The sequence below is a fragment of the Aegilops tauschii genome, chromosome 6 (assembly GCF_002575655.3).
Source record: "Aegilops tauschii subsp. strangulata cultivar AL8/78 chromosome 6, Aet v6.0, whole genome shotgun sequence".
In the NCBI taxonomy this organism is placed as follows: Eukaryota; Viridiplantae; Streptophyta; class Magnoliopsida; order Poales; family Poaceae; genus Aegilops; species Aegilops tauschii.
Genome location: NC_053040.3, coordinates 315,657,277 through 315,729,365, shown reverse-complemented (window position 1 = coordinate 315,729,365; position 72,089 = coordinate 315,657,277). Strand labels below are relative to the sequence as shown.

Sequence of the window (72,089 nt, the reverse complement as noted above, 5' to 3'; positions counted from 1 at the left end):
CACCACACACTGGAGTAGGGTATTACACCACAACGGTGGCCCGAACCAGTATAAACCTCGTGTCTCTCTGTGTTGTGAATTCGTCGAGTTCGTCCGTGAGATCTTAGCGAGCTAGGGCGTGGATCGGTAGGAAGAAAAGACTTCGCGCGCACCCCAGAGTTTGAACCTTAAGGGTTTTGTCGGAACCCCACATCCGACATTTGGCGCGCCAGGTAGGGGTGCGCCATAGCTTCTCTCCACCGGCCTACGCCCCGCGCCGCTGCACTTCGCCCCCATGGCGGGTGCCCCGCCATCCACTCCTCCGACCGGTGTTGTCGACGGGGCCAGGGGCTCCGAGCCCTGGCCCCCGCCCTGCGACGGGTGCGATGGCCACCCAAGTTCAGGCTGGAGATGCCGCCGCGCTACGACGGCGCGGCGGACCCGTCGCCGTTCCTACTGGCGTACGAGGAGGCCGTCCTCGAGGCCGGGGGCGACGATAAGGTCATGGCCAACTGGTTCCCCATGGCCCTCGCTGGCGAGCCACGCGCCTGGCTGCTCAACCTCCCTGGATCCACGGTGGCGTCCTGGGGGGGACTCCGCGACCTCTTCACTGTTTGCTATGAGGTGCCGGCGCACCACGCAGTTGCAGCCTTGCTGGGCGGCTCTCACGCACCGCCTTCAGATCGCCACGTTAAGTCATTCCTCCGTCAGAATGGGGCCGCTTCCAAGCGCCCGGGGGCTCCGCCAGGTTGGGCTACAGCAGAGGCCAACCTCACCTTCAGCTCAGAAGACCATCCCGACTCCACCGCCCGCTCGGGCGTGCTCCCAATGCTCTGCACGCCCACCATCTGCAACGTAGCTGTTGCCAAGACCCTCATCGACGGCGGTGCCGGCCTCAACTTGCTCTCCGTGGAGGCCTTCAGCCTTCTTCACGTGCGGCTCGAGCGGCTTAGTCTCAGCAAGCCCTTCTTAGGAGTTGGTGGCGGCGCTGCCCACTCTCTGGGACACATCCGTCTCCCAGTCACCTTCGGCACGCGCGACAACTACAACACCGAGTTGGTCGACTTCGACATTGCCCAACCTCGGGTACCCAGCTCTCGCCCAGTTCATGGCGGTGACTCACCCGGCCTACAACCTCATGAAGATGCCTGGGAGCAAGGGCGTCCTCACCATCAAGGGGGACACCAAGGAGGCTGTAACGACACACAAGCTTGCCTTCAAGACCGCATCGGCGGCGCAGCCCGCCGACGCCGGTACCCCCCGAAGCCAAAGAGGCCGCGCCTACCAAGAAGAAGCAGTTGTTCACCCAAGACAAGGCGGAAACCAAGCAGGTGCCAGTCAATGAGGACGGACCCTCAGGAACCACCTTTACCATAGGTGCCGGCCTCGATTCCGTCCAAGAAGAGGCCCTGGTGAGGTTCTTGCGCGCAAACAAGGACATATTCGCATGGGAGCCCAATCAACTGGTGGGGGTTCCGAGAGAGGTGATTCAACATCACTTAAGGGTGTGCCCCAACATGCGCCCTGTCAAGCAACGAGCGAGGCGGCAATCCACGGAGAAGCAAGCCTTCATCGTCCAGGAGACCCGTAAGCTGGAGGCGGCGGGTGCCATTCGCGAGGTTCGGTATCCCACATGGCTGGCAAACCCCATCGTAGTGCCGAAGAAAGGCGGGAAGGAACGGATGTGCGTCGATTTCACCAACCTTAATAAGGCCTGCCCCCAAGATCCGTTCCCGCTCCCACGCATCGATCAGATCGTCGACTCCACCGCCGAGTACGACCTGCTATGCTTCCTGGACGCGTTCTTAGGGTATCACCTGATCAAGATGGCGGTGGAAGACGTAGAGAAGACAGCCTTCCTGACCCCGTGTGGGGTGTACTGCTACACCTGCATGCCCTTCGGGCTGCGCAACGCGGGCGCGACGTTTCAGCGGCTGATGCACATCGCCTTGGGGCGGCAGCTCGGGAGAAACACAGAGGCCTATGTCGACGACATAGTGGTGAAGTCTCGGGAGGCGAGAACCTTGATTCAAGACTTGGAGGAGACCTTCGAGAGCGTACGCCAGGTGAACTTGTGGCTTAACCCGGAGAAGTGTGTGTTCGGTGTCCCTTCCGGCAAGCTGTTGGGATTCCTCGTATCCCACAGAGGGATCGAGGCGAACCCGGAGAAGATCAAGGCCATTGAGGACATGAGCCCGCCGCAGACCCTCAAAGAGATGCAGAAGCTGGCGGGACGAGTGACCGCGTTGGGGCGTTTTCATCTCCAAGCTGGGAGAGCGTACCTTACCCTTCTTCAAGCTCATGAAGAAGAAGGGCCCGTTCGAGTGGACACCAGAGGCCGACCGATCCTTCCAAGACCTCAAGAAATACCTGACCAGCCCTCCGGTGATGGTGGCACCACAACCTCTCGAGCCCTTAGTGCTCTACCTTGCCGCCACCCCGTACTCCGCCAGCGCAGCGCTGGTGGCGGTTCGGGAGGAGCACCAAGCCAAGGGCGCGCCGCGCCAAGCTACAGCTAAAGTAATGCAGGGTCAGGAAGGCGCCGCAAAAGCCTCCGCACCAGAAGACCAAGCTCGGCAAGACAACGTCGCCGAAATTCCCGAAAGCAGTCAGACCTCAGGAGCCCCTCCACCTCAGGAGACGCCCCAATCTCTGCATGCCCGAGCCTCGCCAACGCGCCAGCCTTTGTCGAGCACCCGGTGTATTTTGTCAGCACGGTGTTGCGGGATGCAAGGGCACGATACCCCATGCCTCAGAAGCTCCTGCTCGCGTTCTTGGTGGCCTCGCGCAAGCTGCGGCACTACTTCCAGGGCCACCCCATCAAGGTCGTCTCGGCCTACCCATTGGAGAGGGTGCTCAGGAGCCCCAACTCAGCTGGAAGGGTTGCCGAGTGGAACATCGAGCTGCAAGCATTCCAGTTAGAGTTCAGCACGACCAGGGTTGTCAAGGGGGCTGTGCTCGCTGATTTTGTGGCAGAATGGACGGATGCCCTGACACTTGAAGAAGGCGAAGACCGATCCACCTCGCCAGGAAGCGAGGCACCGGACGGTTGGGTCATGTAGTCCGCATGCGCCTCATCAGCTCGTGTTCTGTATCTACTATCTATCTATGCGGGCCTAACTGTCATTGGAGAAAGAAATAAAAACCAAAATTATGTGTATGTGAGGAATCAAACCACGGACTCGTCGCTGCAACGCACACTCGTCAGCCAAATGAAAATGAAATACTTTGCGTTAAATGCACAAACCGATTTTTTATATTATACGTGATGCACACATTAGCGCACACCATCCATAGACGCAAGTAGCATGTACGCGTGCAGACACTCACGCTCACTCTGTCAAACCATTCTAACGCATGCACGTCGCCCTCCCAATCAAAGTTCTGCTCATGGCGCAACGCAAACGTCGAGCCCGTCACCTGCGCGCCCCGGTGGTGCCTGACATTACTGTTTAGACATTTGCGGGCGGCCTCCGCGAACACCGAGCATGTATTCACCTGGCTCAACACCAACGTCATACTCGCGCTTGGGTGCCGAGCTGCTCGACATTAGCCATGGCTCTGCACACGACGCGACGAAGTGACTCGGCGCCTTGCTCATGTATATCATCCATCACAACAACAATCTATAAAACAACCTAGCTAGAGAGGGTACTAGGGTACCTATATATGTATCGTGAGTGACCGATCATAGTGCCACTGCACACGAGTGTGTGTTTGATCGATCCGTCCATTATTCGTAAGTTATGCATGGTTGTGTGGTGTCTAATGGTGGTCGTCGAAGGCTAGCTGGCGACAAGAGCGGTTCCATGGACGCCTGGTTGTCTATTCGTGTCGCATACGCTTCAAAGGCTCGTCATCCATGAGTTCACATTTTACCACCACGCCAGCGTCTCATCGCCCTGGCCTACCGAAACCCCTTCCATAGCTAGCGCGCGCTTCCCGCCTGAAACGGTCACCATCTCTCCAGAACGTCAATGCCGCATTCACGAGACTGAGCTTCAGTGACTTAACTGCAGGTGCAGTTGGGTCACTGACATGTGGGCCAGATGCCTGTTGGTCTCACATGTCAGTGACCCACATGCACCTGCAGTTAAGTCACCGAAGCATCGTCTGGATTCACACTCGACGCGACCTCTCACTAGTGCCAGCCTTGCAGCAGCGCGACGGCCAAGAGAGCGCCACACACGCGGCATCCCGGTGCAAGCGAATGCTCCACGTTAACGACACCACGGCCATCCGTCCGTCTGCCGCCCACATTAATGAAACGCGGCTGCCGATGAACGTACTCCGGCGCCAGCTGTCCATCCGTCTGCCGCGGCTCATTGCCATCCGCCCGCTATATTAACTTCAGCCCCAGCTCCCAGCCATAGCCAAAGACCCACAGTCATTCTCCTCCGGTCCCTTCCTTCTGTCGGCACCACTCCAACCATGGCCTCCTGGCGCTCCAAAGCTCTCTTGGACGTACAGTCGCGGGAGTAGACGAAGGACATCGGCGGCTCAGCTCTCTTGGATGTATTGTCGCAGGAGCAGACGAAGGAGATCGCCGGCTCCCCCCCCGGCCGCTCTCCGCCACCACGACCACGAAGACGGCGCGCGTGCGCGGGCGCAGCCGGTAGCGAGGAAGAGTAGTACATGGTAGGTCGCCACCGCTCTGGTCCCAGGAAGGCCATCGCTCCTCCACTCAGTCGACGCCAAGCTTGGTGGGGTAAGCATCGGCAGCCGATTAGCCGCTTGACGGCGATGTGGAGGCGGAAATCTTCAGAACCTTGTGCTCCGGAGGAGGAGGTTATCGAGGTGGAGCTGGACAAAGCCGAGGTGGGTGAAGAGGAGGCAAAGGCAATAGCCGGAGCGTCAGTTCTCGGGGCTCATGGCCGGACATGGTGGTCGTGCGCCGGCGATCGTAGATTAGGTTTACAGTAGGTTTTAGTACGGTTTGTGCGAAATATGTAATGAATTTCGTCCAGTTTATAGGAAAAGTTTCCGAAATGTAATGAATTTCATCCGGTTAATTTGAAATTTGCTTTGTTTGCATGAATTTCGTTTGGTTAGTTCATATAGTGGTCGAAAGTCATGCTATAATCGCTAATAGTGCTCCATTATTTCACAGGGAACAGTTATCCCTCGATCAAAATCAGATCCGCCGTGTTTCGCACTCCTCTCACATAAGAGTGTAGACGCCTTCTTACATAAAAATGGAGCAAGTGGACGGCATTGTAGCATGTCATATCACTCAAACTAGCCTGCCTAACGCGCGGGAAAGCCCTGCCCTCGTCATTTTGTTCTAGATTTCTATCAACCGATCGCACGAAAATGTTACGCTTTGCAAGTTCAAAAGGAAAAGGTGGCACACTTAAAGCACGCCTGTCGTGTTCGCGTCGCACCCCCGACAGTCCGGCTCGCACGCCGCTCACCAGAGGGGACATGCGTTGTCTTGCATTTTCACTGACATGTGGGACTGCAATTGAATAAAGGGCCAATTCCAGTTCTGCCCCTAACTCAAACCCACTACTCAGTTTTGCCCCTAATTTTCAGGTATGGTCAGTTTTGCCCCTCCGTCGTTAGTGTCACATATAGAAATGCCCTTTTGCGCCGTTACCGTCCGGTCAAAGTACTTTGACCATCCAGAAAAAAATAGCAAAAAAGTCAAAAAAATATGAAATTTTGTGGGATCGAAGATAGTCATGTCCGCAAGGCGCGTGCAAATTTTTGTGTTGGTTGGACACTCCGGGAGCTCGTGGCAAAGGAAAACATAAATAATTTATGCCTATGAACAGTAAATTCAAAAAAATAGCAAAACAATTCAAAAAAATTGAATTTATTTGGCGTCAAAGAGGCTTGAGTGCACAAGGTGCTTGCAAGTTTTCGTGATCAAATGACGTACGAGGCACTCTAGAGAAAGAAAACAAAATAGTGCATTTTTTCAAAGTTTTTTGAGCTAAAATTTGTTTTTTTCTCCACGAGCTCCTACGATGTCCAAACACAACAAAAATGTGCACGCATATTGCGCACCTGAGTATCTTCAGTCCCACGAAATTTCATATTTTTTTTGATTTTTTTCTACTTTTTTGAATTTACTGTTCACATGCGTACAAAATTTATGTTTTCTTTTGCCACGAGCTCCCAGGGTGTCCGAACGGCATGAAAATTTGTACAGACCTTGCAGACATGAGTATCTTCGATCCCACAAAGTTTCAATTTTTTTTCTATTTTTTCAGGACGGTCAAAGACCTTTGACCGGACGGTAACGGCAGAGAAGGGCATTTCTATAAGTGAAACTAACGGCGGAGGGGCAAACTGAGCATACCTAAAAATTAGGGGCAAAACTGAGTAGTGGGTTCGAGTTAAGGGCATAGCCGAAATCTTATCGCTCGGCGGGCGTCGGCTGAGAAGAGAGAGACGAGGGAGGGAGAAGAGATCGCCCGCTCGCCGCGCACGGACTCCAAGAAATATGGTGATAATGTGAGGTGGGCCATGCAGGAGTCCGGACCGCTTCCAAGCCCGCTTCTGACCGCCCTAGCCCACCAGAAAGCCCCTCCCCCTCCCGCGCGCGCTCCCCCCTCAGATGCCAGCTGCCCGCATTCATAGCAAGTAGTACTAGTACAATACTGGGCTATAAGCCCGCTTATGTGGAGGAGAGAGAGGCATTGAAGAAGTCAAGGAGTGGGCTCTGCAAGAGCTCGTCTCTACACGTGCTCCTAGGTATAAAAAAACTAATTCTAAAAAAACAGGTATAAAAAACAATTGTGTCTAAAAAAAGAAACGTAAAAAACATTTGAGAGGAAATAGATAGAGAGAAAGTGAGAAAAAGTTGTAACCTTATAGCCAACCTTAAATTCAACACTATGGTATAGTACATGAGGAAGGAGGGAGTTGTGCACATGCCAAGTTCATTGGGCTGCCGTGTTTCACACTCCTCAATCGTAACAGTGGAGACAATAGCTTTCATCAAAAATAAACAATGAATACTCGTTGCTCGTCCTCGATATCGGAAAGAATACTTTCATTCACCGACATGTGGGACGTCGACCATCCTGGTCCACCTGCCGTACACAAAATTATCCTGGTCCACCCCGGTCGTAGCGCATGCCCAACCTTTCCCACTGTAAGTTGGTCGGACGAAGGAACCATCATGACTTTGTTGAATTCCGCTTCTTCAAGAAAACTTATTGTACCTGCAATACTGCTACCACACGCGAAGACTGGACGACACTGTAGCACGTCATATCACTGAAACCCACTAGGCCAAACTAGCCCGCCTAGGATTTGTACTCCCTCCATTTCAAACTTAGTACAAAGTTGAGTCAGCTAAACAGAGGGAGTACTGTAACACCCCGGATGTAACTTTCCATATTTGTAACTCCAACTCTTGCCATTTTCGGCTATGTGTTATGTTATTCCCTTCGTGGTCGGGTTTTGTTTTCCGTTTTTGCATTTTGTTCATGTCATGCATCTCATATCATGTCATCATGTGCATTGCATTTGCATACGTGTTCGTCTCATGCATCCGAGCATTTTCCCCGTTGTCCGTTTTGCAATCCGGCACTCCCACCTCCTCCGGCGCACCCCTCTTGTTTCTTTTCGTGAGCGGGTGTTGAACGTTCTTGGAATGGACCGAGGCTTGTCAAGTGGCCTTGGTATACCACCGGGAGACCACCGGTCAAGTTTCGTTCCATTTGAAGGTCGTTTGGTACTCTAACGGTTAACCGGGCAACCGCAAAGTCCTTTTGTGTGTTGCAGCAAAACCCCTCTCTACACAGCCCAAAACCCAGCAAACTCACTTCCGTGCTCTAGGTCGTTCGATCACGATCGTGTGGGCGAAAACCGTGCTCAATTTGGAGCCTCCTAGCTCCCTCTACCTATATATATGCATCCCTCCCGAAATACATTCGCAGTCCAAACCCTAAAAAAACTCCTCCCGTCGCCGCCGGACGGATCCCGCCGCCGCCCCGCGCGAATCGCAGCGCGCCACGTGGCGGGCCGTACGCCGCCTCCCTCCGCCGCTCCCGCGCTTCCACCGCACGCCGGCCGGCCCCGCCGACTCGCCGTCCTCGCCGCGCCGCCGCCCGGCCGCCGGCGCCCCTCGCCGTCGTTCGCGCGGGCCGCGCCCGCCGAAGCCCGTCGCCCGCGAGCCCCGCTGTCCTCCTCGCCCGGGCTCCTCTCCTTCCTCCCACGTCGCCGGAGCCGCGCCGCGTCGTCCCTCCTCTTCCCCAGCGCCGGCGACCTCGAGCGAACTCCGGCCCGATCCCGATCCAGTCAACGGGAGGTTGACTTCTCCCCCGAAATATTTCTAAGTCCTAATATTTTACAGTACTTGCCCCTGTTCATCACATCATAACTCACTGCATATAGCTCCGTTTTGTGCGTGTAATATATCGAAATGTTCGCCTCGTGATGCTCTTCATTTTGTTCCATTGCACCATGCTCATTTGAGTCCATCTTGATGCCCAAATCTCTGGTGCAAGAGTGCTAGTTGCTGTTATCTACTGTTACTTAGCAGAACTTGGAGATTTGTTATTTTTGTTGCATTTAATCTGTGCATCTTATGGGCATGAGCTCTACATGGGTTTTGTTGTATGCCATGCCATCTTTACAGAGGTGGATGCCATGTATTTTTGTGATCTCTGTGGTGACTAGCACAAGCATGCAAACTAGGCTCCGTAATGTTTCTGATTTCAGGGAAGTAAATTTACCGAGTCTTTGTCTGCTGTTATTTTGTTGCTATGTATCCATGTGTCTACAGAGAGATCTATGCTCCTTTTGGAGATGTTCATTAAGGATGTTTTGTAGATATTGTTGTAATTGATCCATTCCTGCCCTTGTTTGAAATTATGGAGTATCGTAGCATGACTCAATCTTGCGCTACTTTTGCAATAAAATATTTCTGGCAGATTCTTAACATGATTTTCAATTTTGCCAAGCTTGTTGTAGTTGTTTCATACATGCTATGTATTTTCTCTTGCCATGGATAGCTTCATAAACTTGCCATCTTGCTGTAGGTATGCTTGTTTTGTCATGTATTGCTTTGTGATGAGTGCACCAAGCTCATAAAGATGCCCTCATAATGTCTGTTTCTGCCATGCTCTGTTTTCTGCTAAGTCTGAAACCTGTTAACGGAACTTGCTATGTTTACATGGTTGCCACAATATCTTATGGTCCTTTTTGGCTTATGGTCAGTAAGGGACTTTCGTCATATGTATTTAGTGGAATACTGCCATGCCTTGTTTTGCCATGTTAAGTTCTTGTAGCATGTTCATTTCGTGCTCTGAACATTGCTACCTGATGCTGTTTCAGGCATGTCCAGTAATTTCAGTCTGTGAACCTGTTATCTTTTGCACTTTTGTCATGCTTGTTTGAATCTGCTGTGGTGTGAACTAGCCGTAGCTCAGTGTTCATCTTTTGTCAAGAATCTCCTGTAAATTGCTGCCATATGCTTTTTTGCTATGTTGGAGTGCTGTAGCATTGTTACTTGTTGCATTCTAAGTGCTATCATGCTGTTAATCGCAGATTCGTGTCATTCTTGTTTTGCTTGCCATTTGCAAACCGTGCATCCGTTTCCGGTGATCTTTATATCGATTTCGACCGAAATCATCTCATCTTTCCAGTGGCATGCTTGCTTTGCCAAGTTACTGCCTTGTGCATCATTTTCCTTCCGGAGCACGCATATGCATCGCATATCATATCTTGCATATCATTCATGTATCGCATCATGTTGCTTGTGCTTTTCCCGTGATTGATCGTGGTTCCATTGTTTGTGTTCTTGTCTTGGGTAGAGCCGGGAGACGAGTTCGTGAACGAGGAACCTGTTGAGTACGCTTACGAGGATCAAGCTTTTGACAACTCTGAGAACCTTGCAGGCAAGATGACCACACCCTCGAAATCACTTCTATCTTTGCTTTGCTAGTTGTTCGTTCTATTGCCATGCTGCGCTACCTACCACTTGTTATATCATGCCTCCCATATTTGCCATGACAGCCTCTAACCATCCTTTCCTAGCAACCCGTTGTTTGGCTAAGTTACCGCTTTTGCTCAGCCTTTCTTATAGCGTTGCTAGTTGCAGGTGAAGTTGAAGTTTGTTCCATGTTGGAACATGGATATGTTGGGATATCACAATATCTCTTATTTAATTAATGCATCTATATATTTTGGTAAAGGGTGGAAGGCTCGGCCTTATGCCTGGTGTTTTGTTCCACTCTTGCCGCCCTAGTTTCTGTCATACCGGTATTATGTTCCTTGAGTTTGCGTTCCTTACGCGGTTGGGTGATTTATGGGACCCCCTTGAAAGTTCGCCTTGAATAAAATTCCTCCAGTAAAGCCCAACCTTGGTTTTACCATTTGCCACCTAAGCCTTTTCCCCCGGGTTTTCGCGAGCCCGAGGGTCATCTTTATTTAAAACCCCCGGGCCAGTGTTCCTTTGAGTGCTAGTCCAAACTAGAGCCACTTGCAGCGCCACCTTGGGGAAACTCGAGGATTGGTTTTAGTTGTACGTAGTGTTCATCCGGTGTGCCCTGAGAACGAGATATGTGCAGCTCCTATCAGGATTTGTCGGCACATTCGGGCGGCTTTGCTGGTCTTGTTTTACCATTGTCGAAATGTCTTGTAAACCGGGATTCCGAGACTGATCGGGTCTTTCCGGGAGAAGGTTTATCCTTCGTTGACCGTGAGAGCTTATGATGGGCTAAGTTGGGACACCCCTGCAGGGTATTATCTTTCGAAAGCCGTGCCCGCGGTTATGAGGCAGATGGGAATTTGTTAATGTCCGGTTGTAGAGAACTTGTCACTTGACCCAATTAAAATACATCAACCGCATGTGTAGCCGTGATGGTCTCTTCTCGGCGGAGTCCGGGAAGTGAACACGGTTTGAGTTATGAATGACGTAAGTAGGAGTTCAGGATCACTTCTTGGTCATTACTAGAAGACGACCGTTCCGTTGCTTCTCTTCTCGCTCTCTTTTGCGTATGCTAGCCACCATATATGCTTAGTGCCTGCTGCAGCTCCACCTCATTACACCATCCTTTCCTATAAGCTTAAATAGTCTTGATCTCGCGGGTGTGAGATTGCTGATTCCTCGTGACTCATGGATTCTACCAAAACAGTTGCAGGTGCCGACGATGCCAGTGCAGTTGATGAGATCGACCTCAAGTGGGAGTTCGACGAGGAACGTGGTCGTTACTATGTGTCTTTTCCTCATGATCAGTAGTGGAGCCCAGTTGGGACGATCGGGGATCCAGCATTTGGGGTTATCTTATTTTCATTTGGTTTTGACCGTAGTCGGTCTATGTGTGTATTTTGGATGATGTATGAATTATATTTATGTATTGTGTGAAGTGGCGATTGTAAGCCAACTCTCGTTATCCCATTCTTGTTCATTACATGGGATTGTGTGAAGATAACCCTTCTTGCGACAATACCACAATGCGGTTATGCCTCTAAGTCGTGCCTCGACACGTGGGAGATATAGCCGCATCGTGGGCGTTACAAGTTGGTAATCAGAGCCATCCCCGACTTAGGAGCCCCCTGCTTGACCGAATCGCTGGCGTTGTTGAGTCTAGAACAAAAATGTCTTGAGTCTTAGGATTATATATATCGGAGAGTAGGATTCTTTTTACTCCTCGGTCCCTTCGTCGCTCTGGTGAGGTCTCCTGACGTAGAAGTTTTGACTCTTCTCTCCTCAAATTTCACTAAAAAAAATTTTAGGATCACGCGGGTATCTTGGAATCGTTCCGATGGTTTTGTGACGAGAACATTGTTCTTGGTGCCTCCTGACATTTAGGGGTTGTGGCAGTGTCCCGGGGAGTTGAGCTCCGAGGTGTTGTCATCACAATTTTATCGTTGCAGTTCTGGAATACCTGAGTTTCGCCAACATCGAAATCTCTTTTATGCAGTTGTTGGTGAGATCACCTCGACGCCACCCAGTACTGGGGCGGGAGTTCGGGAGTATTGCCATAACTCGTATAACGGTTGTTTTTCGATGGTTGAGGTACACGATTTCCGAAGGTTTCTTGGTTATGTGTTAACGGATGGATACAGCTGGATCTAGGGATTGCTAGTTTGGGTGATATATTTTGTGTCCCCTGTATCCCCAACACCAGATTGCATAACCAGAAAGTTTCGGGAGTTTATAAGTGGGAATTCAAGTAGCTCCTAGGATATCTTTCCGACAGACGCATGATATGAGATTGGGGTTCGACGTCTAGTGGTCCGCCTTTCCACGGTTGGTTTTATAGTGGTCTCATAGTGTCTTAAAGAGTCCTTGGCTATGCCGACTCGGGGATGCTTCGTATGTCATGTGCACTGCCTTGTACATGATGGTGTTGTACGATCGAGCCCGTGTGGGCCCCACCATGAAAACTTCGGACGAAATCTTTATCATATGTTTGTTCCGGCTTATTCTGCAAGCCAATACTTTGTTTTGTTTTCAATTGTGGTATTCGAGTTGCTTCGGAGTCAAATGTTGATTCCATACCTTTTTCTAAGTGGCTTCTCAACTTATGGAAGTGTGATGATTTACTATGGAATTCATTCGTTCATCCTCGTTCGAATGTTTTTGTGAAGACTATATGTTGCAATTTCTATCTGTTGATTCTACTTGCCTATTTGTCTATCAAGATGCTAACGGATGTCACCCTCTTCAGGATGGCTCCGCCAATGCGTCAGAATCCGGATCGCAATGAAGGGAGTCAGGCGAACCCTCCGCCACCACCTCCGCCTCCGGAGGCATGGCAAGCTATCATGGCAGCCACCAACGCCAATGCTCAGATGATTCTGCAACTCTTGCAAGAACGCACCCAAGGGCAAGGCAATCAAGGAAATCAAGGTCAAGGCAACAATCAGCCTCACTTCGCTACTCTCAACCAGTTTCTCGCAAATCAGCCCAAGTCTTTCAGCTACTATGCCGAGGCCACGGATGCCGATGATTGGCTCGTGGACATCAACAAGCATTTTGAATGTAGCAATGTCAGGCCTGAGGACTATGTCAAGTTCGCTTCTTTTCAGCTCAAGGACCAAGCTGCTGATTGGTATCAACAGTACAAAGATTCCAGAGGAGGTCGTGTGATCACTTGGACTGACTTCTGTCGGGATTTCAAAGCGCACCACATTCCACAAAGTGTTGTTGAGAGCAAGCGTGAGGAGTTCCGCAATCTCAAGCAAGGAAACATGTCTGTGTATCAATTCAACATCCAGTTTCAGAAACTTGCTCGCTTCGCTAAACAAGACGTTCCTGATGAAAAGAGCATGATCTATCACTTCAGAGGTGGCCTTAGAGAGGATCTGCAGTTAGCTCTCGTTCTTGTTGAGCCTACTCAGTTTGATCAATTCTATAACATGGCACTGAAGCAAGAGGCTGCTCAGCTCAAGTGTGAGGCTTCTAAGAAGAGAGTCAGAGACGCAGTTCAGTCTTCTTCTTCCTCACTTGTGGCTGCTAAGCAACAGAAGTTCTGGTTGCCTCCTCCTCCTCCGTTTCGTCAGCCTTAACAGCAGAAGAACAAAGGTGGCCATGGATCTTCTCACTCTTCCAACCCTGGCTATCAGAACAAGTCTCAGAATCAAGCTCCAAAGTCGAATGCTCCTTATCATCGTCCACTCTTAGAGGTGACTTGCAACAAGTGTCAGCAGAAAGGTCACTATGCTAACAAGTGCTTCAACCAAAGGCGTCTTCCGCCTCCTCCTCCTGTGAGATCTTCCAGCAATGCAGTGGTCAAGCATAATCCCAAGTCTGCAAAGGTGAACATGATGAATGCAGCTCAAGTGGAGGAATCTACTGATGTGATAATGGGTAATCTCTTAATTAATGATATTCTTGCAAAAGTTCTTTTTGATACTGGTGCATCTCTTTCTTTCATTTCAAGACCTTTTGTTGCCAAGCATGAGTTTGTGACGGAAAAGATTCCTATCCCGTTGAAGATTGTGTCACCGGGTAAGCACATGAAATCTAATAATTGTGTCCCGGATGTTTCTATCAAGATGGGAAACTATAAATTTATGTCTTCTCCAATTGTTCTTAGTGACTCGGATATAGATCTAATTCTCGGGATGGACTGGCTTTCTAAGCACGAGGCTCAACTTGATTGTGCTGCCAGGGAAATTCAATTGACACACTCTTCTGAGGATGTTATCATTTATGCCGCTCGTGATGAAACCATTCGGTTGTTTTCTCTCAATGAGAAGGGCGAATTGAATGCCATCTCTCAAATTCCAGTCGTTTGTGAGTACCAAGATGTCTTTCCAGAAGAGCTTCCGGGTATGCCTCCTCACCGGCCAGTTGAGTTCGTTATCGATCTTGAGCCGGGCACTGAACCCGTTTGCAAGCGTCCATACAAGCTTGGACCCAAGGAGCTGAAGGAATTGAAGAAACAGCTCGATGAACAAGAGCGTCTGGGTTTGATCAGACCGAGTTCATCTCCATGGGGTTGTGGTGTTCTTTTTGTCCAGAAGAAGGATGGCACGGAATGACTTTGTGTCGACTACCGTCCATTGAACAAGAAGACAATCAAGAACAAGTATCCACTTCCAAACATCAATGAGCTATTCGAGCAACTCAAATGTGCTAAAGTATTCTCCAAGCTTGATCTTCGTATGGGTTATCATCAGATTCGCATTCGTGAAGAAGATATTCCCAAGACAGCATTCAGAACAAGCTTTGGTTCTTATGAATATACTGTCATGTCTTTCGGCCTTGTCAATGCTCCTCCAACATTCTCTTGGATGATGAATTTCATCTTCAACCCCTATACCAATGAATTTGTCCTGGTGTATCTCGATGATATATTGGTCTTCTCCAAGAATAAGAAGGATCATGCCAAACATTTGCGATTGGTGCTCGACAAGCTCAGAGAGTATCAATTTTATGCGAAGTTTTCCAAATGTGAGTTTTGGCTTGATGAAGTTCTTTACCTTGGTCACATCATCTCTGCCAAGGGCATCGTTGTTAACCCCGAGAAGGTGTCCGCAATTGTGAATTGGGAACCTCCTCAGAATGTCAAGCAGCTCCGCAGTTTTCTTGGTCTTGCAAGCTATTGCCGAAGATTCGTTGAGAATTTCTCAAAGATTGCAAAGCCTCTTTCCAACCTCCTCTAGAAGCATGTGAAGTATGTCTGGTCTCCTGAGTGTGACGTTGCTTTCAACACTCTCAAAGAGAAACTCGTCACAGCTCCTGTCTTAACTCCTCCTGACGAATCCAAGCCATTTGAAGTTTTCTGTGATGCTTCTCTCCAAGGTCTCGGTGCTGTGTTAATGCAAGAGAAGAAAGTTGTGGCCTATACCTCTCGTCAGTTGAAGCCCAATGAAAAGAACTACCCCACTCACGATCTTGAGTTGGCGGCAGTTGTCCATGCATTGATAACATGGAGACATCTCTTGTTGGGAAGACAAGTGGACATTTTCACCGATCACAAGAGTCTCAAGTACATCTTCACTCAACCCAACCTCAACCTCGGGCAGACTCGATGGGTCGAAATGATTCAAGAGTACAATCCGAGTATTGAATATACTCCAGGCAAAGCCAATGTCATTGCAGATGCTTTGAGCAGGAAGGCTTATTGCAACAGCTTAATTCTCAAGCCATTCCAACCGGATATTTGTGAAGCTTTCCGCAAGCTAAATCTCCAAGTTGTTCCTCAAGGATTTCTTGCCAACCTCATAGTCTCTCCTACTTTGGAAGATCAAATTCGTGAGGCACAACTCCTGGATACCATGGTGAAGAAGGTGAAACGTGGTATCGACAAGGGTCTTTCCAAATACAAGTGCTATCGCATTGATGACAGAGACACTTTATTCTTTGAGGACCGGATTGTGGTTCCTAAAGGTGATCTAAGGAAAGTCATTATGAACGAAGCGCACAATTCTCTTCTTTCCATTCATCATGGAAGTACGAAGATGTACCATGACCTCAAGCAGTCGTACTGGTGGACTCGAATGAAGCTAGAAATCGCGCAATTCGTGAATGATTGTGATGTCTGTCGAAGAGTGAAAGCAGAACACCAACGACCAGCTGGTCTCCTTCAACCTCTTGCTATCCCAGAGTGGAAGTTTGATCATATCGAAATGGACTTCGTGACTGAATTTCCAAAGTCCAAGCGTGGAAATGATGCTATCTTCGTTGTCATCGACAAGCTTTCTAAAGTGGCTCATTTTCTTCCAATCAAAGAATCCATCACAGCAGCTCAGTTGGCAAAGCTATACACCTCCAGAATTGTCTCCTTATACGGCATTCCACAATTGATTTCTTCAGATCGTGGAAGCATCTTCACCTCTAAGTTCTGGGACTCCTTCCAGAAGGCCATGGGCACAAATATTCGCTTCAGCACAGCTTTCCATCCTCAAACTAGTGGCCAAGTCGAGCGAGTCAATCAAATTCTTGAAGATATGCTCAGGGCTTGTGTCATTTCTTTTGGCATGAAATGGGAAGATTGTCTTCCATATGCCGAATTCTCCTACAACAACAGCTTCCAAGCAAGTTCGGGCAAGGCCCCATTCGAGATTCTCTATGGCAGAAAGTGCCGTACTCCTCTCAATTGGTCAGAGACTGGTGAACGCCAACTTCTTGGCAATGACTTAATCACAGAGGCTGAAGAAATGTGTAAAGTCATCCGTGAAAATCTCAAAGCCGCGCAATCGCGCCAGAAGAGTTACTATGATAGTAAGCACCGTGATGTGGCTTTCGAGATCGGAGACCATGTCTACCTCCGCGTCTCTCCAATGAAAGGCACTCATCGCTTCGGTATCAAAGGGAAGCTTGCCCCTAGATACGTGGGCCCTTTCAAGATCATTGGCAAAAGAGGCGACCTCGCCTATCAACTTGAGCTTCCCTCCAACTTTGCAAACGTGCACGATGTGTTCCACGTGTCATAGCTCCGTAAGTGCTTCAAGACGCCCGAGCGCACCATCAACTTCGAAGAGATTGACCTCCAAGAAGATCTGTCTTATCATGAGCACCCCGTTGCTATTCTTGAAGAAACTGAGCGCAAGACTCGCAACAAGTCAATCAAATTCCTGAAAGTGAAGTGGTCGCACCATTCCGACCGAGAAGCCACCTGGGAACGCGAGGACCACCTCCGTTCCGAATATCCGGAGTTCTTTCAGTCCTAGATCTCGGGACGAGATCCTCTCGTAGTGGTGGAGTGTTGTAACACCCCAGATGTAACTTTCCATATTTGTGACTCCAACTCTTGCCATTTTCGGCTATGTGTTATGTTATTCCCTTCGTGGTCGGGTTTCATTTTCCGTTTTTGCATTTTGTTCATGTCATGCATCTCATATCATGTCATCATGTGCATTGCATTTGCATACGTGTTCGTCTCATGCATCCAAGCATTTCCCCCGTTGTCCGTTTTGCAATCCGGCACTCCCACCTCCTCCGGCGCACCCCTCTTGTTTATTTTCATGAGCGGGTGTTGAACGTTCTCGGAATGGACCGACGCTTGTCAAGTGGCCTTGGTATACCACCGGGAGACCACCGGTCAAGTTTCGTTCCATTTGGAGGTCGTTTGGTACTCCAACGGTTAACCGGGCAACCGCAAAGTCCTTTTGTGTGTTGCAGCAAAACCCCTCTCTAAACAGCCCAAAACCCAGCAAACTCACTTCCATGCTCTATGTCGTTCGATCACGATCGTGTGGGCGAAAACCGTGCTCAATTTGGAGCCTCCTAGCTCCCTCTACCTATATATATGCATCCCTCCCGAAATACATTTGCAGTCCAAACCCTAAAAAAACTCCTCCCGTCGCCGCCGGACGGATCCCGCCGCCGCCCCGCACAAATCGCAGCGCGCCATGTGGCGGGCCGTACGCCGGCCGCCGCCGAAGCCCAGGAAGCCCGCCGCAGGCCCCCGAGCCCGTCCCCGAGCCCGCGCGCCCCGCCGCCGCCTCCCTCCGCCGCTCTCGCGCCTCCACCGCGCGCCGGCCGGCCCCGCCGCCTCGCCGTCCTCGCCGCGCCGCCGCCCGGCCGCCGGCGCCCCTCGAAGTCGTTCCCGCGGGCCGCGCCCACCGAAGGCCGCCGTCCTCCTCGCCCGGGCTCCTCTCCTTCCTCCCGCGTCGCCGGAGCCGCGTCGCGTCCTCCCTCCTCTTCCCCAGCGCCGGCGACCTCGAGCGAACTCCGGCCCGATCCCGATCCATTCAACGGGAGGTTGACTTCTTCTCCCCCGAAATATTTCCAAGTCCTAATATTTTACAGTACTTGCCCCTGTTCATCGCATCATAACTCTCTGCATATAGCTCCGTTTCGTGCGTGTAATATATCGAAATGTTCAGCTCTTGATGCTCTTCATTTTGTTCCATTGAACCATGCTCATTTGAGTCCATCTTGATGCCCAAATCTCTGGTGCAAGAGTGCTAGTTGCCGTTATCTGCTGTTACTTAGCAGAACTTGGAGATTTGTTATTTTTGTTGCATTTAATCTGTGCATCTTATGGGCATGAGCTCTACATGTGTTTTGTTGTATGCCATGCCATCTTTACAGAGGTGGATGCCATGTATTTTTGTCATCTCTGTGGTGACTAGCACAAGCATGCAAACTAGGCTCCGTAATGTTTCTGATTTCAGGGAAGTAAATTTACCAAGTCTTTGTCTGCTGTTATTTTGTTGCTATGTATCCATGTGTCTACAGAGAGATCTATGCTCCTTTTGGAGATGTTCAGTAAGGATGTTTTGTAGATATTGTTGTAATTGATCCCTTCCTGCCCTTGTTTGAAATTATGGAGTGCCATAGCATGACTCAATCTTGCTCTACTTTTGCTATAAAATATTTCTGGCAGATTCTTAACATGATTTTCAATTTTTCCAAGCTTGTTGTAGTTGTTTCATACATGCTATGTATTTGCTCTTGCCATGGATAGCTTCATAAACTTGCCATCTTGCTGTGGTGTGAACTAGCCGTAGCTCAGTGTTCATCTTTTGTCAAGCATCTCCTGTAGATTGCTGCCATATGCTTTGTTGCTATGTTGGAGTGTTGTAGCATTGTTACTTGTTGCATTCTAAGTGCTATCATGCTGTTAATCGCAGATTCGTGTCATTCTTGTTTTGCTTGCCATTTGCAAACCGTGCATCCGTTTCCGGTGATCTTTATATCGATTTCGACCGAAATCATCTCATATTTCCAGTGGCATGCTTGGTTTGCCAAGTTACTGCCTTGTTCATCATTTTCCTTCCGGAGCACTCATATGCATCGCATATCATATCTTGCATATCATTCATGTATCGCATCATGTTGCTTGTGCTTTTCCCGTGATTGATCGTGGTTCCATTGTTTGTGTTCTTGTCTTGGGTAGAGCCGGGAGACGAGTTCGTGAATGAGGAACCTGTTGAGTACGCTTACGAGGATCAAGCTTTCGACAACTCTGAGAACCTTGCAGGCAAGATGACCACACCCTCGAAATCACTTCTATCTTTGCTTTGCTAGTTGTTTGTTCTATTGCCATGCTGCGCTACCTACCACTTGCTATATCATGCCTCCCATATTTGCCATGACAGCCTCTAACCATCCTTTCCTAGCAACCCATTGTTTGGCTAAGTTACCGCTTTTGCTCAGCCTTTCTTATAGCGTTGCTAGTTGCAGGTGAAGTTGAAGTTTGTTCCATGTTGGAACATGGATATGTTGGGATATCACAATATCTCTTATTTAATTAATGCATCTATATATTTTGGTAAAGGGTGGAAGGCTCGGCCTTATGCCTGGTGTTTTGTTCCACTCTTGCCGCCCTAGTTTCTGTCATACCGGTATTATGTTCCTTGAGTTTGCGTTCCTTACGCGGTTGGGTGATTTATGGGACCCCCTTGACAGATCGCCTTGAATAAAACTCCTCCAGCAAAGCCCAACCTTGGTTTTACCATTTGCCACCTAAGCCTTTTCCCTCGGGTTTTCGCGAGCCCGACGGTCATCTTTATTTAAAAACCCCGGGCCAGTGTTCCTCTGAGTGCTGGTCCAAACTAGAGCCACTTGCAGCGCCACCTTGGGGAAACTCGAGGATTGGTTTTAGTTGTACGTAGTGTTCATCCGGTGTGCCCTGAGAACGAGATATGTGCAGCTCCTATCAGGATTTGTCGGCACATTCGGGCGGCTTTGCTGGTCTTGTTTTACCATTGTCGAAATGTCTTGTAAACCGGGATTCCGAGACTGATCGGGTCTTTCCGGGAGAAGGTTTATCCTTCGTTGACCGTGAGAGCTTATGATAGGCTAAGTTGGGACACCCCTGCAGGGTATTATCTTTCGAAAGCCATGCCCGCGGTTATGAGGCAGATGGGAATTTGTTAATGTCCGGTTGTAGAGAACTTGTCACTTGACCCAATTAAAATACATCAACCGCGTGTGTAGCCGTGATGGTCTCTTCTCGGCGGAGTCCGGGAAGTGAACACGGTTTGAGTTATGAATGACGTAAGTAGGAGTTCAGGATCACTTCTTGGTCATTACTAGAAGACGACCGTTCTGTTGCTTCTCTTCTCGCTCTCTTTTGCGTATGCTAGCCACCATATATGCTTACTGCCTGCTGCAGCTCCACCTCATTACACCATCCTTTCCTATAAGCTTAAATAGTCTTGATCTCGCGGGTGTGAGATTGCTGAGTCCTCGTGACTCACGGATTCTACCAAAACAGTTGCAGGTGCCTACGATGCCAGTGCGGTTGATGAGATCGACCTCAAGTGGGAGTTCGACGAGGAACGTGGTCGTTACTATGTGTCTTTTCCTGATGATCAGTAGTGGAGCCCAGTTGGGACGATCGGGGATCTAGCATTTGGGGTTATCTTATTTTCATTTGGTTTTGACCGTACTCGGTCTATGTGTGTATTTTGGATGATGTATGAATTATATTTATGTATTGTGTGAAGTGGCGATTGTAAGCCAACTCTCGTTATCCCATTCTTGTTCATTGCATGGGATTGTGTGAAGATAACCCTTCTTGCGACAATACCACAATGCGGTTATGCCTCTAAGTCGTGCCTCGACACGTGGGAGATATAGCCGCATCGTGGGCGTTACAAGTACGTCTCTGTACTGCTATGATTTTGTGTTCTCAAAAAATATCTGTTGTCAATCTAACGATTAGGAGTAGAAAGAGGGTCTTTCTCTCTCTCTCTAGAATCTCCCTCCTTCCCACAACCCCTCTAGCACATGTACACACTCTCTGTAGCCACTCCGAAAGTACGACGTCACTACACATTCATGCTTCCAACAAAAAAATTACACAGGATAGGATTTCTATAGGAAAAATTTCTGTAGAGCCCTTTGGTTTATAGGAATGGAATCATATTCCTATGGAGGAATTCTTCCTATCCTCCACATTTCATAGGAAAATAAACATTAGCCTAGACTAAATGGAAAAAATCATATGATGTGAATCAAAGGGCATCTCCTTTCCTATTCCTACTCATAGGATTTAAGATACATGTCATCTCATTTCCTACGACTTTCCTATTGCTATGATTTTTCTACCCTATGAACCAAATGAGGCCTGAATGTATCCGTGAACCAACTCTTTGAGTTTGATGTGAATTAATGTGTAATTGTGGACTATTTTCTGATCGATCGCTAAGCCTACAATTTTAGGAGCTTGGGCTATTGGCCGATCGACGACGGATCAGACCTATAAGCGTACCACGAGCTCATCAGCCCCAACGTTTCTCTTCGGTGAGTGTTTTGCAAGTACTATAGCTCGCACAGTAGCTAGCCTACTAACACCAAGAATCATCAAACAAGCCCTACTAATATGATAAACAGTTCAAACTTACATCTAAGCATGCCATATATTACATCAAAAGCTCGTGAGGATACATTTGTTTCCATAACTCGTAGAGGGTTCGCATGATTCACTATCAAACAAAAGTAGCAAGTACCGCCCAAACAAGACAGTGCACTAGCCCTAAGATGGTTTGATAACACGCATCGTTCTGGTAATTAAACACAATGCAAACTACCTTGAAGGATTAGCGCGACCAACTATTTCTTGTCATCGATCTCTCGAGCAATGACCACGGCACGGACAGCGGCATGGGAATCGATCTCTGGAGCGATGTCCACAGGATGGACCACGACATTGTGCATCTCACAACTATGGTAAGCCATTATTATTTACCTTGTGCAGCTCACCGGGGGTCCCATCCCTACGGGGGCCATCGCCTTGCCAGGGAAATACAGCTTCTCAACGGCGACTATCTCCTCAAACTCGGCCTTGACCCTCTCATAGGTGGCCATTAGAGTTTCTAGGGTAGGCACGGTGGGGCCCTAGCTGTTCTTCCAGCTTTCTTTGAGGAGTTCGTCCGCCAACGTTGTCAACTCTTTGGCCAGTGCTTGTTTCTTGGAGTTCTTCGTCTCCATGGGTTGGCCCGCCAACATGGCCAACTCGTTGGTCAGTGCTAACTTCCTAGAGATCTGTGTCTCGAGTGGGTTTTCCGCCGGCAACTCTTTATCTAGTGCTCCAGGATCCATCAATAAACTGACAAACAAAAAGCAATCGAAAGGAAACCACAATCGCAATGAAAACGGGAAAAGAATAGGCTGTGAGAATCGGTCGGTGCTTCGCAAATCTCGGAATGAAAATATAGTAGCATCACTGATTCGCCCACCTTTCCTTCGTCGGTACAGAAGGAAAATGGCAGAAGTGAGTAGCCTGGAGTGAGATTTTCTTCAAGAAAGGGGAGAAAGGGCTTCAACGAGCGTTCCAGTGAAATGACGGTTGCTTCGTCCAGTCCAACTTCGAGGCCACTTTACCACTGCTGGTAAAGGTGTGGGTTTTGTGATATGACGGGTCATGACGGCCACACCGGGGTGACCGGTGAGTCTCGACTGTAGCACCTCGCTGTGATTTGGTGGATGGCACGCGGGCCCGGATGCTTTGATGTCCTGCATGTGTATAGAGCGGCTAGTCATATACTGTGCAATAGTAGTTTGGACGACAGACGAGGAGCTCCGTCCTGGTTTATTGGTCCCTATGATAATCTGTGCCAAATTTTGACTATAAATATAAATAACCAAATGTTCATGCATGTCACAAAAAATTACATCATTGAAAACTATGTTCAAATACGAATCAAAGGATATATTTTTATTAACATGCACTAACATTTTGTCAGTTAAATCTTTGGTCAAAATTTAGCACAAATTACAAAGGGGCCCAATAAATACTGTACTCTCACAGTTTGTTTTGAGGACACTCCCACATATAAAATATAAATAATAATGCATGTTGGGGCAGCCCACGTTTTCGATAATTTTAGCCGTGGGCTTGTTCACAAATTTTACGAGGCGGTGGCTGTTCATTTAATGGAGGGTTTAGTATCAGACTTGAACAATACAAAGTGCGACCTGGCACACCGTAACACCACTTGGAATAAGCAGGTAGCTATCTAAAAAAATAATCAACAACTCAAAAAAAGGTGACCTGGCACGTACACAATTTTAAACGATTGTTTTGATGGAGTGAAAAAATAAAACTACCCCACTATACGTATATAATATAGGCTGGAGCCTCCGCGCTTGCTTGCTAGGGTTGCTCTATTCACACACTCTCATCCTCTCCAGATCTAAACAAGATAATGGTGGTAACACTGTCTTTTATCCTCACCGCTGGTTATAGATCCGGACGTATCCCCCTCCGCCGGTGAAGGGGAGGAGGGGCAGCGATTAGGCCGTCGTCGACAGCGAGGGAGGAGACCCACTGCCGGTCGCACCGTTATCTCTGGCCGAGCGCCGGCGCGGGAGGTCCTCCGATCCCTTCGTCGTTGCCCTAGTGTGGGCGGATCCGGCCTCCCGCCGCCCACCTATCCACATCCCAACGACCTTCAGGTATATCTTCCTTTGAAACCGGTCTAGCTCTACTTCCCCAGCTCGCTACGTCGCTGCATGTGCATCATGTTCTACCTCTCAGCCCCTCTCGATCGGATGGTCCAACATCACCTTTTTTTTCTATTGTTAAAGGTAAAGCTACTTCATGGAGTTGAATCTTGTGCTTGGTTCAAACAAGAAATAAAGGGGGGAAATTTAGTATGTACATCGGACTTGGTACAAACAGGAAGGAAAGGGAGTGAAAGTAGTACAGACTGGTCATCCAACCGGTCTCTTGGTCAAAAAGGGAAATATAGGGGAAACGCTGTACACAGTGGTATGACCAGGACTAGATTTTCTATCCACACATAGGGGTAGGTGGCTAGACTGAACAAAAATGGGACCAACACAGATATGTTTCTTGGATGTTTGTTTCTCGGGGCAACAAACTCTGAATCACCACTTTATGCCTCGGTTTAGGTACATGGTGCTGGACTGCTGGTGCACCCACTATCCCATGCCATTATACCAAATATTTAGTTGTTCTTAATCTAATGCCCCTGGTAAAATGAAGCCATGCCACTGTTATAAGCCATGACAAGTTTAACCAATTGTTTTTGCAAGTAATTGTTTGAGACTCTGACTGTTTCCTCTGTAGCTTTTTGTGCAAACAGGGATATCCATTTCACCTCGTTGCTATTGTGACCTTTTGGTGCACTACACAAAACACTTCTTAAAAGAAGTGACTTTTATGTTGTTTAACTGGAATGCCGGAATGGAACCATTGGTTCGTTTCGTTGGAACTGCACAAAGGGAGATCTGTGTTCCAATCTTCATCATCCATATTGGCATCATAACCTTCCTTTAGGTAAGAATGATATTTAATGCATGTGTTCATCTCTATTTTGCGACTGCCATGAGAAAGTAATGCTATTGTTTACTAGTACACATGTACTCCCTCACTGACAAAACCAATTCTGAAATAGAAGGCCAATCATGTACTTGGTTTCACCAACTGGTGAGGAGAAAGAGAAACAGAGCATGGAGAGGAGGAAGAAGAAGAATAAGAAGGAGGAAATGAAGAAGATCACACGATGGTACCGTCCTATGTTATCTTGACATCCTGCTAGTGGTATTGTATTGCTGTGTCGCTACTAGTCTTAATTTACTTGGAATACTAGCAAGATGCTCGTGCGCTGCACGTAACATCAAAATGCATTTGTATGAGTAGTTTATCTTTTGAGAGAAAAGGATGAATGAGGGAAGGCCTTATTTGCAAATGTGGAGAGGGGTGTGGGTACCTTTTTGCAAAATTGCCATAGTTTCCTTCCTATCCATCAGATATAAATCGGACAGCCTATATTGCAGGATGGCAGGCACACCATCATCATCAACTCTGTTTTTAATAAGAGTAGAGTAGATAAGAGTAGAGAAGAGATAGATAGAGAAATGCAGCAGAGTAGTACTTGGGTTGACGACACGTCATACTAATTAACTGGATTCTGGATGCATGTGTGACCCAGCTCTACACGATCAATAGTGCCAAGGTGATCTTGCTGAAGCCGAGGCCTCAGTTGAGGCCATTCAAGGGCTCCGGCAACGTATACCTTACATGTGAGACAATCCTCCAGGGAGCCCTTCCACTTCTGCTGTCTCTCCTGCAAGGTCACTTAATTAATTAGGAGTACTTAAGTAGCACTAATTTATTGCTGCCTAATTTTCCTGTCAGAGTTAAACAAATCTTTAGTAGCACCCTATGCTGAATAATGTATGTGTGTATGTGTGTCTGTGGAGGTGAATCATGTGGTGGAGCAGGGAGGGAATCTTGGTAGTGTCATGACATAATAGTGCTATTGTTTTGCATGTCAATTTATTGCCATTGGTTCAATGAGGCAATGTTTTGCTTATTGTCCATCATGAATTTGATGCTACGGTTAAAGTAATATGCTAATGTCTTTCTATCCTTTCTCACTAAGCTAATGAAGGTTTCACCTTGTTCCTACTTGTGCAAACAGGGATAATGTTGTGCCAATCGTACATTTTAGTGGAACTACACAAGACAATACAATGAACTGTATCCCAGCCAGTGCTTTAACTCTGCTGGAAGTTCTTGATAATCTTTCGATATAATCTCACCACTGGTAAACAAGAGTGATTTCAACCATACATTTGAAGTGCACAAAAATATATACTATTGAGTGATTCCAGTGAGTGCTTTATCATCTCTTCTGGGATTACATGAATAAGCGTTTTTGCTCAGGTTGGTACCGGCCTAAGGCCTTCATCCATATTAGTTTGCTGTCATCTCTATTTGTATCGTGCTACTGTGTTGCTACTGTCATGAGAAACTCCTTTATCTTTGCACGTTAAAGTTTTGCAACCTATGATACATGGCAATGCTTTGAGTGTTGAGCTAATTGGCACTGATTAAATAAACTAATACCTCTCTTTAAGCAAGACTACTATGTTGCTAACTTTACCCATTAAGATAATGAGGGTGCTTCTATTTGTTAGTGTATGTTTCATCAACTAGTCCCACTATTACAGTAATCTCACTCTCTCAATATATGTGCCAACAGGGATGCTCGATTTTGGTGGAACTGCACAAAAACTTTGGGTGCTTCATTGCCTCGACTGCTTCCTTCCTTTCCTGTCAGTCGCCTTTCTTGGCTTCCTTCCTTCCTTTCCTGTCAGTCGCTTCGCTTATCTCGGCTTCCAGTCAAAGGAAATAGTAATTGATATGCTACCTCACACAGGTTGGTACCGGTCTTTATCCTGATTATTGTGCTTGTCATATGTATTGGTAATTTGGTATTGTGCTACTGTTTGCAGATTTCATAAAGGGGTAACTTGGAGCCTGAACTCGGACGCAAATCATTACATTGGGCGATTTCAGTAGAACTGCACAAAAAGATCAGATGGACAGATAATTATGCTGCTGCTATGTACTCCAAAGTTCACTCAGACAAGCATCAATGTTGACAAGAAGAAGTGCCTATATTCATTCGAGTATCAACCAGCGTCAACTAGTTGTCAAACTCCAAGTATTAGGAGAGTGAGCGCCAAAAATATTGCTTGGTGCATAGCCCAGAAAAACACAGTCCAGTCTTTGGTCCCAACTTGTGCCTTTTGGTTATCGGCACATATGGTAGTGAACTGTATGGCATGGAGTCTAAAGATTCCAAACAAGTTGGTTGATGCGTGTATTCATCTGGCACTTAATCAGTCTGCACGCCAGGGATGCTCCATTTCAGTTGAACTGCACAAAAAAATTTGGGTGGTTCATTTTATCAACCGCCTCCTTTCTTGTCTGCTATGTAGAATTTTGGCGAGCTATAGGACCAAGATGAGCCAGTAAACTAGTTGGATGAAAGTAGTGGACAAGTTGCTCAAACCTCCCTCGGCATCGAGGCCACTATCTCGAGGATAAACCTACAAGCAAAGTTCAGATTGTCCGTGCTGCCTCTTATGTACTCGAAAGTTTACTCGTAAAAGCATTAATTTTAGCAAGAAGTACCTCTGACTGAACACCATTTACCAGTTTGTACCCTAGGTAATTAAAGTTTGTCCATGGATGATATTGGTTGTGATCTCAATCATTTTGATGCATAAACATACTGGACATGTGTATATCTGAATCTTTTTGTGAATTACCTATGAATATTGTCTTGTGATCTATCAATCATTTGGATGCATAGACATGCCGAACTTGTGTATATATGAATCTTTTGAGTTGTTGATTGTGAATGTTGGCTATGAATATGAACATGTCATGTGAACCTGAGTTTGATACGAATGTTTACCTTTTTTGTTGAACTTGTGTGTGAACATGTTAGTATGTCTACTGTTGGATTTTGTGACGCGTGGGTGTCAACGGCACACCTTCTTCCCGAGAAGAATTGCACTTGCTTGTTAGGGTAGCAACTGCGCATCAGCTCTTTTTAATCTTTTTGCTCTATCTTCCCCCCTCATCCGCTCAACCCCTGTCGTAACATTTTCGGCCTCAAAAATTGAGTGCTGCTTTCTGTAGGTTGGCCCGCCCAGCTAATGGGCTACTTGTCCACCATGGACTGGGAGGCTAAAAATACAATTTGTATGGTGCAGAGGCAAGTAAAAAAACACCATTGAGAGCCATCCACTGGAAAAAATCGCGTCTGATGTGCTTCTTCAGTCGCGCCGCCGGCCCCCTCTTTAATCCAGTTCGCTCCATTCCCCAACCGGCAGCACGAGACTGAATTTTATTTCCCCCTCGCGCCTGCTGGCAGATTGAAGAAGCGCGAGATCTAATGCAACACCGGTGATGGCTACTTGTCGAAGTGATTTTCAGATAAGAAACTGCATGTTTCAGAGGCAAAGCATTTAAATCAACAAGCACTTTTCAAACATGGATAACAGAATGTTGGAAATTTTATTCATGGTAAAAAATGGAACTAACAACAAGTTAACATCATGCTGATCAATATTCGTGTATAGCACATCTTCGTATGATGCAAAGTCAAAAAGATATCCTATTTTCAAAATGGCAAGACAATGTTGAGTGTGTGAAAAAATGGGTAAACTTGGGACGAAATTTTGGCAAGTGTTAGATATTTTTCAACCGATCCAGTTGGAATTGAACAAGGGCAGTACAACTTTTGGGTGAGAGGGCTGCAGCCATCGGGATAGTGCGGTATGTTCGAAAGAATGAAGGCGTCTTCCCCGGCTCCGGTTCTTTCCCGTCCGTGTGCGCTCCCCGTGGCGCCGCCGTATGCCGTTGTCAACATGCTCAACAAACGAGAGGAATTCGAAGAGGACTGTACGCCAAGAGACTGATAGTGGGGACCCACCAGGTCCAAGCCGTACGCAAGCAAGTACCCCATTGGAAAAAAAGCTTCCTCCTAATTGTATACTGACGTTGGGGCCCACGGGTTTGTCAACCTTAGTCAATAAACAAAATAAATTTCCAACGGTGACTGTCATCAGGGAGCTTTTTTTTCAGGGGTATCGGGGATCTTCTATTATTTTTTTTGCGGCAAAGGGGTATTGGGGATCTAGCTGGTATCATTTTTTTCCAAAGGGCGAACAAGTATCAGTTAGGCCTAGGTTTTGTTTTTTAGCATGCGTAGCCCACGACATATCGAGACAGTGGTTTCAACTTATTTTTTTAGGTCCATCATGTACGTACTGGCCTATGGGCCTCCCAGCGTAGGTTTTACTTTTTCTTAAAGATCAGCAGCCCAATGTATTTTTTTAATAAAACGCAGATCTCTGTTCTATTTATCTATATATAAGAATAATAATGTTGTGTCCAATTTATATTTTCCCTTCTAACCACATTATATGTATTTATATTATTACTATTATCGTATATTTAATAGAGACTTATATATACATTATAAAAACATCCCACGTCTTATTAACTTATAAAAGTAAATGTTTAACAGAAGTTGGCAAGGAAATCCTGGTTGTTTGTGACTCACAGGCAAGGAAAATCCTGGTGATTGCATACAAAAGCTTGCGAAGATTCTAAGGACCAATGTAATAATAACGCGCTCATTTTTGTTTTGAGCAATAACTCACTAATTTGTTAATTTTATATATATATATATATATATAATGTGTCGCTCCGGTTTATTTGTTGATATTAATTGCTCCTTCTAACCTAACATCATATATAGAACAAGCCCAGCTAATTCATGCATTTCAAGAAAGTGCAAATGGGGTGGGATTTCTTAGAAAATATTAGATGGGCCGCATTGACGTGAAATTATTTGTTCACCCAGCCCAGCAAATAGACTGTAAATTCTAGAAAACATGGGTTAAATATATGCCACATTTTTGCAGGCTGACCTGTGGGCCAATAGGTCAAAGCCTACGCAAGGCGTTGTCAACTTGGTCAACAAATGATTATGACATCTGTCGGATTACGGGTTCCGGCAAACCCTTGAGGTTCGAACACTAGGGTGCGCACGAAGATCTCTCTCCCCCTAGCTCACACTCTCGCAACGATCTCAAGGCCAAGCTCGCCGAACCCAAAGAACATGAGACACAAGAGTTTATACTGGTTCGGGCCACCAATGTGGTGTAATACCCTACTCCAGTGTGGTATGGTGGATTGCCTTGTAGGCTGGGGATGAACTAGTACAAGGGAAGAACAGCCTCCTGAGGGGAGGTGTTCTTGTGCTCGAGGAGCTTGCGTGGTCGAGGATGGTCAGAATGATTAGGATGGTCAGAATGATTAGTCCATGATGAGTTCAAGATCCGTCCCCCTCCTACAGTGGTGGCTAGTCCTATTTATAGAGGCCCTGGTCCTCTTCCCAAATGTTTAGGCGGGAAGGGATCCCACAACGGCCAATTCGAAGGGGGACAGCTAGTACAAGCTATCCTGACAAAAGGTGGTCTTCGCCTGCCAAAGGCTCTGGTGGTGACACCGTCGTGGGCTCCACGATGACCTCCGTCCTGCTGTCCCACTGGTCTTGGTCTCGTTGCACCGATGTAGAAACCTTTGCTTGATGCCTCGGGACTCCTCGCCTGCACCTGCCCCTTTAGCACCAAAGAGGAAACCAGTACTCTACGCCCGCTGGCGCCCGCCTGGCCTTGGTCGTCATGGCTCACGTCACGGGAACCTCACGAGGTGCCCCTCGCCTTGATCTCTCCGCTCCTCGCGAGCTAGCCTAGTGAGGCTGCCCCTGAGGAGGTCTTGTGTCATCCGCCTCGTGAGGCTTGGCCCCTCGCGAGGGTCTTGTGTGTGTTGCTGATGAAGATGGGCCGTACCAGGCCGCTAGAGGAGCCACGCCATGGGTCGCAGGCATGCAGTCTGGGTACCCCCGTTCCCAGGACGCCGAAAACATCCACAGCCATTGGATTTATGTGCAATGGCCGGCATGCACCTTAAATCTCTCGTCTTCTTCCTCCAGCGTCGCCGGGACCGCCTGCTCCGGCCTTCGGCGGCTAGCGGCTCTGCTTAGCACGTATCGCTGTGAAGCGCTACCCCACCGCCGGCCCGGCTATCCCTCCACACCTCCTGTTATTCTCCATCGACTACAGCCCCACGCCGCACTAGAACCAGTTATAACCCTTGTACTCCTCTCAATCTGCGACTCCACTGCCATGTCTTCCCATCTCCGGATCATTCCTGTCCGGGGCCTCGCCTCGTCCACTGCCTCGCTGCGCTCGGTGCGGCATGGTCAACAAACGAGTCATCGGAAGAGGATTGTACGTGGAGAGCCTGACGGTTGGGACCCACGAGGTCCATGGTCGCACGCACGGAAAGTTCCTCCTTATTAAGCTGAAAAAAAGTTTCCTCCCCCTGGCAGCTGGGACCCACTGACTGTATCTTCGCACGGAAGGAAGTGCCTCCTTGTTATGCGAAAAAAACTATTCCTCCTGATGACAGCTGGGACCCGACAGATTTGGTGGCTGACTTGTGGGCCTACTAAGCTGACGTGTACACAGGGCTTTGTCAACTTAATCAACAAATGATTCTAGCAGCTGGACCGTTGGATGTTAATCCAACAGCTGTGCTGCTTCTTCAACCTCTGTTCTTGCTCCTCTCTCCCGTGGGCGGCAGTGCTGCTGCGCACCCGAACCAGTCAAGTTTCCCACTCCTCTCCATCTGCGACTCCACTGCCGTGTCTTCCCCATCTCCGGGTCGTTCCAGTCTGGGGCCTCGCCGTCGTCCACCGGCCTTGGTGCACTCGGCACGGTGTGGTCAATGTGGTCAACAAACGAGAGTCATTGGAAGATGCCTGTATGTGAGAGGCTGACAATGGGGACGCACCACGCCCATGGATGCATGCATGCAACTGCATCCTTTTACCCTGAAAAATAGTGTTTTCTCCCCCTGACAGCTGGGACCCACTAGCTACATCTTCGCACGCAAGGAAGTGCGTCCTTATTACGGGCAAAAAAAGATTCCCCCCTGACAGCTGGGACCCAGCAGCTATATCTTCGCACGCAAGGAAGTGCGTCCTTATCCTCCCTGACAACTGGGACCGACCCGGTCAAAGCGTACTTACCGTTGTCTGTCTTGTCGCGAACGTGTACATACATACTGGTCGATCGGTCACTCTGCAACGATGAACCATGGCCGAGTAAGTAGTGGCACATGTCATAGTAGAGCCCCCCACGTAGCAGTTCACGCTGTCCTGTCTAAACCGTGTACACGTACATATAGCCACACGCCAAAAAATACGGCCACGTACGTACATACGAGCGGGGTCTCGAAACGCGTACTCGCGCATACAGACGGCCAGGGCTGTTCATCTTCAGCTAATCGACCGGGTCTGAACGGAGGAAACACCGTCGTGTTCACCGGGAGCCAAGTGACTGGGTCGAAACGCGTCCTGTTCATCGGGAGGCAACAGACTGGTTTGGAATGGGTTGTGTTCAATGGGAGCCAACTGGCTTGGACGGAACAGCCGGAACGGGCTCTGGCGTACCGCAAAACGGAGGAAAACGGCCTTGTGTTCGACCGCGTACGGTCGAAACGGGTCCTGTTCATCGGGAAGGATCTGGCGTACCGCAAGACGGAGAAACATACTTGTGTTCGAGCTCCTACGGTCAAAACGGGGTCATGTTGATTGGGAGGGGTGTGGTGTACCGCAAAACGGAGGAAAGGACTTGTGTTGGAGCGCCTACGGTCGAAACGGGGGTCCTATTCATTGGGAGGGGTGTGGCGTACCGCAAAACGGGACTCCACGGGCTACTGTTCACCTCCACCGTCGACCTCCTCCTACGACTATTCATCCACGGCGTCTCCCTCATGCCTCCACCAGCTACTATTCATCCACGGGCTCCTGTTCATCTAGCCTCCACCGCTCCTCCACCGGCTACTGTTCAACCAGCCCTCTCCATGGGGTCCTGTTCAACCACCCCTCCACGGGCTACTGTTCATCTAGCCCTCCATCGGCTACTGTTCAACCAGCCCTCCACGGGGTCCTGTTCATCCAGCCCTCCACGGGGTCCTATTCATCCACCCCCAACCGGCTCGATCGATCGGGGTCCTGTTCATGCAGCGGCAACGGCCTCTACTACCATGGGGTCCTGTTCATCCAAACCCCATCGGGAATTGTTCATCCAACCCCCCAACAATGCTCACTGTTCATCAAGAGGCAATAGGTTCGACCAGCTTCAGTTAGCAGCAGTAGTGAAGGAATCACTCGATCGGGTTCAGTTAACAGCCAAATCGATCGATCGCTCGGGTTCAGTAACGCGTAGCCTGCAGTGCAATCGCTCGGGTTCAGTAGGCGAACGCCTCGCTCGGGTTCGGTTAGAGACGAATGCCTCGCACCCACGCGCATACGTGTATGAGAGAAACACGCATCACTCGGCCCCGACCACCCACCGTAACCGAGAACTCCCCGATATTTTCCTCGCCCTCGCTTCTACCACGGTTTTTTCCGCCATGGACGACTCAAAGAATGTCATGCAGCTACGCCTCCGGTTCACCCAGGACGAAAAGCCCATTTTCTGTCATGATTTTTTGTCATAGAAGTAGGAGCCCACCACATATATGATGATACCAGGTTTTGTCACAATTATCGTCATAGAAGTGTCATAAGCATGACAGAAAAAAAATCGTTCGGCCCAAAATGTCACGGATGTGTCTGTTTTTGTTGTGCTTACTCGGGCGTTGGTCTCCAGGGCCGTGTGGCGTCATAGGCCTCCTTCAGTCAGTTGCACATCAACCCCACCTAGATCAGAGCTACCTTGCTTGCCCCCACCTGGTCTTCAGGGACACAGTACAGGGGGAAAGAAGTAATCGGAGCTGATGGAGACGCAAAGGTAGGCCTTGGAGCCGGGATCATTGCCGACCCACTCGGAGGAACCAGCGAGCTACTTGCAGCCGGGATCACCGCAGTCGCGGACGCCGAGCCACTCGGAGCAAGAGGACTCGACCACGTACCTCTTGTGGCGGGCTTCTCCAGAGAAGCGCGGGTCACTGGGCGAGGGGGAGCGTCCGGCATTGACACATTCGCAGTCGGCGCCTTCTCCTTAACGACATCTGGGTTGAGTGGAGCATTCCTTTCGTCATCATCCAGCTGAATGATTTCTGGTGGAGCTACACAAGTACACGGACCGGAAGAGTCAACAAAGACCAGTCGGAAGATAGTCAAGCACCACGAGCATTCGGCATAACGTTACCTTTGGAGGTGGCGGCATCCGCTGCGTCAACATCATTCGGGCCTGGCTTGCGAGCGTGCAGGTCCGCCGAAGTGGTCGAGGTGTCGTTGCTGCAAGAGTAAAACAACACTGGATCAGCAACCGAATCAATGCAAAAAACGAACAAGGAATTGACGAGAGCACTCACGTCGAGGTCACATGCACTACCACCTTGATCCGAGGCACCGCGGTCTTTCGGGGCTTGGAGGAGCTGTGCTTGGGTAGCTTGGGATGCTTCTGTGCCGAGCTCTAAGCTTCAGCACGAGCACACTTCGAGCTCCGAGTCGGCCGACCAGAAACGGTAGGCTGTTGAGCCCCACTCGCCTTGCCCCTAGGATCGTGCAGCGCCTTGGAGCGGGGTTCTTGGGAGCTTCATAAGATGGGGAGGACTCCGCCTCCTCCCCCTCCTCCGAGCTCTCCTCCTCGTCGTCATCGCTCTCCTCCTCATCACTCTCGTCGTCATCGGACTCCCTTGAGTATCGTTGCTCGGTGTCAGTCGTGACGTGTTCGGGCGATCGGTCCACCATAGGAATCTTGGAAATCATCTTCGGGAAATCCTGAAAGACAAATCCATCACAACGGTTAAAGTCAAATACACATGAAACGATACTCACATGGACCGACTGGGCGTCACGTACATACCTCTAGGGGGTGCAAGTCCTTGGAATATGGAGGCACCCTCCTGGTCCCCTCGGGTTGTCTCGAGCGCAGGTGATGGCTTTGATCTTGGCCCCCACGTCCGTCTCGGCAAGCTCCTCAAGATGCACCCGGGTGGGGTCACTCGGCCCTTCATACATCCACATCGAATGGACCCTGGCCTGCAGTGGCTGGATCCGCCGAGTGAGAAACACCTCCAGCAAGTCCATCCTGTTGACACCGGCGTTCACGGCACTGATGATGGAAGTGGACAATATGTCAACCTCCGCCTTCTCCTCCTTAACCACAGAGAGTGACAAAGGAGCCCTCACTCTCTCCAAGGAGTATGTTGGGAGGCCTGACCGAGTGTTGGCGCTAGGGACATCTCTCCAGAAGAAACAAGTGCCCTGCCACCCCTTGACGGATTCAGGAAAGCTCATATTTGGGAAAGATCTCCCTCCGCGAACCTGGATGCCCAGACCCCTGCACAGCTAGGTGACGTTGGTTTTCTCACCAGTCGGCGAGTCTTTCTTGACGGTCATCGACCGGCAAGTGAAGATATACTTGAAAAGACCCCAATGAGGCGGGCAACCCAAGAAATTCTCATAGAGAGAGACAAAGGCCGACAGATAGATGATGGCATTGGGGGGGAAGACGATGAAGTTGCGCGCCAAAATAATCAAGAAACGCCGGAACAAAGGGTGGGGAGGCATGGAAAAACCCCGCTCGATATGGGGACAAGCAGGACGCGCTCGTCCTCCTGGGGCACCGGCTCGACCTCCCCTGCGCCGGGCAGTGCCACCCTTCATGGGGGATCAGTCCTTCCTCCACCAACTCCTCCAATCGCCGGCGGCGACGCGCGACGGGATCCAGTCCCCCGCTGCCCCGCCGGCCGCCGCGCTAGAGCCGGAGGAAGCAGCCTTCCTCGCCTTCTTTGCCTTCTCCGCCTTGGTCGTGGAGTCCCTCGCCATCACCATGCACTCGGGTGAAGGAGAGAAGCGGAGGAGTCGGGAGGAGAGAAAGGGGATCTGAGGCCCAGAGCTCCGCCACCGAATATTTTATACCTCCAGACAAAATCTTCAACCAAATCTCTCACAGTGAGTCCCCAGATCGACGACCCGTGCGGCGCGGCTTTGTACAGGACAGGCGCAACACGTGGCGGGGATCGTGTGCGCAAATCAAGGAGCCATGCCCCCACTTTCCCACCAACGCACGATGTTACCGCTTCAGCGCGCGAACGCACGAATTCAAATCCTGAGATTTCCGCGACAAATTAATCCGATTGATTACCATCTATTCCTTTCCTAAAGGACGCACGTCAGTCCGACTGACCATCCTCCACAGGGATCCGTGCGCTCATCCACGTTAAACACCCGACTGAAGTCCTCTTCAGGATCCTTATGTGACGAGCTTGACGCCCCTCTGCGGGTTCACTTAGCCCTCTCGGTAGGCTCTAAGGCACATGACTCGTAAACCTGGACTTGAAGGAGGCCCGCGCTAGCGTCCCCTGGGATAAGGACTGGCGTCTCTCTGGAGAGTCAGACCACGCACCAGTGTCGCCACTCGAGTTGTCATGGCATGCCCTCACTCGGGCCCCTAGTCTATCTCCTCCGAGAGCCAAAACGAATGCCACCGGGTTTTTCTCGACGATCAACAACACCCGGCCATCTGGGTAAACCTAAAGTCTAGAATTCGTTGTGTTTTCGTCCATGGAATAACAAACCACAGTTCCGAAACATATTCCGAATGCTCCTGCAGCACTTGGACTCAACCGAAGGGTCGGTTCGTGTGTCCTACAAAATCCCAACTGATTCAGGGGCTAATGATGTGGTCACCTATTACAGGTAGGGTCAAGGACTTATCATTTGGGACCCACATGAGGCCCAACACCATCATAGGTAGGTCTCTGGACTGTGCCAACATTCGGATGCATACATCGGAAGGATCAATCGGACGGCTCTGCGACACTCGGACGATCACACGTCACTCCGCAAATGGACTACCACTCGGACGAAGAGGACAAGAGGACGTTGAGGGAGCTGTAACGGTCGAAGAATCCTAAGTCATCCTCTAAATAGAGTTATAGCTACCGTTACCTGTAACTGCCGTAGTAGAGGCTCATTATACTAGTAACTGTCTCATTCAATAACATTAATTGCCCCGACGGCGCGGGGAACATGGGGCTGCAGCGCACTCTATATAAGCCGCTCCCCTCCCCATAGCCGGGCACGTCCATTCTCTGTAACTACTCCCATCAAATCAAAGCAAGCCTCAGGGAACGAGACGTAGGGCTTTTACCTCCACCGAGTGGGGGGGCCTGAACTCGTTAAACACCGAGTGTTACACCTATGTCGTAGCTAGTCTCTGCTCCTTATTTGTACCCCTAGTACTCATTGTCAGGATCATAACCCCGACACCGTGGACATCCATATTGGTCCCTATGATTACACAAATGATATTCAAGTGAACCTTTGGTTATCATGTGATGTTCCCTTCGCTTCGCGATACTTTACAAAACCCGGTGTGCATCGGTATCCTCTTGAGTAATCACTATGCTTACTATACCGTTGCTCCTGTTATCGGTTTTGTTCTTCTTTCTCGTTGACGTGTTCCAGCATCCCTGTGATGTAGTCACCTGTGTCTGGCCAGAAGATGATGGATGCCTTCACACCGAGAGGTCCCTAAGAATGTCTCTCCATCGTCGGAGGAGCAAATCCCACTCTTGAGCTGTCCGGTCACTTGTCAAACTTTCCGGTGAGCCTAAAAGTTGTCTTTATGATCACCTTATTACAGATGACGTTTGAGCAACCCCAAAGCCCACCATCCGATAGGAAGTGACCGAGACACTCTCATGGTCTGAGGAACTAAAACACATGCTAACACTCCATGTTATAACAGATGATTTCAGACGATATGATCACATAGTATAACAGACAAGTATTGGGTCGATTCAATATGATCGTCCTTCTAACGTCATACCCTCAATGTTGTTTTAGGACTATCGTTAGGCTTAACGACATCCTAAGATCCGGAAAACGTGATCACTAACAACACTTGAGCCAGTCTTAGAGGCGAGAACGGGAACCTATTGTTTACCGTTTATCATTCCACACATGCATATGAGTTTTCCACTGAATCAGATATTCCAGGATCATAACAGTTATATCATGGAATATAAACTCTTAACTATGAATAATGGAAATATAATAATACAATATTATTGCCTCTAGGGCATATTTCCAACATCCTCCCTCTCTGCCCACCAGTCTGACGACAGGAGAGCGGGGGAGTCTCGGATCTTGATCTTCAGTGTGTAGATAATAGGGTAGGAGTGATCAGCGACATCATTTTGGTGGGTTTGACACCGGTGTGCAGTAATAATCTTCAGATCCACATTCGTGTTGTTCTTTGCAGTGGCACGGGGAGCTTGTGGGGTGCCGGGTTGTGGCAGGTCAGGTGGCGGTGTTGGCTACGTTGTTGGCGTTTTTTCCTCTAGATCCTGCCCCCTTGCGTCATCCTGGGCTTCTTGCGCCGGCGTGGATTCTTGGAGTGGTGTTGTTCAGGTTCTTGTTTCGGACATGGTGCGTTGACAACCATGGAGTTCCTGTGAAGGTCTAGTTCAGTTCGTGGGTTTCGGGTTCGGATGCTCTTCGTCAGTGGTTGTGTCTTGACGTGCTTGCATCACGTCAAGCCGACGGTTACAGTGGTGCTGCAGCATTGGTTCATCTCATCTTCGGCGTGCTAGTCTTTGATTGATAATGGAGACTTCCCGTCCGCCATGGGTCCCTACCCTTGTCCAATTGTTTTGCTGGCTCTGGGAGGGAGTGGCAGCGGCGTGCCGCCATCTCACATTGATGTATGTGCTGAATCGGGCCCCCAAGAATCTGTTTGCAACTTCCTTTATTTCTGGGTGTGTCCTACCACAGGTTATTTTCAACTAGCAAAAGAGCCCATGCTTTACAACGGGAGGAAACAATATGACACTCACCTAACCCAATAATCATGACTCAAGACCCCACTAGATCCATGTCGTTTATTTGAACATGGCATCTCATCTATATTGCCCCCCTCTCTCTCTCTCTCTCTCTCTCTCTCTCTCTCTCTGTGTGTGTGTCTGTGTGCATAAGGTGAACATCAACTTTCTTTTTTCCCTGGGATGTTTTGCCGAGGCATGCACGTGTGGCTATTGATGTTTTTGTGGTTATTGATTAAAATTACACCATAAATAGAATTTTAAAAATGTTAAATAGGTAATAACATCATATTCATATTGCACACATTGCTATTGATCAAAATTACACCATAAATAAATTTTAAAAATATATTACATAAGTAAAATAACAGCATACTCAGATTGCACACATCGCTATTGGTTAAAATTACACAATAAATAGAATTTAAAAAATATTAAATAGGTAAAATATCATCATATTCATATTGTACACATAGCTATTGATTACAATTACACCATAAATATATTTTCTAAAAATACAAAATAGGTAAAATAACATCATATTCAAATTCTACACATTTTTCTAATCAAATTTCATATATAATAATTTAAAATTGGAGTTACTATTTAAAAGATACTATTTAAAAAAAGTATTTGTCACTTTTAGTTGAACTGTGGGTTAATTAATGGAAATGACATGGGGTTCTCTAGAAAATATGAAAAATGTTTTTTTATCTAAGTCCGAACTACGGGTTTATTTCACGGAAACACTTGGTGATTTATGAAGAAAATACAAAAAAACGATTCGTTTTTATCACTTAAGTCAGAATTACGGGTTGATTTCAAGAAAACATAGGAGATTTTTTTGTAAAAAGAGCGACGGAGCGGACGGCCAGAAACACTCCTCCCTTTATTATTAGAGATATATGTATATTCCCGTGGCCTCTTTGCGGAGAAAAAAAGAAGTTCATCAGGTACCAAAAATGCATATGACCCCTATTCATAATTGGGTTTTGCAATTTAGTTCATCAGGTACCGAGAATGCATGCGATCCCTATTCATGCCGTCTGAGGAGCTTCCAAACGGGCTGGCCACTAGCACAACCCATTTTAGTGATACTGTGATTATATTTTATGTAGAAACTAAACTATATGAAAATCAATTAATATGCATATGTTCTAAATATTTAGTAGCTCAAGGAAAAACGGTTTATCCATTTTTGTCAATTTATTAAGGAACACAGTACAGATGCATACACTCACAATACTCATGCACACTCACCTCTATACAAATATGCACGAAAAATCCCACCTCTACGAACATCTTCGAGAAACCGAGCCGACAGATCCTTAAGAAATTGTGAGCATCCATATTAAATTTAGGACTCGAACCCATGTGGGTTGTGCCCACCATAATGAACCTAATCATCTTACAGTTTGTGACCTTATTTTATCATTTGTTCATACGACATACGTTGCTTGCTTTTGTATATATTATAAATAATGCTAATATAACTAGTGAAACATCAAAAAAGAATTTGCAACATATTTAATGTAACAATCATTTTTATATTAATATCCTGAATTGTTTTTATTTTATTAAAAAATATGTTAGTGTGTTAAAAAAATCATATAACCTAGACGAACATGGTTGATTTATTTGCATTGATATTTTTCCCGTGATGAAAATAATACTTGACCACTAGAACAAAAATACCTTAATCAACACACTTTCTTTAAAAGTGACATACATTATATTTATTGAAGCAACATAAAAAATACAAATTAGTTTTAAAAATTCTAGTACACTTAAATGACAATAATTATAGACAAAAATAAATGAATGAACCGAAAACTAATGAAATAAACATTTTTTGAGGAATACTAATGAAGTTTTTTTTGAGACAAAGGAATACTAATGAAGTAAACATGAAACAAGTGATTAAAGGTAGGCCAGCTATCTAAAAAAAAAAGTAGCCCAACTGGGGGAAACCAGCTTGAGATCCAGGCCCACAAGAGGCCACTCGATTCGCTACATAAACCAGCGCGACGAGTAGGGTTTTTGCCTCGGCTACTCCTCTCGTCTCTCGCCGCCTAGCACGTGCCGCCGTCGGCCCCATCGCCTTCGAGCATCAGCCATGGCGGAGCAGGTCAGCTGTGTCGATGCTACCACTTCATCTGCACTCCACTTTCTCTCGTTTGCCCTATCCGAGTTCTCGGGGACATCCGTTTGAGTCAACGAAAATTTTACCTAATTCTCCATTGATTAGTCTGATAGAAGACTTAGATCTAGCACGGCAGGTACTTTAGGTGTTAAGTAGAGCAATATAAAAGCCCAGCGTTGATATGGCACAAACTATTACTATTTGAGACGTAGTATGTGTTTTGGTCCATTCGCTTCGCCTATCGCTAAGTGACTGAGACTCGACATTCCAAAATAGTGGGCGTAGTGGCATATATACGTTTGATCACTGCATCCTTGCATTTGCTAATTCCAATGTTCTGTAGGCAGACTCTTTAGTTTCCGTCGTAGATGGATTCTATTAACCTGTGAAAGTTAGGCTATTGTTCTGTTCACTGTCACCCTCTAATCCCCATTGCCCATGTGTCAATAGCTAAGGTTCTTGGATAAGCTTGCCACGCTACTGGCAATATATTTCTTGGTCACAAGGTAGCCATATTAGACAAAATGGTTGGGATGCTTAGGTATTCTCAGGCTTTAATCAAACAACATGACCTGAACAGTTTTGCTGGCTTTTGCAGACTGAGAAGGCTTTCCTGAAGCAGCCCAAGGTGTTCCTCTGGTACGAGGAAGTGTTGTTTTCTAAGTAAGCTGGTAATATGTGTGTCCTGAATTGTTGATCATGACTTGATTTGCAATTACAGCTCAAAGAAGACCACAAAGGGGAACAATAAGCCTGGCAAGGAGGGTAACAGGTTCTGGAAGAGTGTTGGCCTTGGTTTCAAGACTCCCAAGGAAGCCATTGAGGGTTTGTTCTGTCACTCATTTTTCCAATTGTAATGCGATAGCTTAGCTGGTGTGCTGCCTTGTCCATTTTGTAGTATTGAATGTTATTAAGTGCCTTGTACTCATGGACTTGTTGAAGCATGTGACTCAGCATTTTTTCCTCTTCTTATGTTCATATGCTTCTTAGCTAGATACATCTTTAGTTTATGTACACCATAAAAATCAGTATAGCCTGCAACTTGGGCAAGTTCAGTGTTATTGTTTTATCTGTTATGACTTGTGATGTTGATGTGCAGTGAGCATTTAATTTTACTTGTTTCATCAGTTTATTGTGCTCGTGCTATCAATATTTTTGATCAGTTTGTTATTTTTGGCAGTGCTCTACTGTATTTGAAAATATTGTGTCAAACATACATTTTGTTGATATTCTCTGTTGAAACATTTTGCCAATTCTCCATCAATTTGGACGTTGGATGAATTGGCTGGTACACAAATTTAATACGGTATAGAGCCAACAAGAGGGCTTGAGTTCCAAGACCTGGCAAAAATACTATAAAATAAAAATAGTTGCAGTCTACACCAGTCCCACATTATTGCTGCTAAGGATTCCCTGCCTGGGAGGGGAGCATATTGAATTCCTCCTTCGCTGTCTGATACTTTATGTCTTATGTTCTACTAATACAATCTCTTCTTTTCAAACTGAATGTGTTTCAATTGTTGAGTGTTTAGTGATGTGTCATCTGATGTCATTTAAATTGTATAGGTTTTGTTTGTTGTTGCTGGTCTTTTCGTTCATAAATTCTCTTTTCAGCTAATAGAAAGGGCAGTGCTTGTTAATACGTGCAGTTGTCTTTGACCTTCTTATGCCTTTGCTTCTTCTTTATCTACGTGCTTTCATATGAATATAATATGTTGTTCTTTAAAATTAAGATGTTGACCAAGAATATTACTTTTGTTTTACTTCTGCATTTATGATTTTTGATTGTTCAATTTTGCCTCAGTTACCAGATTAATCAAGCTTGTTGGATTAGTTTCTTCATGACATCTTGAAACACACTTTGTCGCAAAAATTATTTGAAATTACGGTATTTTGTCATCATTTGTTTTGTCAGTGTGCTTAGTCATTATTTTCTGTCCTGTTCGGCTGTACATTGCACAAGCTATGCGTGCATTTATTCTGGCTTGTGTTGCAGGAACCTACATTGATAAGAAGTGCCCATTCACTGGCACTGTGTCAATTAGAGGTCGCATCATTGCTGGAACATGTCATAGTGCTAAAATGAACAGGACTATCATTGTTCGTAGGAACTACCTTCACTATGTCAAAAAATACCAGAGGCAAGCTAATCTTCTTCATTGGTTTTTAATTGTTTGGGTTGTTGCAACATAAGCAATGTAGTGATATTCGTGAATAGGTATGAGAAGAGGCACTCCAACATCCCTGCCCACATTTCCCCTTGCTTCCGTGTGAGAGAAGGAGATCACGTGATCATTGGCCAGTGCAGGTAAACATTATGTACTTTTGTAATGCGTCTGCACATTGACACCATTAACAGACATTAGCTAGCTAGCTACTCCCTCTGTTCACAAATATATAATGTTTTGGATATTTCAATATCGACTATATACGGACTGAAATGAGTGAACAAACACACTAAAACGTGTCTACACACATCTGATTCAGAAAGAAATTAGGACATCTTATATTTATGAACAGAGGGAGTAGATAACTGTGAACTAGGACATGTTTTTGGTTAAATGGGGCATGGCATGACCTCATTATCACACCGACCGACTGAGGGTTGAAACATGTAGCTTACGCTGTCGTGTTTATGATATCTGCTCAGCACTGCTTGTAACTGAGTTACATCAATTATGCCATGTAGGCCGCTGTCCAAGACGGTGCGGTTCAATGTGTTGAAGGTCGTCCCGGCAGGGTCAAAGAGTGGTGCGGTGAAGAAGGCATTCACCGGTGCTTGAGCAAGTCATGGCAGAATCCGAAACCTTTTCACCATGAAATTTTGATGTCACATCATCTATATTGTTCCATCTGTGTGTACTAGGGTTTTGTCTCGAGAGTTCCCCAAATTTCAAGTTAAGAGTGAATGGTTTAGTGAAGTTCAGAGTGCTTCGTGAAGAAGATTATTGATGCAGTTACCTGGTTACTCGTTAATATACATCACTCGTTTTTGGCTTCTTGCTTGTGACTCTTATCTGAATTGAGCCTATAATGTCTAGGACCAACAAAGCTGCAGCACGCAAGTGCTGATTTATCCCATCTGTCGGTTGTTGATGGAAGTCTGTCCCTGAATGATAGCCGGGAGCTCGGCGCTAGACACCGCACCTTGTACGGACAATATTCCGTGTTGAGTTGCTTCCCCTCCCAGCAGCAGATTGAAACTTTTCACACGGCGTACGTACACAGGTGTGGCAGAGTTTCACTCGTTGCAGCGGGACAGCGAGCCGTGGCTCCAGAACACTGGCGTCCGCAAAGCGTGCAAGCCGTTGTTTGGGACCCCCGAGGGCGCACGTAACTGAACTCTGCCGAAGTAGGACAAGGATGGCAACAGTGACCCCGAGGGAACACTTGTAATATACTCCTGGCCAAGGCTAGATGCGCCACTTGAAAAAAAAGAAAAAAAAGCCTAGATGCAGGAATAGTAAAACGAGGCCTCATTTGGTTTTGGTTTGTAGGAATTCTATAGGTTAGGATTTTTAAAGGAAAAATTTCTTTGGAGTTTGCAGGAATGGATTTCTATTCCTATTAGGATAGGAACCAATCTTTCACATTGAAAGAAAAAAAAATTAGCCTAGACTCAATGGAAGATTCCTATCATATGCATCAAATGACATCTTTTTCTCTATATAAATTGAGATACATGCCACGTCACTTCTTAGGATTTTTCTATTCCTAAGAAATTCCAATCCTATGAACCAAAGGAGTCCATAGCTAAGAAAAAAGACCCAACCTCTGCAACAACACGATGCCGAGGCTAGTCACAGGTAGGAACCAAAAGGGGGAATCTTTGGATAAGACATCGAGTAATGCACATAACCAAACACTATGTGCTTATTTTCTCACTAGGCAAAGCTAGGGGTGTAACTTAGGTGCATGTTCAACCAACATTTGCTTCATCGTCACCCCACCCCCATACTCAATGTCTCTCCTCTATGACCCCACTCTTCACACCCCCCCCCCCCCCCCCCCCGCCCCACCCCAAGGACAACCACCTTGCCTCTCCATGTCCTCTTTCTTCTCTTGCATCCATCGATGCTAGCTACTACTATCCTCATCTGAAAGAGCAGATGACGCCATCATCAAGTCGGGATGCCAATGCCCACGACGCCATATTATCGGTCTAGTCGCCGACTTGCTTGTATCAGTGGACATCGACTCCTTGATGACCTTCCTCTCTCCTTGGCGCCGAACCCCTTCCCCGCATTTTTCTCGGCTCCTCCTTCTCCTCTCTCTTCCCACTGGATAGCAACTAAGGCCTCCTTTGGTTTGGAGGAATTTCACAGGATTTCCATAGGCTAGAATTCCTACAGAAAAATTTTCTTTAGAGCCCTTTGGTTTATAGAAATGGGTTCCTAACTTCCTATTCCTACGTAGGATTGGTTCCCATCCTCTAAAATTCAAAGAAGAATAAATGTTAGCCTAGACTCAACAGGAAAAAAAATCCTACACCGTGAACCAAATGCCATCTCATTTCTTATTCCTATTCAGAGAATTTTAGATACATGTCATCTCATTTTCTACAAGTTTCTCATTCCCCGTGATATTTCTATCTTATGAACCAAGGAAAGCCTAAGCGATTTCAGCCTTATTTGTGTTTAGGTAGACTTTGGGGGTTGGAGTTTCAACCTTGGGGAGCAAGAAATCATGTAAGGCTGGGTATACGTGTCCATGGACGTTCGGGAGTGCTCTAGAGCACCGTGTGAAGAGTGTCCTTGTGTGAAAACAGCTCCTTGGTCTCGGGGTAATTTTGTGTGGTTCAGAACTGATTAGTAGTTCGAAAAGGAAAAGAACTGTACGCTAGAAGTCGAATGTACCTGATGTGTATGTTGACGTGCATGACGCGAACATCAATACAGATCAAAACATGTCCACTTGGGAACATGTCGGCATTTCCTCTGGTCCATGAACGCTAATTAGTTTTTACCAATGATACCAAAACAACAACCTGCAGCACCAAAAATGGCGCTGTCTGGGGCGAGCTTAGGACATGGAGAGATGTCGAGAAAGCAGTAACCTTCACGTGCAAGTCTCCACGTATAGACCCCGACAAACCATCGCGCTAAGCGTTCCAGAGCCCTCCACGTCCTTTCAAATTTCGACCACCTTATCCTCCCCGACCTTCTTCATCCCCCTTTCCCCTTCCATACGAGCTGCTAGCTTGCCTGTGAAGCCCTCTCACACCTCCTATATATCAACCTATCTCAAGCTCACTACAGCTTCATCCAAGCAACCGTGATCAGTTCACGAATCCACCTAAAGCGAGACACAGACCGAGCAGCGACCGGGCGGCGATAGACGATGGCGGCCAAGAAGAGCGGGAGCGAGATGGGCGTGGTGCTGGGGCTGGACGTTGCGCGGTACATGGGGCGGTGGTACGAGATCGCGTCCTTCCCCAACTTCTTCCAGCCGCGCGACGGGCGCGACACGCGGGCGACCTACGAGCTCATGGAGGACGGCGCCACGGTGCACGTGCTCAACGAGACGTGGAGCAAAGGGAAGCGCGACTTCATCGAGGGCACCGCCTACAAGGCCGACCCGGTCAGCGAGGAGGCCAAGCTCAAGGTCAAGTTCTACGTCCCGCCCTTCCTCCCCATCATCCCCGTCGTCGGTGACTACTGGGTCCTCTATGTCGACGACGACTACCAGTATGCCCTCGTCGGCGAGCCCCGCCGGAAAAGCCTATGGGTAAGCATACACATAGTATATTACTAACAACGCACATATCCGACGCTACAAGTGCGCTTGATTAATCTGGTTGTTTGCCATATGCGTACGTGTGCATGTATGTAGATCCTGTGCAGGAAGACGCACATCGAGGAGGAGGTGTACAACCAGCTGCTGGAGAAGGCCAAGGAGGAAGGCTACGACGTGGCCAAGCTGCACAAGACGCCGCAGAGCGACCCGCCGCCGGAGAGCGATGCCGCGCCCACCGACAGCAAAGGGACCTGGTGGTTCAAGTCGCTCTTTGGTAAATGATAGATTCATCCGTCTGTATATGCAGTTGGCCGGCACTGTAACAGCCATGATGTGTGTTCATCTGTATCTTAGTGTATTAGCTATTCTCTATGGTGTCGAATAAATGGGACTCAGTGATATGGTATACTACCGTTTTCCAGGAAAAGACTCCATGACGAGCTTTATCAACTGGCACAGGCTACGTGCAAACTGACTGATTTTTGTTATTTGGGTCAGTCGACTGACCAAAAATTCTGTTACTCGGTTGCTCCCATATCTGCATGCTTCCTACTCGATCGTTCCTCCGTACTAGCTGCTCACTTCATCATCCAACTGGAGCAAAGGGTGTACGCTGGACATTTTTTTTTTCAAAACGGAGGCATAAGATTTGCCTCATCTATTAAATAAGGAAGAAGCAGAGTTTAGAGTTTTATAAGAGCACCCACATACACGGCATGACGATTACTCGCGCAAGAAAATAGGCCCTAGTCTTTTGGCACCCGCGGTAATTCAGAGCTTTGCCTCCTCCACGATGTTGTTGAGAAGTATCGGCGGCGGTGTGAACTTGTGCCGTAACACCCGTGCATTCGCTCATTCCAAATAGTCCAAGAAACAAGCATGGTGAGGGAGGCCGAAGCCCTCCCGCTGGGGACGTGGTTGCCGGTTCGCTTGGACCACCATTCGTGGACGGACCCGGCAAGGTGCCAATCGATGGTGTCCATGTGAGCAAGGCCAAGCTTGACGATAATTGACCTCCAAAGCCTAAGTGTGTAGCGATACTTGATATTCATGCAAACATAATACAAACCTGTTAACCGATAACCGAGAGAAGAAACCCGTTAACCGATAACCTGCGTTTGGCTGCTCGGTATTTTTGGAGTTTTAGGAGAATACCATGGTTTTTTTAGAAACTCTAGTTTTAAATACTTTGACGTGTTTGGCTTTTACAAATACTGCTGTTTTATAAACCATAGTATATCTAAAACCGTGGTTTTTTTGCTGTATTTAAAAAAGAGGTCACAACCTCTTTTTTCTAAACTGAGAAGCCCTTGCTCGGTCCATCTTCTTCCTGCCGTCATCACCTTCCATTCCTCCATTTCGTCCGCAGCCACTAAATCAAGATTAGCACCTGGGGCCGTTGATTTCTTCAATCGTTCACTATTGTGCTAGCGCAAGAAGGGACAGCCTGTAGATTATGTTCAATCCTATCGGATGATGCACGTACACGTACGAAATGATTTAGCACCGACTGGAAAAGGCTTAGAACATGGAATACATCGGTTGATACTTGGAGCACAGTCGTACATGACAGGCACAGTTGTGCATGCGGCCGAAGGTACAACATAACTCTACTACAGGTCCTAGCGCATAGGAAAGAGGGGCGTGCGAGAAGGCTACAGGCAAGTAACGGCCGTTAATTAGCACAACCTGATCCCGTCGTTGTATAACTCAGTTCGGTTCAGCTAGCTATGATTATCCATGCAATGAGTAGTTCGTTAATTAGCACAACCTAATCACGTCGTTGTATAACTACTTGAGCGTAGCTCAGTTCCGTTCAGCTAGCTATGATTATCCATACAACGACTAGTCAAAACCAGGGAAACTGAGAAAAACTGCACTTGCCAAACACCTTGGTAGTTTTGCAAAAATTGAGAAAAACTGCGGTTTTTAGAAACCGAAGTATTCATTGCCCACACATTGAAATACTGAGGTTTCAATTATTATGGTTTTGGAAAAACTATGTTGCCAAACTAAATGCAAACCTGTTGACCGACAACCAAAATAAGAAAAAAAAGGGCCAATCGCACGAAATTCTAATACTTGTGGCAAATCTGATTTTCAACCATCCAACGGACAAACGAATGTGCGCCAAAATAAAAATCATCTTGCACAAAAGTTTGTCTCAGTCGATTTTTATATGGGAGCAGTCGAGCCTATGCAACCATAAAACAAAAGCCCACCAGATGCATGGGCTTGTTTTCAAACATAACATCAACTGGCCCAATAGCTGCAACGACACAAGGCAGAAACAAAAAATAAAATAAAATATGAAGTTTTCTAAGGAAGAATGAATTTGACATTGTTATTACACTTTAAGAACAAAAGAAAATTAATGATAAGTTTTGCACAGAATTTATAAATAAATTGCGGTTTTAATAGTATGCAAAAATATTCATATAATAGTGAAATTTACAGAAATTAAGTTTTATAAGAAGGAATGTATTAGTGGTATTGGTATTACCAGTAAATAAGAAATAAATTGCAATAAAAACTTTAAAAATCAAAATAATGAAGTTTTCCAAGAAAAAATAAATTGGTGGCATTGGTATTACCCTTTGAGAAAAATAAAATGCAAACAATATAAATAAACTTGCAGACAACTTTGCAATGAAATTGCACTTTTTTAATATGCAAAGAATAAGCATACAATAATGTAATTTTTGCACTCTATTATAATTTACACAAATATCATAGGGTACTTGCTTCTATACTCAAGCATCAATGAACAAAGACATGCATTAAAATAAAACATAAACTCATCCCTTTTACAACCATAAAACAGAAGCCCACCAAATACTTAGGCTTGGTCCGAAGCAGGACATAAACTGAACCAATATCTGGTAAGGCACACGATAAAAATGAAAATAATGAACAAAAATAAATAAAAACAAAAAAAATGTTTTCTAAGGAAGAATGAATTAGTGGCATTGATATTCCCTTTAAGAACAAAAAAAATAATGGCAAAATTAGCATATAATTTACACATAAATCGTGCTTAGTGTAATTATTTCAAAACATAAGTTTGCTACGAAGGAATGCATTAGTGACAGTGCTATTACCCTTTAAAAAGGAAGAAAATGAAATGTTCTTTGAAAAAGATATTAAAATAATTATTTTTTGTAAGGAAGATTGATAGTGGCATTGGTATTACCATTTAAATCAAAACAAACAGAAAAAATAGAACAAAATAAAAAATATTCAATTTTTCTAAGGAATAATGAGTTGGTGACATTGGTATTAGCCTTTAAGAGGAGAACAAAAATGTCAAAAATGACACATAAATTGTGCCTTTTATAGTAAGCAAAAATACACATATAATAGTGGAATTTCTAAAAATATATTTTTCTAAGAAGGAATAAATTAGTGACATTTATATTACCTTTAAAAAGAAAGGAAATGAAATATAAAATTAGAAATGAAAATAATGAAAAATGAATTAGTGAAATTGGTATTAACCTATAAAATAAAATAAAACAAATAATGAGAAAAATTGCACACAATTTAAATAGAAATTGCGCTTTTTATTATGTGCACGAACATGATCGCTCGTGGGCTCACAGCATTGGGTATCTTGGTGATTCTGGCTAGGCACGTGAATCCAACCTCTTCGTGTAAGGGCACATCCGATGTAAGACTATACTGGACCTTTCGATGACTCTTGATCGAGCATCCACGACTACATCAAGGCGGTACTACGCAATGAGGCTGCTTTTCTAGTTGGAGGCAAAGAATCGAACATGCCAATCAAGCCCAAAGTCCTGTCGTATTGCCATGGAATGCCGATACCAAATGTAAGTATGGACGAAGCCCTTTTTTTCATAAGCTCAGTCCTTCCTTTATAACTGAACCCTTCGTAAATATATGCCTTACCCGCAGGATCTGAAAATGCTCATCTCCATGCCGCCACTGCATGGGAACGCAACCATATGGGAAGATTACGAATGGAAGCACATGATTCACGCTACCTACACACAGAGCCGGCAAGTCGGAGACGGTGACCGATAGGTGAATGATGCTACAACAAAAACGGAACGTGAACAAGGACATCCAACTTGCAAGATACCACACCAGCTTTTGAACTTCAGGCCAGCAAAAGAGGATAGAAGAGTGCTAGCCTCGCCGCGTACGATGTGGAAGAAGGGTCAACAACCACAACGTTTGATGCGCCACCACGTTGGTCCCTTTCGCCTCTCCCGTGCGAATGAGCAATGTCCTCCGGCAAGGAAACGTCCATCATGGCCTTCGAAGGAGAGTCCGACAAGCACACGACCCCGCTAGTGGTCGATGCTCCGGGTAGGTAGGCCCGTCTACAAAAAGAATGTCTAGCAAGTGGCGCAACAAAGGAGTCGTCAGCAACAACAGAAAATGACGAGGGAACTTTGTCACAGGCAAGCAACGAGGAGACATGAAACAACAGTTTTCTACTTTCAATTGTGCCATGATGGCCTTGAAAAATCGGTGGTCGACCTAGCAAGCATTGTGGAGCCCATAACAGAGGTTTGCTGCGTGCTACTTGTGAGCTGCGTTGGTATTTTCCTCGAAAAGGAAGGGTGAAACAATATAGTAGCGGATGGTATTTCCCTCAGTACAGAACCAAGGTTATCGAACCAATAGGAGATTCACGCAACGAACCGGCGACAGTACCTACACACACAAGAGCAAATACTTGCACCCAACACGGGCAAGAGGGTTGTCAATCCCCTTGTACTCATTAATTGCAAGGATCAAATCTGGTAATAGGTGATAGATAAATTGCAAAGTAAGAAAATTGCAGTAAGATATTTTTGGTTTTTGTAATATGATTAAAATAGACCATGGGACCATAGTTTGCACTAGAGACTTCTCTCTCATAAAAATAGCATATGATGGGTGAACAAATTACTTTTGGGCAATCGATAGAAAAGCGCATAGTTATGAAGTTATTCATCGCATGATCATGTACATAGGCATTATGCCCATGACAAGTAAACTGACTCCTGCCTGCATCTACAACTATTACTTCACCAATCGACCGCTATTCAGCATCCATCTATGGTATTAAGTTCATGACAAACAAAGTAACGCTTTAAGCAAGATGATATAATGTAGACAGAATAAATCCAAGCAATATGATTGAACCCCCGTCATTTTCTCCTTAGTAGCAACAATACAAATATGTGCCTCACTACCCCTTCTGTTATTGGGTGAGGACACCGCAAGATTGAACCTACTACTATGCACCACTTCCACCGATGATCTACTCATCAACTTGTCCATACAAAACTCATAGATCAGAAAGCTTTACATAGCTATAACAATCACACATAATAAATTCAGAAAAGACTTAATTACTTTCAATGAATAATTTGATCATAAACCCACAATTCATCGGATCCCAACAAACACATCGCAAAAAAAGATTACATCGAATAGAACTTTGAGAAGAACATTGTATTGAAGATGAAAGAGAGAGAAGAAACATCTAGCTAATCACTATGGACCCATAGGTTTGGGGTAAACTACTCACACATAATCAGAGGTGACACAAGGTTGACGTAGAAGCACCCCGTGATCGATTCTCCCACCGGCAGAGTACCAGCGGAGGCCTCTAGATGGGATCGCGGTAGTACAGAGGCTTGCGGCGGCGGAATAATTGTTTCGGGTCTCGCTCTGGTGTTTTGGTGATTTATTGGAATTTATAGAAGTGGAATTAGGGCAAACGGAGCTACGAGGTGTTGGGGAACGTAGCATGCAATTTCAAACAAATTCCTACGATCACGCAAGATCTATCTAGGAGATGCACAGCAACGAGAGGGGGAGAGTGTGTCCACGTACCCTCGTAGACCGAAAGTGGAAGCTTTAGTTTAACGCGGTTGATGAAGTCGAACGTCTTCGCGATCCAACCGATCAAGTACCGAACGTACGACACCTCCGAGTTCAGCACACGTTCAACTCGATGACGTCCCTCGAACTCTTGATCCAGCAAAGTGTCGATGGAGAGTTTCGTCAGCACGACGGCGTGATGACGGTGATGGTGAAGTGATCCGCACAGGGCTTCGCCTAAGCACTACGACAATATGACCGGAGGAGTAAACGGTGGAGGGGGGCACCGCGCACGGCTAAGAAACAATTGATGTGCTTAGAGGTGCCCCCTGCCCCCGTATATAAAGGAGGAGAGGGGAGGAGACCGGCCTAGGGGGCACGCCAAGTGGGGGGGAAACCCACTTGGACTCCTAGTCCTATTCGCCCCCCTTCCTTCTTTCGGAGGGGGAAAGGGGGAAGGAGAGGAAGAGGGAGAAGGAAAGGGGGGTCGTGCCCCCTACCCTTGTCCTATTCGGGCTCCCCATGGGGGGGGGCGCCACCCCCTTGTGGGCTGCCTAGCCTCTCCCCTATGGCCCATGAGGCCCATTATTTCCCCCCCCCCGGGGGGGGGTGTCCGGTAACCTCCCGGTACTCCGAAAAATACCCGAAACACTCTGGAACCATTCCGGTGTGCGAATACTATCGTCCAATATATCAATATTTACCTCTCAATCATTTCGAGACTCCTCGTCATGTCCATGATCTCATCCGGGACTCTGAACAATCTTTGGTCACCAAAACACATAACTCATACTACAAATCGTCATCGAACGTTGAGCGTGCAGACCCTACGGGTTCGAGAACTATGTAGACATGACCGAGACACATCTCCGGCCAATAACCAACAGCAGAACCTGGATGTTCATATTGGTTCCTACATATTCTACGAAGATCTTTATCGGTCAAACCGCAATGACAACATACGTTATTCCCTTTGTCATCGGTATGTTACTTGCCCGAGATTCGAACGTCGGTATCTTCATACCTAGTTCAATCTCGTTACCGGCAAGTCTCTTTACTCGTTCCGTAATGCATCATCCCGCAATAACACATTAGTCACATTGCTTGCAAGTCTCATCATGATGTGCATTACCGAGAGGGCCCAGAGATACCTCTCCGATACTCGGAGTGACAAATCCTAATCTCGATCTATGCCAACCCAACAAACACCTTCGGAGACACCTGTAGAGCATGTTTATAATCACCCAGTTACGTTGCGATGTTTGATAGCACACAAGGTGTTCCTCCGGTATTCGGGAGTTGCATAATCTCATAGCCAAAGGAATATGTATAAGTCATGAAGAAAGCAATAGCAATAAAACTTAATGATCATTATGCTAAGCTAACGGATGGCTCTTGTCCATCACATCATTCTCCTAATGATGTGATCCCGTTCATCAAATGAGAACACATGTCTATGGTTAGGAAACTTAACCATCTTTGATTAAAGTCTAGTAGAGGCATACTAGGGACACAATGTTTTGTCTATGTATTCACAAATGTATCAAGTTTCCGCTTAATACAATTATAGCATGAATAATAAACATTTATCATGATATAAGGAAATATAAATAACAACTTTATTATTGCCTCTAGGGCATATTTCCTCCAGTCTCCCACTTGCACTAGAGTCAATAATCTAGATTACATTGTAATGATTCTAACACCCATGGAGTCCTTGTGTTGATCATGTTTTGCTCGTGGAAGAGGCTTAGTCAACGGGTCTGCAACATTCAGATCCATATATATTTTGCAAATCTCTATGTCTCCCTCCTTGACTTGATCGTGGATGGAGTTGAAGCGTCTCTTGATGTGTTTGGTTCTCTTGTGAAATCTGGATTCCTTCGCTAAGGCAATTGCTCCAGTATTGTCACAAAAGATTTTCATTGGACCCGATGCACTAGGTATTACACCTAGATCGGATATGAACTCCTTCATTTGCTGCTTCCGAAGCAACTATGTACTCCGCTTCACACGTAGACCCCGCCACGACGGTTTGCTTGGAACTGCACCAACTAACAGCTCCGCCATTCAATATAAATACGTATTTGGTTTGTGACTTAGAGTCACCCGGATCAGTGTCAAAGCTAGCATCAATGTAACCATTTACGACAAGCTCTTTGTCACCTCCATAAACGAGAAACATATCCTTAGTCCTTTTCAGTTACTTCAGGATGTTCTTTACTGCTGTCCAGTGATCCACTCCTAGATTACTTTGGTACCTCCCTGCTACACTTATAGCTAGGCACCCATCAGGTCTGGTACACAGCATTGCATACATGATAGAACCTATTGCTGAGGCATAGGGAATGACTTTCATTTTCTCTCTATCTTCTGCACTGGTCGGGCATTGAGTCTTACTCAATTTCACACCTTGTAACACAGGCAAGAACCCTTTCTTTGACTGATCCATTTTGAACTTCTTCAAAACTTTATCAAGGTATGTGCTTTGTAAAAGTCCAATTAAGCGTCTTGATCTATCTCTATAGATCTTGATGCTCAATATATAAGCAGCTTCACCGAGGTCTTTCATTGAAAAATTCTTATTCAAGTATCCTTTTATGCTATCCAGAAATTCTATATCATTTTCAATCAACAATATGCCATCCACATATAATATTAGAAATGCTACAGAGCTCCCACTCACTTTCTTGTAAATACAAGCTTCTCCAAAAGTCTGTATAAAACCATATGCTTTGATGACACTATCAAAGCATATATTCCAACTCCGAGATGCTTGCACCAGTCCATAAATGGATCACTGGAGCTTGCACACTTTGTTAGCACCTTTAGGATCGACAAAACCTTCTGGTTGCATCATATACAACTCTTTTTTAAGAAATCCATTAAGGAATGTAGTTTTGACGTCCATTTGCCATATTTCATAATCATAAAATGCGGCAATTGCTAACATGATTCAGACAGACTTAAGCATCGCTATGGGTGAGAAGGTCTCATCATAATCAACTCCTTGAACTTGTCGAAAACCTTTCGCAACAAGTCGAGCTTTGTAGACTGTAACATTACCATCAGCGTTAGTCTTCTTCTTGAAGATCCATTTATTCTCAATGGCTGGTCGATCATCGGGCAAGTCAACCAAAGTCCATACTTTGTTCTCATACATGGATCCCATCTCAGATTTCATGGCCTCAAGCCATTTTGCGGAATCTGGGCTCATCATCGCTTCCTCATAGTTCGTAGGTTCGTCATGGTCTAGTAACATAACTTCCAGAACATGATTACCGTACCACACTGGTGTGGAACGTACTCTGGTTGACCTACGAGGTTCGGTAGTAACTTGATCTGAAGTTTCACGATCATCATCACTAGCTTCCTCACTAATTGGTGTAGGCATCACTAGAACTGATTTCTGTGACGAACTACTTTCCAATTCGACAGAAGGTACAATTACCTCATCAAGTTCCACTTTCCTCCCACTCACTTCTTTCGAGAGAAACTCCTTCTCTAGAAAGGATCCATTCTTAGCAACAAATATCTTGCCTTCGGATCTGTGATAGAAAGTGTACCCAATAGTTTCTTTTGGGTATCCTATGAAGACACACTTTTCTGATTTGGGTTCGAGCTTATCAGGCTGAAGCTTTTCACATAAGCATCGCAACCCCAAACTTTAAGAAACGATAGCTTAGGTCTATTGCCAAACCATAGTTCATACAGTGTCGTCTCAACGGATTTAGATGGTGCCCTATTTAATGTGAATGCAACTGTCTCTAATGCATAACCCCAAAATGATAGTGGTAAATCGGTAAGAGACATCATAGATCGCACCATATCTAATAAAGTATGGTTACGACATTCGGACACACCATTACGCTATGGTGTTCCAGGTGGCGTGAGTTGTGAAACTATTCCACATTGTTTTAAATGAAGGCCAGACTCGTAACTCAAATATTCGCCTCCGCGATCAGATCATAGAAACTTTATTTTCTTGTTACGATGATTTTCCACTTCACTCTGAAATTCTTTGAACTTTTCAAATGTTTCAGACTTGCGTTATTAAGTAGATATACCCATATCTGCTCAAATCATCTGTGAAGGTCAGAAAATAATGATGCCCGCCGCGAGCCTCGGCACTCATCAGACCGCATACATCGGTATGTATTATTTCCAGTAAGTCAGTAGCTCGCTTCATTGTTCCGGAGAACGGAGTCTTAGTCATCTTGCCCATGAGGCATGGTTCGCAAGCATCAAATGATTCCAAAAGTCCATCTGCATGGAGTTTCTTCATGCGCTTTACACCAATATGACCTAAACAGCAGTGCCACAAATATGTTGCACTATCATTATCAACTTTGCATCTTTTGGCGTCAATATTATGAATATGTGTGTCAGCACGATCGAGATTCAATAAAAATAGACCACTCTTCAAGGGTGCATGGCCATAAAAGATATTACTGATATAAATAGAACAACCATTATTCTCCGATTTAAATGAATAATCGTCTCGCATCAAACAAGATCCAGATATAATGTTCATGCTCAACGCTGGCACCAAATAACAATTATTCAGGTCTAAAACTAATCCCGAAGGTAGATGTAGAGGTAGCGTGCCGACGACGATCACACCGACCTTGGAACCATTCCCGACGCGCATTGTCACCTCGTCCTTTGCCAATCTTCGCTTAATCTGTAATCCCTGTTTCGAGTTGCAAATATGAGCAACAGAACCAGTATCAAATACCCAGGCACTATTACGAGCATTAGTAAGGTACACATAAATAACATGTATATCGAATATAGCTTTGTTCACTTTGCCATCCTTCTTATCCGCCAAATACTTGGGGCAGTTCCGCTTCCAGCGTCCAGTCCCTTTGTAGTAGAAGCACTCAGTTTCAGGCTTAGGTCTAGACTTGGGCTTCTTCCCGGGAGTGGCAACTTGCTTGCCATTCTTCTTGAAGTTCCCCTTCTTTCCTTTGCCCTTTTTCTTGAAACTAGTGGTCTTGTTAACCATCAAAACGTGATGCTCCTTCTTGATTTCTACCTCCGCAACTTTGAGCATTGCGAAGAGCTCAGCGATATGTTGGGGAACGCAGTAATTTCAAAAAAATTCCTACGATCACACAAGATCTATCTAGGTGATGCATAGCAACGAGATGGGCGAGTGTTTGATAATCCCCAAGTGCAGGGAATCATCGTAGCAATTTCCAAAGGTGGAAGTGATAAGTATGGAGTGTCGAACCCAGAAGGAGCTAAAGGTATGATCAATATTCTCTCAAGCCCTATCTGCCACTGATACGACTCTACGTGCACCGAACGTTTGCTTCCAACTAGAAACGAGAAATAAAACTACGTTGTGGGTATGAAGAGGATAACTTTGTATGATATCGGAGAGCTAAAATATAAAAAGTAGGTGCTGTTATCATAAAGCCAGAATATATTACTAAATATTATAAATAGCGAGTGTGGAATAATGGTGGATCGGTGTGCGGAATTGTCCTAGGCAATTATTAACAAGACCGGTAATCACTATTGCAGTTTCATATAAGGGAGAGGCATAAGCTAACATACTTTCTCTACTTGGATCATATGCACTTATGATTGGAACTCTAGCAAGCATCCGCAACTACTAAAGATCATTAAGGTAAAACCCAACCATAGCATTAAAGCATCAAGTCCTCTCTATTCCCAAACGCAACAATCCCTCTTACTTGGGTTTGTGTTTCAGTCACTCACCAACCCACTATAAGCGAATCATGAACATATTGCAACACCCTACAGCGGTAGTCCCTCACGCTTGCGCGACACGGAGGGCACCATAGGACAGCACCAAAATAAAACATACAACTCATACCAATCTAGATCATCAATCAACCCAAAGACAAAAGATATCTACTCAAAACATCATAGGATGGTAACACATCATTGGATCATAATATGTGGCATAAAGCACCATGTTCAAGTAGGGATTACAGCGGGGTGCGGGAGAGTGGACCGCGTAAAAGAGATGAGGATGGTGATGATGATGGTGATGTTGATGAAGGCGATCACCGTGGCGATGATTCCCCTCCCGATGGCACTCCGGCGCCACCGGAAGAGAGGAGGAGAGGTTCTCACCCTTGTGCTTCCTCCTCCATGGCCTCCACCCTCTGGTCCTTGGCCTTCATGGTGATGATGGCCCCTCCGGGATACTCCTCCATGGCCACCGGTGATGATGGCCCCCTCCGGCAGGGTGCCAGAGAGGGCCTAGATTGACTTCTCGTGGCTACAGAGGCTTGCGGCGGCGGAACTTCCGATCTAGGTTTCTTTCTGGAAGTTTGGGTATATATAGAAGAATTTTGCGTTGATTTCACGTCAGGGTGGTCTCCGGGCTGTCCACGAGGCAGGGGGGCGCGCCCTAGGGGGGTGGGCGCGCCCCCACCCTCGTGGGCAGCCCGGGACTCTTCTGGCCTGCTTCTGGTACTCCGTGGGCTTCTTCTGGTCCAAAAATGATCTCCGTCAAGTGGCACGTCAATTGGACTCCGTTTAGTTTTCCTTTTCTGCGATACTCTAAAACAAGGAGAAAACTGAAACTGGCACTGGGCTCTAGGTTAATAGGTTAGTCCCAAAAATCATATAAAATATCATATAGATGCATATAAAACATCCTAGAAGGATAGTATAATAGCATGAATACTTCATAAATTATAGATATGTTGGAGACGTATCAGCATCGCCAAGCTTAATTCCTGCTCGTCCTCGAGTAGGTAAATGATAAAAGAAATAATTTATGAAGTGTGAGTGCTAGCAAGTGCATAAGTTTGATCAATGATAATTCCAATCACTTTTTCTAGCATCATTATATGTCATAACAATAGCTCATCTCATAAAACTTTTCATGATCAAGTAATAAGCAAATCACAAGTTTAAAGTATAGATCACAAACTTTCTTGAAAACTAACAAACAATATTCTCAGTCATCAAACAATTGCAATTCATCTTATTTTCAGGAAGAGTCTATGTCAGAGCTTTGATTTAGCAAACTCCACATACTCAACTATCATTTAGTCTTTCACAATTGCTAACACTCACACAATACTTGTGGTTATGGAGTTTTAATCGGACACAGAGAAAGATAGGGGCTTATAGTTTCGCCTCCCAACCTTTTACCTCAAGGGTAATGTCAACAATAATAGCTCATGCTAACTTACATCCAATTAGGTATATATATATATATATATATATATATATATATATATATATATATATATATATATATATATATATATATATATATATCAGGATCCTTCCAACATCCTGTGCTTGCCAAAGGATAAAATGTAAAAAGGAAAGGTGAAGATCACCAAGACTCTTGTATAAGGTAGAAGATAAAAGTAAAAGATAGGCCCTTCGTAGAGGGAAGCAGAGGTTGCCATGCGCTTTCAGGGTTGGATGCACAAAATCTTAATGCGAAAGAACGTCACTTTATATTGCCACTTGTGATATGGACCTTTATTATGCAGTCCGTCGCTTTTATTTCTTCCACATCACAAGATTGTATAAAGCTTATTTCCTCCACACCAATCAATCATACATATTTAGAGAGCAATTTTTATTGCTTGCACCGATGACAACTTACTTGAAGGATCTTACTCAATCCATAGGTAGATATGGTGGACTCTCATGGCAAAACTGGTTTTAAGGGTATTTGGAAGCACAAGTAGTATCTCTACTTGGTGCAAAGAATTTGGCTAGCATGAGGGGGGAAAGGCAAGAGCAACATGTTGGATGATCCATGACAATATACTTTATTTCAGATATAAGAAAACATAACCCATTACGTTGTCTTCCTCGTCCAACATCAACTCTTTAGCATGTCATATTTTAATGAGTGCTCCCAATTATAAAAGATGTCCAAGATAGTATATTTATATGTGAAACCTCTCTTCCTTCAATATTCTTTCATGAATTGTTCAAGTGACCAATTCTACGTTTGCTAACTTTCAATAAGTTTACTACCTATACTTATTATGTGTGAAGTCATTACTCCCCATGTTATAAGCATACGAAACATATATAAATTCAGATTTATGACATTCAATTTATTCAACCATTTACTCATAGGATATACATGAAGCACATGAGCAAATGACAAACTACTCCAAAAGATATGAGTGAATAACACTGAGTAGTCAAATAATTAACTAGCCATGGGAGGATTCTTTTTTATTCAGCAAGTAAAAATGAAAATATGCTCCAAGAAAAACACATATCATGTGACGAATAAAAACATAGCTCCGAGTAAGGTATACCGATAGTTTTGAAGACGAAAGAGGGGATGCCTTCCGGGGCATCCCCAAGCTTAGGTACTTGAGTCTTCCTTGAATATTACCTTGGGGTGCCTTGGGCATCCCCAAGCTTAGGGTCTTTCCACTCCTTATTCTCCTCATATCGATATCTCACCCAAATCTTGAAAACTTCAATCACACAAAACTTAACAAAACTTCGTGAGATAGGTTAGTATGATAAAGAGTAAACCATCCACTTTGGTACTGTCTAAGACAAGGTTCATAATTGTTCCCACACAATGTCTACTTTACCATATCATTTCTACAACTTAGATTGAGAAATATAAGTCATAAAAATTAGAAAACAAGCAAACTATGCAATGAAAACAGAATCTGTCAGAAACAGAACAGTCTGTAATGATCTGAACATAAACCATACTTCTGCTACTCCAAAAATTATGAAATAAATTGGTTGACGTGATGAATTTGTCTATTAATCTTATGCAAAAATAATCAACTCAAAATCACTCTTCTGTAAAAAATGACAGCTAATCTCGTGTGCGCAAAGTTTCTGTTTTTTACAGCAAGATCACATTGACTTTCACCCAAGTCTTCCCAAAGGTCTTACTTGGTACTTTATTGAAACAAAATCTATAAAACATGATTACTACAGTAGATTAATCATGTATACACACAAAGACAGTAAGGGTAAATATTGGGTTGTCTTCCAACAAGCGCTTTTCTTTAATGCCTTTAAGCTAGGCATGATGATTTCAATGATGCTCACATAAAAGCTAGGAATTGAAGCACAAAGAGAGCATCTTGAAGAATACGACTAGCACATTTAAATCTAACCCACTTCCTATGCCTAGGGATTTTGTGAGCACACAACTTATGGGAACAAGAATCAACTAGCATAGGAAGGCAAAACAAATAAAACTTCAAAACTTTAAGCACATAGAGAGGAAACTTGATATTATTGCAACTCCCACAAGCATGTATTCCTCCCGCATAATAATTTTTAGTAGCATCATGGATAGCAACTTTGTTCTCATACTCAATCGGAACCTCTTCCGAAATAGTGGAATCATTACTAGCTAAAGTTGACACTCTTCCAAATCCACTTTCATAAATATCACACTAAGATTCAACACCCTCCAAAATAGTGGGATCACTAATTCCTAAAGTTGACACTCTTCCAAACCCACTTTAAATGATGGTATTATTCATACTCCAAAATATATAAGTGAAGTTCATGGAGCATTCTACAATTAATATAGACTAACCAATATCCAAGCTCAAAATGTATAAGTGAAGCACACGAAGCATTCTATAAAATGTAGCGACCAGACCTCAAACAGTCTGATCTACCGTGCACTAGTGTCATCCCTGGATCAGTAATGCTGACACACACAGTACTTGGAGGATTTATAACAGAGTAGCAATCACACACTTATTACAACGAGTATCTCAAGAGAGAAATAAGTATGACAAATATGGCTTAAGGCCATCTAAAACGATAACAACGGAAGACTTGGAAGATAAGTGAGTCCATCAACTCCAACGGCATCACTGAGTATAAGACCACGACCTAAGGCACCTTACTCGTCGTCTGAAAAGTCTGCAACATGAAACGTTGCAGCCCGAAAACGGGTCAGCACATGGAATATGCTGGCAATGTAACACATAGAGAGTAATGAACAGAATAATGCTATACTACATGCATATATGGCTGGTAGAAGGCTCTATGGTTACAGTTTTGCGAAAAGCCAATTTTTCCCTACTGCAAAGGAATAAATTTTATTTAACTATCATGGTGGTTGTTAAACATTGAGATGGTTGACAGCATCTCAATCCCAATTAAGTATCATCATTAACCCAACAAAATTAATTAAAGTAACATGATGAGATTCACATGAAAATCCAAGTACTAGATACTCAAGATGTCCATAACCGGGGACACGGCTAACCATGATTAGTTTATACACTCTGCAGAGGTTTGTGCACTTTTCCCCACAAGACTCGATCTCCTCCGTTGGGATTCTCACACTTCATGGTGTTTGAGAAAGGGATGATCGAGACACAGTCTTTCAGAAGTGTTAACTCTCTACTCCGGGTAGACAGTACCACCTACATCCCCTAGATCTGCTAGTCTACCTCTTCAAGAGCTCACACAACCTACTCAACTATGCTAGAGCCCATAATAGCTTGTGGCAGCACACGGAAGTTTCTAGCATGAATAATCTCATGATCCCTTTGAGCCTGGGTGGCGGTCCAAAAGAAAACAGGCAATCACTGGGATACCCAGGTGCCTCAATCCACCCAGATGTGTGTTTAAGTTGCCACCTTAAGTAAACCATTAATTTAACAATCTCACATCTGTCATGGATACACTCAAACCCAATCCACGTCTACTAGCATAGCATAACAATATAAGCAAACGTAGAAGTAACTCCCAAGGGTTTGATAATAAACAGGGCAATAGGTACTACCTCATCTACTTCCCAATACCCACAATTTAATTAGATCCTAATCATGCAATGTTTGAGGATTGGTCTAATGCAATAAAACTGGGTGGTGAAGAGGTATGATCAAAGTGTTACTTGCCTTGCTGATGATCCATGAAACTTAGAGATTCGAAGTAGCAAGCGGCGCACTCCGGGTACTCTATCGCAAACAAACAAGCATACAATAAGCACTCATCTAATGCACAGATAAAACTCAAGTAAAAGATCTAACTAGAAAGTTCAACTTAAGAACTCTGGTTTGCAAAAAGAATCAAATCGAACGAAGCAACGAAAGTCAAACGGCGAAAGAAACAGGCTTCGTTTACTAATCTGGATCTAAGTCAAATTTTACAGTAGCAAAAACTTGTTTGAGTTGGTTAAACGGAAAGAGAATTTCGAGACAAAACTCTAGGCGCTTGAACCGCCTGATTCCGATAAACGAGCGAAAAGTTAAACTAAAACGAAAAACAGATCGAAAATCGCGATCTGGAAAAATCGCGAATAATCCGACGAAAAAGAAAACTAACGAACAGTTAATCGAATGGACGTTCGTTAACAGCAACTAAACGGTGAACACGTTCGTTAAAACGAACGGACCGACGAACGTTCACTAACTAATTAACCAGAGAAAAAAATAAACCGATCTTAAAAAAATAAAAAATAAACCTAGGGTTTCAAAAATAAACCGAATCGGTTTTAAAAAAAAACCGGACTCGGCTGCGGCGGCTTCGGTTACCTCCGGCGAGGTTACTCCGGCGGGCGGGACGGGCTCCGGCGGGGTCGGGGGTGCGGCGGGCTGCGGGCGTCGACGGGAGGCGACGGGCGGCGACGAGGGGGCGGCGGAACGACGTCGGGGCGGGCTCCTCGCGGCGGCGGCGTTCGGCGGCTTCGGGCTTCGGCTCCGGCGGCTTTGGTTCGGGGCGGGACGGGGTGAGGGGCGGCGGGGGCGGCGGTATATATAGGTGGGGGGTGCTGCCTTGGGGGAGGGGTAAGGCGGCGGCGAGGTGTGGCCGTCCCGGACTCGGGCGGCGGCGCGTTCGTTCTGGTCTCCAGGAGGGAGACGGCGACGCGGGATGGGCTGGCCTGGCTCGGCTGGGCCTCGGCCCAGTCGGGCGCGGGATTTTTTTTGTTTTTTTAAATAATTCCGCCGAAACTAAAACAAATCCTAGAAAAATAAATAAAAATCCAAAAATGCCAAAATAAATTTTCACCGTCTAATTAAAATAATTAGAACGAGATGAACATTTTCTTGGCCCAAAAATGCAGTTTTGAAAACGTGAAATTTTTCTAATGCAAATAAAATTACGAATAAAATCCGAATAAAATCAAATATTTGATTTTAATATTTTTCCTCCAATATTTCAATTATTTTGGAGAAGTCATATTTTCTCCTCTCATTTATTTTAATATGAAATATTTTCCAGAGAGAAAAATAATTAAAACCAAAATCCTTGTTTCATTATTTGATAAAAAAATCAAATATGAAAACCGGGAAAATCCCCAACTCTCTCCTAGGGTCCTTGAGTTGCTTAGGATTTCGAGGATTTGCCAACATGCAATAAAATATGCTATGCAATGATGATCTAATGTATAACATTCCAAATTGAAAATTTGGGATGTTACAAACCTACCCCCTTAAGAGGAATCTCGCCCTCGAGATTCGGGTTGGCTAGAAAATAGGTGAGAGTGGTCCTTCCGTAGATCTTCCTCTCGTTCCCAGGTGGCTTCGTCCTTGGTATGGTGACTCCACTGAACTTTGCAAAACTTGATAACCTTGCTGCGGGTGACTCGGCTGGCATACTCAAGAATCTTAACTGGTTTCTCCTCATAGGTCAAGTCACTATCCAACTGAATCGCCTCCAGTGGCACTGTATCTCTCAGTGGTATCTCAGCCATCTTTGCGTGGCACTTCTTCAACTGGGAAACGTGAAATACATCATGAACTCCTGACAATCCTTCAGGCAATTCCAGCTTGTAGGCAACTTCTCCCATACGCTCCAAAACTTTGTATGGTCCTACAAAATGTGGCGCTAACTTTCCCTTAACTCCAAAGCGCTTCACTCCTCGAAGTGGTGATACTCGTAGGTAAACTCTGCCTCCGACTTCGTAAACTGTCTCCTTGCATTTAGAATCCGCATAACTCTTCTGCCTGGACTGGGCTACCTTGAGCCTATCGCGAATCAACTTCACTTTCTGTTCGGACTCTTAATCAAATCTGGTCCAAACAACTGGCGGTCTCCAACTTCGTCCCATAACAATGGTGTTCTACACCTCCTTCCGTATAAAGCTTCGAAAGGGGCCATCTTCAAACTGGTTTGATAATTGTTGTTGTAAGAGAACTCTGCATACGGCAAATTGTCGTCCCAACTAGATCCATAATCTAGCGCACAAGCTCTCAGCATATCTTCCAAAATCTGATTGACTCTCTCGGTCTGTCCGTCTGTCTGTGGGTGAAAGGCTGTACTGAACTCTAGCCTGGTACCCAAAGTTTCATGTAACTGATTCCAAAACTTCGAAGTAAACTGGGTTCCTCTATCTGATACAATGGTCCTCGGAACTCCATGCAGACATACGATCCTAGTCATGTATATCTTTGCCAACTTAGCACTGGTGTAAGTGGTCTTTACTGGGATGAAATGAGCTACCTTCGTCAAACGATCGACTACAACCCATATCGAGTCATAGCCTGAACGGGTACTGGGCAATCCCGTGAGAAAATCCATGCCTAGTTTATCCCACTTCCATTCGGGTATCGGCAATGGCTGTAGCAATCCTGCTGGCTTCTGATGCTCTGCCTTCACTCTCTGACATACATCACAAACTGCTACATACTCCGCAATATCCTTCTTCATTCCGGTCCACCAGAAAGTATCCTTCAAATCCAAATACATCTTGGTATTTCCTGGGTGAATCGAATAAGGCGAATCATGGGCCTCTTGCAAGATCAACTTCCTGATCTCCGGATCATTAGGCACATAAACGCGGTCCTCAAACCATAAGGTATCGTGCTCATCCTCACGAAATCCCTTGGCTTTTCCTTTACTCATCCTTTTCTTTATTTCTGCAATCTCCTTGTCTGTCTTCTGAGCTTCCCTGATCTTTTCCATCAAGGTAGACTAAATCTCCAACGTTGCTACATAGCCTCTCGGAACTATTTCCAAACGTAGTTCGCGAAGATCCTCGGCTAACTTCTTGGGTAATTCTCCGATCATGAGTGTGTTGACATGACTTTTGCGGCTCAACGCATCAGCTACTACGTTAGCCTTCCCTGGGTGATAATGCAATCTCATATCATAATCCTTAATGAGCTCCAACCATCTCCTTTGCCTGAGATTCAACTCCTTCTGCGTGAAAATGTACTTCAAACTCTTGTGATCCGTGTACACCTCACAGTGATTTCCGATGAGAAAATGTCTCCATGTCTTCAACGCATGTACTACGACTGCTAACTCCAAATCATGCGTGGCATAATTCTTCTCATGGGGTTTAAGTTGTCGTGAAGCATATGAAACAACTCTTCCCTCCTGCATTAGCACTACTCCAAGTCCTCGACGTGAAGCGTCGCAATATACTTCATAATCCTTGCGTTGATATGGCAGAATCAACACTGGTGATGTAACCAAACGTTTCTTCAACTATTGGAAACTAGCTTCACATTCCTCAGTCCAATTGAACTTGGTGTCCTTCTTTAACAACTCTGTCATGGGCTTAGCAATCCTCGAGAAATTCTCAATGAACCTCCAGTAGTATCCTGCAAGTCCAAGAAAACTCCGGATCTCTCCAACTGATGTGGGTGATTCCCAGTTTGTCACAATGTCGACTTTGGTGGGGTCTACTGCTATTCCTTCTCCGGATATAACATGTCCGAGGAATCCAACTTCCTTCAACCAAAACTCACATTTGCTGAACTTGGTGTATAACTGATGTTCTTTGAGCTTCTCAAGTACCAAACGCAAATGTTCCTTATGCTCCTCTTCATTCTTGGAGTAAACCAAAATGTCATCAATGAACACTACGACGAACTTATCCAAAAACTCCATAAACACTTTGTTCATCAGGTTCATGAAATAGGCAGGTGCGTTAGTCAGACCAAATGACATAACGGTATACTCATACAGCCCATACCTGGTGGTAAAAGCCGTCTTAGGTATATCCTGCTCTCGAATCTTCAACTGATGGTATCCTGATCGTAGATCGATCTTGGAAAATACCTTAGCTCCTTGTAATCGGTCAAACAGATCATTGATCATCGGCAGTGGGTACTTATTTTTGATGGTCACTTCATTCAATCCACGATAATCAACAACCATCCTCAACGATCCATCTTTCTTCTCCACTAGAAGTACGGGTGATCCCCAAGGTGAAGAACTTGGGCGAATATAGCCTTTTTCCAGTAACTCCTTAATCTGTTTCTTAATCTCCTCCAAATCTTTTGCGGGCATTCTGTACGGTCTCTTAGATATTGGCTCTGTGCCTGGCAAAAGCTCAATCAAAAATTCAATGTCTCTATCCGGTGGCATGCCTGGCAACTCTTCTGGAAATACGTCAGGAAAATCCTTCACCACTGGTACTTCCTCCTGTACAACTCCTGATAAGGAATTCACCTGAGTCCTCTTCGGCACATGCCGGGATACATACTTAATCCTTCTTCCTTCTGGGGTGGTAAGCAAAATCGACTTACTGGCGCACTCAATGTTCCCGCCATACTTCGATAACCAATCCATGCCTAGTATCACATCCAATCCTTGCGATTCCAGGACTATTAGGTCTGAGGGAAACACGTAGTTACCAGTCCTTAATGGTAACCGATCACACCATAAACTAGCCATATACTCTGCTCCTGGCGAGGTTACTAACATGGGTGACCTAAGGGCTTGGGTTGGCAGTTTATACTTATCCACAAATCCCCTTGATATGTATGAATGCGATGCACCAGTATCAAAAAGAACGAGTGCAGTAAATGACTTCACCAAAAACTTACCTATTACTGCATCTGGCTGAGCTTCAACCTCCTCCACGCTAACGTGGTTCACATGTCCTTTGTTGAAAGGGTTCGGCTTCTTCCCAGAGCTTCCATTGCCATTTCCATTCTGGGCTTCAGGACAGTCATTGGCATAATGTCCAGTCTTCTGACACTTAAATCAAGTGACTTGGCTCAGGTCTCTCTTAGCTGGGGTTGAAGGGTTGGTACGGTTCTGGCCGTTGCTTCCTCCATTCCCATTACCATTCTTGGGGCCATTATGGTTGTGCGAACCTCCTCCATGGGTATGCTGAAATGGTCCTCCCGATTTCGAGGTAAAACGTGGCTTCTGCTGAGCTCCAGAATTGTACTTCCCTTGTCCATACTTCCTCTTACGGTTTTCAATCTGCTGTTGCTTCCCTTCAATCATGAGAGCTCTATCTACCAACTCCTGGTAGTTGTTGAAGGTTGCTACCATCAACTGCATGCTTAGCTCATCATTCAGTCCTTCCAGAAACTTCTCCTGCTTGGCTGCATCTGTAGCAATGTCATCTGGAGCATAACGTGCTAACTTACTAAAGTCCTCCACATACTGGCCTACGGTGCGTCCTCCTTCGCGTAGGTTGCGAAACTCACGCTTCTTCATAGCCATAGCTCCTGCTGAAACATGGGCAGTACAAAAAGCTTGGTGAAACTGGTCCCATGTGACAGTGTCAATAGGGTGTGTGGCTGTGTAATTATCCCACCATGATGCTGCGGGTCCATCAAGCTGATGTGCGGCAAAACACACTCTCTCCGCATCTGTGCATCCTGCAGTGGTCAACTCCCTTCCAACTTTGCGTAGCCAATCATCTGCAACAATCGGCTCGGTGCTGCTGGAAAACACCGGCGGATTTAGCCTCAAGAAACGGGCTAAGTGATCAACAGGTGGTGGTGGTGGGTTGTTGTTGTTGTTGTTGTTGCCTTGGTTCTGTACTAACACTTGCATTAGGGCATTCTGCTGCTGAATCAACTGAGTGATCTCTGGTGGGAAAACAAATCCGGTGTCGCATCTCGGAGGCATCTAATAGGTTTAGAAAAGATGAGAATTTAGAATAGAATGAGGTCTAGAGAGAAAACACTACCCATATGCTCATGAGATAAACACAATCAATATCACTCAATCAATTCAAACAAGGCATACAATCGATCTAACTATCGTTACAAAGTGCTCAGACTATACTATATACATAGGGGAATACTACTACTGATTATGGTGGTCTACTAGAAATTTTGATCGGTCGAAGACTCCATGATATCTGCTACAGCTTCATCAACAAAATCATCTTCACTGGGGTCTGAGTCGGTGTCGTCGATGATGATGTAGTTATCCGGGCAAGTGCAATCATCATCTTCTCCTCCTGGTGCTGGGTCTCCCATGAATACTCTGATCCTCTTTATCAGGTCATCATTCTTCTCCACCAACGTGGCGATCTCCTCCTCATATCCATCGCGCGTAGCCTTGAGTTCTTCCTCCAACTCCGTGATCTTGGTCAATGCCTTCTTCAGATCTATCATGTCTGCGCACATCTGGTTCTCCTGGCGACGAATGTGTTGGTTTTGCTCCTGGATGAAAGCTGCAATTGATCCATCCTTCTTGGTGCTGATCATCTCCCATTGCTCATCTCGGCGTCCACAATTCTGATAAATAGTATCCTTAAGCTCCCTGTGGTAGACTTCTCCAATGCGTCCCATAGTGATGTGGGCTGCCATGCTCTTCCCTAAACTCTAGGTTGGTGCATCAAAGGTAAACTCTATAGGCTCAGTGATTGGCGTGAACGTCCTTCCTGGAACTTGAACTTGAATCTTCCAGCGCTCCTCTTCTGGTAGTGTGGCGTTGTAGGTCCCGGTGAAGCTTGGTATTCCGATGTTCAGGTACTTAGTGACTTCCTTCAAGTGTCGTCCAAAAGGTGTATCTTCATCCGGTTGCATGAACTTGTTCCTTGCATCCGCCATTCCTAAAGAGTAGAAAATGGAGAGGAGTCAGAAATGAGAAGAGAGTAGTGTTCTAGGGTTTAAGCTTAGTGGTCGTGTTCTACAGTCAGCGTGTGCTCTGATACCACCTTTGTAGCGACCAGACCTCAAACAGTCTGATCTACCGTGCACTAGTGTCATCCCTAGATCAGTAATGCTGACACGCATAGTACTTGGAGGATTTATAACGGAGTAGCAATCACACACTTATTACAACGAGTATCTCAAGAGAGAAATAAGTATGACAAATATGGCTTAAGGCCATCTAAAACGATAACAGCGGAAGACTTGGAAGATAAGTGAGTCCATCAACTCCAACGGCATCACTGAGTATAAGACCACGACCTAAGGCACCTTACTCGTCGTCTGAAAAGTCTGCAACATGAAACGTTGCAGCCCGAAAATAGGTCAGCACATGGAATATGCTGGCAATGTAACACATAGAGAGTAATGAACAGAATAATGCTATACTACATGCATATATGGCTGGTAGAAGGCTCTATGGTTACAGTTTTGCGAAAAGCCAATTTTTCCCTACTGCAAAGGAATAAATTTTATTTAACTATCATGGTGGTTGTTAAACATTGAGATGGTTGACAGCATCTCAATCCCAATTAAGTATCATCATTAACCCAACAAAATTAATTAAAGTAACATGATGAGATTCACATGAAAATCCAAGTACTAGATACTCAAGATGTCCATAACCGGGGACACGGCTAACCATGATTAGTTTATACACTCTGCAGAGGTTTGTGCACTTTTCCCCACAAGACTCGATCTCCTCCGTTGGGATTCTCACACTTCATGGTGTTTGAGAAATGGATGATCGAGACACAGTCTTTCAGAAGTGTTAACTCTCTACTCCGGGTAGACAGTACCACCTACATCCCCTACATCTGCTAGTCTACCTCTTCAAGAGCTCACACAACCTACTCAACTATGCTAGAGCCCATAATAGCTTGTGGCTGCACACGGAAGTTTCTAGCATGAATAATCTCATGATCCCTTTGAGCCTGGGTGGCGGTCCAAAAGAAAACAGGCAATCACTGGGATACCCAGGTGCCTCAATCCACCCAGATGTGTGTTTAAGTTGCCACCTTAAGTAAACCATTAATTTAACAATCTCACATCTGTCATGGATACACTCAAACCCAATCCACGTCTACTAGCATAGCATAACAATATAAGCAAACGTAGAAGTAACTCCCAAGGGTTTGATAATAAACAGGGCAATAGGTACTACCTCATCTACTTCCCAATACCCACAATTTAATTAGATCCTAATCATGCAATGTTTGAGGATTGGTCTAATGCAATAAAACTGGGTAGTGAAGAGGTATGATCAAAGTGTTACTTGCCTTGCTGATGATCCGTGAAACTTAGAGATTCGAAGTAGCAAGCGGCGCACTCCGGGTACTCTATCGCAAACAAACAAGCATACAATAAGCACTCATCTAATGCACAGGTAAAACTCAAGTAAAAGATCTAACCAGAAAGTTCAACTTAAGAACTCTGGTTTGCAAAAAGAATCAAATCGAACGAAGCAACGAAAGTCAAACGGCGAAAGAAACAGGCTTCGTTTACTAATATGGATCTAAGTCAAATTTTACAGTAGTAAAAACTTGTTTGAGTTGGTTAAACGGAAAGAGAATTTCGAGACGAAACTCTAGGCGCTTGAATCGCCTGATTCCGATAAACGAGCGAAAAGTTAAACTAAAACGAAAAACAGATCGGAAATCGCGATCTGGAAAAATCGCGAATAATCCGACGAAAAAGAAAACTGACGAACAGTTAATCAAACGGATGTTCGTTAATAGCAACTAAATGGTGAACACGTTCGTTAAAACGAACGGACCGGCGAACGTTCACTAACTAACTAAACCAGAGAAAAAAATAAACCGATCTTAAAAAAAACCTAGGGTTTCAAAAATAAACCGAATCGGTTTTAAAAAAAAACGGACTCGGCGGCGGCGGCTTCGGTTACCTCCGGTGAGGTTACTCCGGCGGGCGGGACGGGCTCCGGCGGGGTCGGGGGTGCGGCGGGCTGCGGGCGTCGACGGGAGGCAACGAGGGGGCGGCGGAACGGCGTCGGGGCGGGCTCCTCGCGGCGGCGGCGTTCGGCGGCTTCGGGCTTCGGCTCCG

General features: G+C 45.7%; 2 protein-coding genes across 2 annotated transcripts; both read left to right on the top strand.

Annotated features, from left to right (window-relative positions):
• Positions 1-40,482: 40,482 nt before the first annotated feature.
• LOC109778153 (small ribosomal subunit protein uS17) lies at positions 40,483-43,623 on the top strand. The gene is made up of 6 exons (XM_020336710.4): positions 40,483-40,608; positions 41,222-41,262; positions 41,345-41,448; positions 42,620-42,764; positions 42,842-42,931; positions 43,313-43,623. The coding sequence occupies exons 1-6, from the start codon at positions 40,597-40,599 to the stop codon at positions 43,404-43,406; spliced, it is 486 nt and encodes a 161-aa protein (XP_020192299.1). The 5' UTR covers positions 40,483-40,596; the 3' UTR covers positions 43,407-43,623.
• Positions 43,624-45,806: 2,183 nt separating this feature from the next.
• Positions 45,807-46,786, top strand: LOC109778152 (temperature-induced lipocalin-1). The gene is made up of 2 exons (XM_020336709.4): positions 45,807-46,350; positions 46,456-46,786. Exons 1-2 carry the CDS (start codon positions 45,964-45,966, stop codon positions 46,639-46,641), a joined length of 573 nt encoding a protein of 190 aa, XP_020192298.1. The 5' UTR covers positions 45,807-45,963; the 3' UTR covers positions 46,642-46,786.
• The last annotated feature ends 25,303 nt before the right edge of the window (positions 46,787-72,089 follow it).

Excerpts from the sequence above, each read along its gene's own strand:
- LOC109778152 (XM_020336709.4), top strand. The coding sequence starts at position 45,964 with ATGGCGGCCAAGAAGAGCGGGAGCGAGATGGGCGTGGTGCTGGGGCTG. Across the intron at positions 46,351-46,455 it reads CCCGCCGGAAAAGCCTATGG|ATCCTGTGCAGGAAGACGCA; the intron begins GTAAGCATACAC and ends GCATGTATGTAG.
- LOC109778153 (XM_020336710.4), top strand. Across the intron at positions 42,765-42,841 it reads TATGTCAAAAAATACCAGAG|GTATGAGAAGAGGCACTCCA; the intron begins GCAAGCTAATCT and ends ATTCGTGAATAG. Across the intron at positions 42,932-43,312 it reads GTGATCATTGGCCAGTGCAG|GCCGCTGTCCAAGACGGTGC; the intron begins GTAAACATTATG and ends TATGCCATGTAG.